The sequence below is a fragment of the Watersipora subatra genome, chromosome 7 (genome assembly GCF_963576615.1).
Source record: "Watersipora subatra chromosome 7, tzWatSuba1.1, whole genome shotgun sequence".
Taxonomy (NCBI): domain Eukaryota; kingdom Metazoa; phylum Bryozoa; class Gymnolaemata; order Cheilostomatida; family Watersiporidae; genus Watersipora; species Watersipora subatra.
This window is the reverse complement of record NC_088714.1, coordinates 16,890,005-16,962,093: the sequence shown is the minus strand read 5'-3', so window position 1 is coordinate 16,962,093 and position 72,089 is coordinate 16,890,005. Positions and strand designations below refer to the sequence as shown.

Sequence of the window (72,089 nt, the reverse complement as noted above, 5' to 3'; positions counted from 1 at the left end):
TTCTTTTGAAAGAGAAGGCGAGTCTGGAGAGGAAGTAAAAGGTATCTACTGTAGAATTTGTGTCTGTTTAGAAAGTGACATGGCATTCTGAGTTTTAAGTGACGACCTTTCTGTAAGGTATCTTACAGCAAGTATGGGATGTTACAGTTGCTCCCATGTGTGCTATGAAAGCTGATTCTGGACCCTGCAGGTCATATGTCCAAAGATACTACTATAATAAAGACACACAAAAGTGTGAAAGGTTCACTTCGCCTTAGCATTTATGGAATAATTGTGCACATTCTTATTATCTGTGCTTTATCAGTACGTCTGATAATCTCTCATGGCACATTAGACTATCAGGGTACTAGTTCTGGTTATCTGTAGTGTGCTATGATCACCCGCGTATTAGCACTATCTACTGACGGGAGACAAATGATGCTTCATTTACAGCTGTCAATGACCGAAAATAGCATAACAGTTAAAGTTGTTGAGATTTGTATGAGAGACTACAGGTAACTGTATTGTTAATGAGCCATTTTTAAACTTTGTAAGTGCCAATAAAGTGAGATATTGCTGTTTCCTACTTGCTGATTGTTTGAGATTGACAAGAAGTGCTGTTTTATACTTACGGATAGTTGTTAGCATTTCCTCCACAGCCGCTGTAGATGAACATTTCGCACTGGCCAGTCACGGAGTTGTGATACCATCTAGCTGTGCCGCTGACGCAGGGACCTTGTTCTTTAGGTAAAACACAGATTTTTTTATTTTTTTCACACAATATTTTTTTGCTTAAGAATAAAAAAATCAGTTTTCTAACTTACATAAAGTTATTGTTGTTCCCTCCACATCCACCATAAACGAAAAGCTGGCATCTACCTGTGGCGGTGTTATAATAGTAACGAGGGAGACGAGCTGAACAGTATCCAACGTTGATAGGCTTGCTGCATCGGTTCATACAAGAGTTTTCACACTCGTATTTAGTTCTGAAATGAAATATTTATTGTTTATCACTTTAATGTTGATAAGCACAGTTTAGGGGCTTACACTAAGCTACCTAACATGTGATTATTGTGATATCTATATAGCATTGCGGCATAAGTCTCATATTAATACTTTGTTGCCAATCATTTCATTCCAGAAAAAAATATTTTATAAATTATACCATACAACAATTATAAAACAAAAAAAAGAGCAACAGTTAGCCACCATAACTAAATAAACGATTTAACAAATAGTGTTCAAAGTACTTTTCTCTGCTAAAAGAACAGATAATGGGTGGAAGATTGTTAATGCAGCTAGCTATAATATTTTCAAAATAAGTGTTAGATTTCATATGCGATTGGGCAGTATGCAAATGCATATGTAATCATTCAACCTGTAACTTTCCTGTAAAAAAAGAAGCAAACCACAAAAGGTCTTAAAACCTTAATTAGGTGTAAAATAAACTTTTAGCATCGGTAAACTATGAAGATGTAAAGATAATTTGAATTTGAAGTTAAATTTATAATTTGAATTAAAATATTTGCTCTGAAGATGTTTTCATGATTTGACATAAGCAAAATGGTATAAGGGTAAGTTACAATAAATATGACAATCATGGTTATCACATTTTTAATTGCTAGAAAGCATTAGCTAGAATAGATGAAAAGTTGTAGTCAAACTTTTGTATGTCATTCAACTTATGGCAGTTTGACTCAGAAATCACAACTATTTTTTATATATGTCAGAGTTAATCTGCATCAGAGTTAATCTGCAACTTCAGAGTTAATCTGCAGTTGTTTGTTCTTAAAGTAATTATTATTATTCATCGCAATCATAAAATGATTTCACTGGCAGAAAGTAGCATAGCTCAGAATCTTAGCTCTGACCTGAAGTTGTTGGGGTTGCCATAGCACCCGCCGTAAATAAACATTTCACACCTCTGCCTGTCTTCATTATAGTAGTATCTTTGGACATTTGATCTGCTGGGTCCAGCATCAGCTTTCATAGCACACATGGGAGCAACTACAATCACATATTGTAAATACTTTTGCAGATAGTATAAATGTAACTAAAAAGAGTCTGAATGAGACTAAATGTCCATAAAATTAGGTGGTTTCAAACTTTCCATTCTGGCAGCAAGTTAGGAAAAAAATTTCTCATCAATCTTTTATATTTATTTTGAACCCTAAAAAGATATATTTTTGATAATAATACCAATAATAATAATAATAATAAAATTATAATATATTGGATATCCAAGAAAAGAGTTAATTAAAAGTGTTACCATGGTTTTAAAAAGTGAGTACAGTTTTATTTAAATTGTTGAAAAGGAAAAACACCTGAAGATTGTTCATTCTTTCCTAAAAGGTTACTCAAATTAATAGTGCATACTTAAAGCAGTAGCTCTACAAGGTTAATTAGCCCATACATCCCTCTCCTCTCTCCCGTAGCATGCCAAGTGCTGTTTCTTGGTAATAATATTTGATAAAATTCTTTATGATAGTTCATACCTTCCTCCTTCTCTTCTTTGGATTCGTCTTCTTTAACTGGTTTTCCAGCCTTTTGTTGGAGCTCATAACTTTGAGCAACCATGAGAGCGTCTCTTTCTCTCTAGCATTGTGCCAAGTCAGTAGCCATTTTGTTATAGGCCTAATATAGATGGTAAAGTTTAGACCAATGCAAAGGGAAACAGATGCCAAAAATATGTGTTCCATAAGCCTATAAGCTTGGTTAAAAATCAATCAATCAAGTATGTGCGCTAGAAAAACATAATATTTACATCACGTTGAAACATGGGCAAATTTTCTCAACACAGACCACTGTATGATAGAAGGCTCACTGTATGATAGAAGGCTCTATTTAAACTTTAATCCTCATAAAACACTGAGCTAATTTAGCATAATTATCAAAAAATAACATCGATCGTTTGTTTCTATTGTAAAAAGAAAGCAGCAGTTCAGTGTTTTAGTGGGTTAGAACTCCTGACTGAGAGACTACATGTTGTGATCTGATTCTCCAGAAAGGCTACCAACAATAATAGCAAAGGAATCTGACCTCAAATTGCTTTTTATGTCATACCTATCAGATAGATTAGCATGCTAAGGTGATCTCAAACATGGAACTTTTGGAAATTGTTTGTCTCAATTTTATCGATATACATTTTTAGAGTAGCCACAGCAGACTGATAACATAAAAGCAACTGCACCTGAAATGAACCCTAACATTTGGGTGACAAATTACAGTATGGTTGTTAAACTACTAGATCATTACAGCTCTGTATGAGTAACATAATATTGATAAAATTTCCCTTGTTACTATGAACAATACAAATGATACTCACAGTCCAACTGGCGTAGTAAAGGGCCATGTATACGTTGCTCATGTCCTTAGTGCCATGGTACTCAGTGTGATGATCTGCAAGTACAGTAATCCTTTCATAGTTAACTATTTCATAAAATGAAATGTCTTCAGAGCAGTCACTCTAACTAGGAGATTTCTGTACTTAGAGATGTCCTCCAAGGTTAAACCCAATGTGAATGAAATGGTAACAGAAAAAGTTGCTGTTAATTTACTGCTGTTAATATTGTGACTGATATACCGAGGTTACATAGTTTACTACTCAGAGTATTTCAACTAAAGCTAAGCATTTGATGATGCTACGGCAGATCATATTTACCATTTTGGTAGTCAGCTGAAGAATCATCTGTACCTTTTATTTCAGCAACACCCTGAAAATAGAGTTACAACACGAAAAACTGTAGAATATTTATAATTTTATCAACAATTTATTTATGTAAATTTTGTAAATGCTTACTTAAAGTATAAGTTTTGCTTTAATTTAAAATTGGTTTGTAATTCAATTTATTTTAAATGCTTACGGATGATATTAAATAATTTCTAATCATTACGTGACATTTGTAATGGCAGTCTATTTTCTATGGCAACAGTGGCAGGTGCTCTTCTATAAAACTTTTCTATACTCTTTTTAGTAACGGCTGTTTCCATATGAATAAAATGAGTTACTCTACCAATCATATGCAGGAGATGAAAAAAAATTGGTGAGAGAAAAGCTATGCTGTCAGAAATAGCCTGAAAACACAACTTACCACAGCTATCTCTTCTCCCTGACCGTCTATTGCTGCCTCATGCTGAGGAGCTGATCTGGTGCTGCCAATAACAGCAATAGCTAAAATAACCAGTTGAATCTTCATGCTGACTCGTGAGGCTGACTGACTTGTAAAATACTGATGATAGACTCCTTTGTTTCAGTTTATATAGTGCTACCTGACCTTTAACCTCCATTGTTAGCTATGTAGAGGGTGAATCTTTAATATAATTACGTACTGATGGTACGAGATTAGTTAATTTAAATTTAATTTGATTGGTTCACTTTGATGTTGCAGTTTAATAATTTAAACTGCTGAATTCGGTCAAATAGAGAAAACTACCTCCTTTGATGTTACAGTTTAATAATTTAATCTGCTGAATTCAGTCAATTGGAGGAAACTACCTGCATAACTAGCTAATAGATTTTGAAACCAATCACACTGCGCGTGATTGGTTAGAACATGGTGAGTTTGAATACATGTTTGAACATTATTGAGCTTAAGAACATCAACAAGTTTTTACTTTATTTGTTTTAGTCTAAACTGTTGCTAACTGACGCAAGCTCGGTGAGTCCGACCAGCTAGGCAAGATTGGAGGAAGACAATCTAGTAAGAAGTTGAAGTAACTCTATTACAATGTAGGAAATAACTCTATTACAATGTAGGAATTAACTCTATTACAATGTAAGAATAAATTGATATTTTGGCGTATTCATTGTTCATTAACTTCCAAGTTAATGGTAATTGAGCAGTGCGCAGGTATGTCAGGTATAACTTCATTTACTTTCATAATAGCCCCTTATTTTCTTGCAACTCATAAAACCGGTTGTGGATTTTTGTTGGATTCAGGGAAAGTATATGTCCAAGGAGCGGTAGGCCTGGAGGTCCTGGTATTTTTCTTAAAGGATTCTGTAGAATAGACAGCAAACCTATATATTATAACTGCTATTATAATATTGTAATCAGTATATATATTATACAGTACTTATAATTGCTATTTAGATATCGGCAAAAATTTGAGAGATTAGTACTTGTCGTTAAGTTGTGCATCTATTGTCGAATGATATTAACTTTGCTTTCAAATTATGAGCACTTTCAAAAATGTATCAGTTTATACAGTTCAATTTGTTTAACCAACTGACTTGATAAAAAAGAGTTGATTAGATCGGAAATTGACAGTGTAATATTTTAGTAGATCTTCACACAGAATTACTGCTATGCACAGCTCAACCAGCTTTATATATTCCGCATAACCAATCTCAACTGTAACCCTATGGTAGGTTTACACCGAAAGCTTACCTTGAGTGATTTGGTGACAAGGTACAATGTAAGGAGCAGTGTGGCAGCCAGTAAAGAGAGAGTGAAGATTTCTTCTAAAGACATGCTGAGCTCCATTTCTAATGTTTGATACCTTTCTACTACGTTTCAGTTTATATACCTTTCAGTGCCCTTTGTTTGAGTTCTGGTCACGGTTGTGTTAATAAACATCAACAAGCTTTTACTCTATTTGTTTAGTCTAAACTGTTGCTAACTGATGCAAGCTTGGTGAGTCCAACCAGCTAGACAAGATTGGAGGAAGACAACCTAGTGGGGAGTTGAAATAACCATATCACAATGTGGGAATGAATTATTGATATTTTGACATATTCAATGTTCATCAACTTCCATGTTAGTGGTAACTGAGCAATGTACATGTGCTGTAGATGTAAACTGTGATCAACTTGGGCTACTTTTACAGTATATTAAAATAGCTATTTTTCAAAAACTAAAAAGCCATCCATTATAAATTAAGAATTTTACTAAGTCTTCCTTAGAAAAAGTTAAATAAAAATTAACATGATTGATTGACAACTAATCACGTCCAAGATAAGCAGTTGTAATCACATTCACAGTACTTACTACCTTATTATTAATCTAAAAGTGTCGGCAAATATGTCCCACTTGGTAAAATATTAGGGATGTTTTGCTAAGAACCCTGCAACTGAACAGTTGGTATGAAATAGAGCTAATCACAACCAATCAGTGCAAAATGCAATCTGTAGTGAGCACATGTTGTTCTTTACATATTGTAATTAATGAAACAGATTTTAAATTCATACAATCATAAGAGTTTTGTTTTACAGCCAATTACGAAATAATCATGAATGTGAATTAATTTGGTTTTCTTATATCGAGAAAGTGTTGGAACATTAGAATAGAACCTGGTTAGTTAGTGTAAAAGGCTAACCACATAAAAATAATTCACCAATGCATCTGTAAGAAAGGGATTGTCACAGCTAAATGCATCTAGTAAATCTTTTTGCACATAGTAGTTTTGAGCTTGGTAAATCAACCATTGTTATAAATAGAAAGTATTAAATAAACTTCCTTTTCCATTGTAAATTTTACAAACTTTTTTACTCATAATCTAATAATTTGTGGACGTTGCTTACATTATATAAAAAACCTCTATAAGTTATGTAAAAAACCGATTTGAGAGGGTTTTGAGCTTTGGAAAAGATTTAATTGTAATTTCATTATAATTAAAAAATAGTTTTGATATCTGAGAGATTTGCAAGTTCAGTATTTATCAAGATAAAGTATCAAAGCAAATGTCTACAAAGATAAGAAGCAGGTTGAACAAGTCTGAGATTTGACTAAGTGGGTCGAAGTTTAGATCTTTGGTCGTGAAATGAGGCTGATGTTTGAAACTTGTAGTGAAGTTTGGTTCTTGGCTAATTTAAAGTTTGATCACGAGTTAGGAATTGACTTAGTTTGAGTTTACTTTTGAACTGAGAGCTTGAGTTTTAAATTCCAATCTTTGACTCAAGTAAGGAAATAGGTTATTACTAAAACGCCTCAAAAGTTTAATGATTCTCCGGTTCCATACTAAAAATCTGTTGTCACCTAAATAAAAAAGGTAGTTAAACTAGTGTTCGCTTTATGACATAATTAAAAAAGGAGCTATTTTATCCCTTCTGCGCTGGTTGTATAATAGTCAATTAAATGGATTGCTCAATAGTATTTCAGTGAAACTTCTTTTTATACATGTATGCAAAAGTTATCATCAATGCAGTTGGCTTATAGCTTTGGATAACTTCCAACGTGTGCTCTTTACTAATATAATTAGTGAATAAAACACACAAAACACACACCAAGTTAAAAAACAGTTTTAGTTTGAAAAAATTTACAAAGTTTATATGCGAGTAATTAAAAATAATATGAAAACTTGTAAAGAAGCAATTAATTATTAATTTGGCGCTCACTGACCTTTGTCTGACTGATGGAGTTTATTTTCATATGTTTAAAGGGATTTTAGGACATCAAAGTAAAATTTATGTGCAATGATTCAGGTTATGCTAAGCTGATGAGCAATGCTTATATAATTATTTAGACATCTCCAGTACTGACGAATATATAAAAATATGTAATTAATGTGAAAAAACAACCAATTGTGGTTGTATGCTTATTAGAAAACTGTCAGATATTTCACAAGTAAAAATATCTTATTTTTTATTTACATGTATGATAATTTCAGGACATTTAGAAACAACACAATAAAACCGACATTAAAGGTTGCTGTAAATATTTATGGATGACTTTGGATACTAAATATAATATAAATATTATCTGCAATACATTGGTTCATCAGTCAAAATTTATAAAGAGCTAATCTATGAAATTCTAAAACCGATATAAATGTTGATAGTAAACAAAATTAGCTGGTATTATAATAATTCAACAGAATGATGCATTGAAACCTCAAAAGAGTTAGCATGCTAAAATTTTGCAAGCATTAAACATTAGTAGTTATGTTAGTTGTTATATTAGTAGTTGTATTAGTAGTTATCTTAGTAGTTGTATTAGTAATTATATTAGTAGTTATATTAGTAGTTATATTAGTAGTTATATTAGTAGTTATATTAGTAGTTATATTAGTAGTTATATTAGTAGTTATATTAGTAGTTATATTATAGTTATATTAGTAGTTATATTAGTAGTTATATTAGTAGTTATATTAGTAGTTATATTAGTAGTTATATTAGTAGTTATATTAGTAGTTATATTAGTAGTTATATTAGTAGTTATATTAGTAGTTATATTAGTAGTTATATTAGTAGTTATATTAGTAGTTATATTAGTAGCTATATTAGGAGTTGTATTGTAGTAGTTCTATTTTTCACCCATTTTCCTATAGTAGAAACGAGTGCAAATACTTTTGTTTCAAAAGAGTTCATTTTTGTTTCTGCATGTGTTATAAATAGAGTTTGTTTATTTCACTTGTTTTTTAACATATACAGTATTTGTAGCATTTCATAGATTATTATCATTACATAACCTATAAATTTGCAGAGTTTTAGCATATTATATGATAGCATCATTGCCATTATCCAACCTCAGCTTTCAATAGATCAGCGCTCATAGCTGATTTTTTATTGCTCATAAAAAGCCAGCTTTGGCTGCAAGCTGCCCAAACATATCAATGAGTGAAGTGAGCTCTTATGCAGCATTGTCAAATACAGTTGTAAAATACAAATGGCTTCAAATGCCTTCATTTGATTTTCATTTTGAAGTATAATACAGACATATAAAAATGGCAGCTATTACATTGTACGATGTTCCTGAGGAGTATTTTCATCGTTCGTACAAACACTTTAAAACTTTTAGGTAAGATTATAAACTACACTTTGAACAAATCTGAAGAAATCGATTAGACTTAAGCTTTGGTGACTTTGAATCAGAGTTTAGTTCTGATGATCGTAAAGATTGATCTCTTTAGATACGCTGTCACTAAAACCATTGTAGGCGCTGCAGCAACATCAGAAGAATTAATCGTTATTGATGTAGCATTATTAGGATTATTATAATTATTGTGAAGATTGTTACAATTATTAATAACTAAATAAATTATCGTAAATATAATTTTAACATTTTTTTGTTCCACAGTTTTTTGCCACTTCCACATGTAACTAGTTGTTGCTATAAGAGAATAAAATATTTGTGTAAACAACATAAGATTCCCGTTATCTAGTAGTATTGTCTGAGATAGTGACAGTCAGCAACATTCTTTTTTGACGAATTTTTAGCTTCTGCTTCAAATTTCCTGCCTACATAGTTATGAGCAGATTTATCTTCTCCTCCTACACAACTTCTCTTTCAAAGTTTGAACAGTTGCAGAAATTTTTAAAACCAGCCATTATAACTTTACTCTCTACTGCAGTGACGATATTGTTTTAATTGCAGCTTGTTGTATACGAAACCACGCCAAACTTTTGTGCTGCATTTGGTCGCAGCAAAAACTTTGAAAGCACGTAACATGTCTTACCACAAGTATTGGGAACATTTTACAAATGTTTTCAAACTACTGAATGCCTGGCGTTGCACGGGTAATAAAAAACTTTGCACAAAAATTTTATTTTTAAACAAGATAATCAACATTTACCATTGAACTTTTAAATGAAAGTGTTTATTTCTGTGTATTGCATTTATTTCTATGTACTGTGTTTATTTCTATGTCCGGTCTTTATTACCGTGTAATTCGTACTGTGTACCTAAACATGCTGACAGACAGACAAACAGACAGAATACAGACAAAAAGTGAGATTTATATACATAGATGAAGTGATAGGCTTCTTATCAGATATTCAAACATATTTTGCTATTTTTAACTTTACAAAAGTACTTATTGATAACTGTAGGCTTCCTTTTAATCTAGTTGCTTCAGCAGTATGGACAAGAGCGCTGAGACGCGAAGGGTTAAATCCATAGATATATATACCTAGATTGACCAATAATAGCTATTCCCATCAGTTGCCTTGTCAGACATAAATAGCACGACGTAACGTCACTGTATTGTACCTCACGCTTGACTGCACTGCTGTTTACAATGAATCTAATGGGAAGAAGGTAACAAAATTACATTTAATTTCACATAAAAACCTTCTTGGATACATAATCCAGTAAACTAAAGCAATTCTGTGATAATATCTGATAACCACCATAGATTAAAACTATAAAAGCTATGAATTGTTGCACACAAATCATGAGCGATCAGGGCTTTATTTGCAACCCTCTCCTATCCCCATTCTCTCTTTTTCCCTTCTCCAAAGAAGAAGTGAGAAAGGAAGAAGAGAGAAGGGGGAAAGGTGAGGGGGGGGCAAATAGCCAACCCACCCAAAGAGCCAGACCCTGGCTAGGTAAAAGACTAATATCATGTTGAACTAAACATTACTAAGTACAGTAATACTTCAGCTTACGAGTGCTCCAACATACGAGAAACTTGAGATACAAGCCAGCTTTTAAGCAAGTTTCAGTACTAACATACGAGCCATGTTTGAGATACGAGCACGTGAGTCAGTTGCCAAGTATGCCGAAGGTGTTTTATGAGAACAGCATCACTCTGTATTTTTCAACTACTCAGATTTATACTTTGGTACTGCGTTTTTGTGCGCGATTTTCAGTGCAGAATTACACTGTATGTGAATTAAAAGTACTCTGCGCTGACTGAAAGTTTGCCAGTAAAATGAAAGATGATGCAAAGAAAAAGCAAATGATAACAGTTGATATTAAACATAAAATTATTGAAAAATATGCGAAATGTGTATGCGCGATTGAGCTAGCTAAGCAATATGACAGAAATATATCCACAATTATCAAACAGAAGGATTATATTCAAGGCATTTAGTTCGCAAAAGGACCAATAATAGTTTCTAAACGGCGCAACAATCTTCACGACCGCTGATGGAGAGACTGCTCAGGCATTTAATTGGATAAAAGATCAACAATTGTCCGGTGACCGCGTAACTAAAACGATGCTACGTGAAAAGGCCGGTGCTATCTATCAAAACTATAAAAATAGACATTCGGACAAGTTGGCTAGTGGTTGTGCTTTAATCCTTTGTGACGACACCTGTGTTCGTCCTAATCGCAACATGTTGAAAGGGCAACAAAGGTGAACGTATTTAGATAGATTTATTTTAAGACGGCCGGCTAGTCGTAAAAGCGAAACAAAGGAAAAATTAGCTAACCAGCGAGAAACTTTAAACTACGAACGCCGAAGAAATTTTAATTATGTCAAGTTAAAAATGAAAGTTTGCTTTTAGGTTTGCTTCTGAGTTTGTCTTTTAAGACATTGATAAAATTCAAATTTATCAAAGACAACTGTTGTAATGAAGGATAACTTATATCTCCCTCCCTCGCAAATGCTAGCATTAGCTGCTATTGTATGTATTTAATTTTACATTTTAAATAATCACATTTTTTGTATTATTTTTTAATTGTTGCTTTTTGAAGGCATGTGGTAAATTATGACAATAACCAACATGTTCTTTCTGTTACAATATCTTGTTTTGAGTGCTTTATTTGCATTTTTAGAGTATGGAAACCAAGCAATATATATTTAATTGTTCGATATATAAATAAATTGCACCAACGTGCGAGTATATTAACATACGAGCTCAGTCTCGGAATGCATTAAGCTCGTAAGTTGAAGTATGACTGTATAAGTTTTTAGCTTTTAAGAGCTTGTATTCACCTTCTCATATATTTCACACCTACAACACAACAGAGTAAGGCATGGTGAATCTTATGATACCAAATAACTGCAATGTGAATTTTGTTGCAAGTCAACCTTTAACTTGCTTTTGCATATTGTACAAATAACTTGGTATTGTCCTTTCGTGACTGGCTTCTTAGTGGTGGCAATTAGTGCTAGCCTGGAAAAGTTTTTCACCAATCCAGCACTACTAAGCAACACTCAAGTCGCTTTCTCGCTGTGGTTGCAAACCTCAATCACCACAGGCGAAGACAAAGTCAAGCCACCCTGATTCTTAACTGTGATTAGGGAATTTGTTGCTTGGTTTACATCAACATTGGTAACATCCACGATGCTAGTGATACAATCATTACACTTCAGCTTTGGTGACCTAGCCAGCTACATAGCCAGCTGTAAAATAATCATTCTGTCTCATTTTTGACTTCAGACATACTTGCATACTCACCATATTTAGTCATGTTTAGTTCAGCATATTAGTCTATTTACCTAGCCAAGGTCAGGCTCTTTGAGTGGGTGGGCTATTTCCCCTCCCCTCTCCATTCCCCTTCTCTCTTTTCCCCTTCTAACTTATTTTTTGGAGAAGGGGAAAAGAGAGAATGGGGATAAGAGAGGTTGCAAATAAAGCCATGATGGCTCATGATTTGTGTGCAACAATTCATAGCTTTTATAGTTTTATTCTATGGTGGTTATCAGATATTATCACAGAATTGCTTTAGTTTACTGGATTATGTATACAAGAAGGTTTTTATGTGAAAATAAATGTAATTTTGTTACCTTCTTCCCATTAGATTCATTGTAAACAGCAGTGCAGTCAGGCGTGAGGTACAATACAGTGACGTTACGTCGTGCTATTTATGTCTGACAGGCTTTTTCCCTATTGGCCAATCTAGGTATATATATCTATGGTTAAATCTGAGTGAATTTTTCTCATTTGCTGTGATCATTTCCTGCCTGACAGCTTCATATTAGTGCTAAAAGGGTGAAGGAATTTGAAGTCAGGAGCTTTTATAAAAAATATATAGATAGAAAAATCAGGGGTAAAATCCGAATATAATATATATATATATTATATATATTTAAAAAAATCCTGCTATGTAGTTAATATTGTTTTGATATTTTATAGATTATATAACATAATTATATAACATAGTCTAATATAATACACTGTGGACTAATATAACAGAGATTAATATAATATATATTATAGGTGTATATAATATATATTATAATAATCTATATTATACAGTATATTATACTAAATTACACTATATAATTCTAATATATTATATAATCTATAATATATTAAAATTATATTAATTATATACTATAATTATATATATTCATTTTTTATATAGTATAAATATATATTAGGCCTATATATTTCAGAATATATCATCTATATTATATATATCAATCTATCTTATACTAGCGAATTGATGTACAGAGTATTTTTGTTTAGATTTTAGTAGTAGTAATATTTTCATATTTGTTGTTCAACTTTCACTTTACTTGTAACAGTAATTTTGTAAATGGCATTACATTTATATACGACCTCGCATGTGCATTGTGACAATTGTGGGGCAATATACAGTATCTTCCATTCTTTATGTGTTGCTTGGCATCTTATATACACAAATCATAAAGAAACAGCATCTATCTTATGAAACATAGGCATGGTAAAGTACATGTTATCCATCATTTGTCATCTCACGGAGTGCTCTGTAATGTTGCTGTTTGGTCAATTTTTAGCATTGCTTTTACATGATTGGTTTTCGATGGACAAAACAAAGAATAGATTAGTATAGATGGTACAGGTACCCCACAAGTCTAGGGCACATGATGGTTATGTGTATTTGAATTTTAAAGCTTCCAACAAGTTGTTGTATAAACAGTGATCGCCATGCTTATTATTGGATACGACATTCATTAAACAAAAAGAGTAAGCTAGTCCATGTTGGCTTAACGCTCTTCTTTTAGTTATGACGCTGCCTACTTCTATGGTAAGGTTTAAGTCCTTGAAGCACGCATAAAGACGCGCATTTTCCTTGAGGCACGCCTTTTAATTGGTGTTCTACTCATCACAAGCACAAGGTTATTGAAGTTGATAGATTCATAGAGTTATCATTGCTTATGTAAAGATCAAGCCCTTGTAATCAATGAGTGCATAAATGTATCATACTCTATGTTTGTAGTGAGTTACTACTTTGAGGAAGATCAAACTTTATTTGATTCATCCACAATCACCAGGTATATCAAAGAGTACATCTACATGTAAAACAGTTTGTTTAAAAAATAAATGCAATCTTCCCATTACATGATGGAGTTGTCTCGTCATGTTTCTTTGTCTAACATTGTGCATCACAGGCCTCCTTGGTCCTAAAAAGTGAAACACAACAGTAAAAAATTACGCTCGGATTAATAGCTGTGCAATAAGAGTTGTTCTTATTTGTTGTTGGAGGTTTTGTATCAACTGATTTGATAATATTTTGTGGCAGCTTTCCGACCATCACCTTAGACTACCAGGGTACTAGTTCTAGTGATCTACAGTGTGATATGATCACCCGTGTATCTACTGACTTATCTACTGACTGTGTTACGATGCCCCTGTTAAGAAATGCTTTTTTGTGAAGTTCGATTACGAGATCGGGGATCAAGGCTAATGTTTACGGACAGCGTATCATCCACTTATCTTCTGACGGAAGACAAATGATGCTTCATTAACAGCTGTCAATGACTGAAAATAGCATAACAGTTAAAGTTGTTGAGAATTGTATGAGAGACTACAGGTAACTGTATTGTTAATGAGTCATTTTTAAACTTTATAAGTGCCAATAAAGTGAAATATTACTGTTTCCTATTTGCTCATTGTTTGAACTTGACAAGAAGCGCTGTTTTATACTTACATAAAGTTGTTAGCATTTCCTCCACAGCCACTGTAGATGAATACTTCACACTGGCCAGTTACTGAGTTGTGATACCACCTAGCCATGGCGCTGACGCAGACACCTTGTTCTTTAGGTAAGACACAGACACTGTCACAACTCGCTTGGCACTCTTGCATAGTCCTAGAATTTATATTCATAAAATGTTTTTTATATTTTATAATAATAGAGAACTCTTAGTTCAGAGTTTTATATTTTGCAGAACGGAATATCTTTTGCAAAAGTAAGAAAAAACAGTTTTCTAACTTACATAAAGTTGTTGGTGTTTCCTCCACATCCACCGTAATAGAAAAGCTCACATCTTGCAGTGGCGGAGTTAAAATAGTAACGGGGGAGACGAGCTAAACAATATCCAACGTTGACAGGCTTGCTGCATCGGTTCATACAAGAGTTTTCACACTCGTATTTAGTTCTGAAATGAAATATTTATTAATGTTTATTACTTTAATGTTGATAAGCACAGTTTAGGTGGCTTACAGTAAGTTACCTAAAATGTGATTATTGTGATATCTATATAGCATTTCCGCAGGAGTCTCATATTAATACTTTGTTGCCAACAATTTCATTTCAAATATAAATGTTTTTTTTTAACTTATGCCATACCACAATAAAAAAACAGAAACAAAAAAAGGACAACAGTTAGCCATCAACATCAAATAAATTGTTTAACAAAATAGGTAGTATTTAAAGAACTTTTCTCTGCTAAAAAGCAAATATTAGGTGGAAGATTGTTAAAGCTGCTAGCAAAGATATTTTCAGAATAATAGTTAGATTTTATATGCAATTGTGCAACATGCAAATGCATATGTAATAATTCAACCTGTAACTGTTCTGTAAAAAAGGAAACAAACCACAAAAAGGTCTTGAAACTTTTAATGGATATAAAATAAATTTTAGCGTCGGTAAACTATGAAGTTGTAACGATAGTTTGAATCTAAAGTTAAATTTAAAGTTCAACTTGAAATGTTTGTTCAGAAGCTGTTTACATGTTTTGACATAAACAAAATGATAAAAGGGCAAGTTACAGAAACTTTGACAATCATGGTTGCCACATTTTTTAATCGTTAGCAAGCATTAGTTAGAGTTTATGAAAAGTTGTAGCCAGACGTTTGTATGTCATTCGATTTATGAAAGTTTGACTTAAAAATCACAACTATTCTTTATATGCCAAAGTTAGTCTGCAACTTGAGAGTTAATCTGCAGTTGTTTGTTTACAAAGCTACTATTATTTATCAAAATCATAAAATGATTTTACTGGCAGAAAGTAGAATAGCCCAGAATCCTAGCTCTGACCTGAAGTTGTTGGTGTTGCCATTGCACCCGCCGTAAGTAAACTTCTCACAGTTCTGTGTGTCTTCATTGTAGTAGTATCTTTGGACATATGACCTGCAGGGTCCAGAGTCAGCTTTCATAGCACACATGGGAGGAACTGTAAGCAAATATTGTAAATACTGTGGCAGATAGAATAAATGAAACTAAAAACAGTCAAAATACGACTAAATGTCCATAAAATCAGGTGGTTTCAAACTTTCCATTTTGGCAGCAAGTTGGAAAGAAATTTCTTATCAATATTTCATATTTTTCTTGAACCCAAAAGAGATAAGTTTTTGGTAATGATAATTATATCAATAATAATAATAATATATTGGCTATCCAAAAAAGAATTAAATGAAAGTGTTACCATGGTTTTAAAAAGTGAGTACAGTTTTTATTTAAATAGTTGAAAAGGAAAAAAAAACCTGAAGATTGTTCATTCTTTCCTAAAAGGTTACTCAAATTACTAGTGCATACTTGAAGCAGTAGCTATACAATGTTAATTAGCCCATGCAGCCCTCTTCTCTCCCCGTAGCATGCCAAGTGCTGCTCCTTGGTAATAATATTTAATAGCATACTTTATGATAGTTCATACCTTCCTCTTCTTCCTTCTCTTCTTTGGATTCGTCTTCTTCAACTGGTTCTCCAGCCTCTTGTTGGAGTTCAGAACTTTGAGCAACCATGAGAGCGTCTCTTTCTCTCTGGCATTGTGCCAAGTCAGTAGCCATTTTATTATAGGCCTAATATAGATGTTAAAGTTTAGACCGATGCAGAGGGAAACAAATACCAAAAATTTTTAGTCCATGAGCCTCTAAGCTTTATTAGAAATCAATCAATCAATCAATCAATCAAGTGCGCTAGGAAAACAAAATATTTAGCTCCTGATTAAAAATGGGAAATTTTTCTCAACCGCAGACTACTGCATGATAGAAGACTCTATTTAAATTTTAATTTTCACAAATTATGAGCTAATCTAACATAATTATCCAAAAATAACACGGTTCGTTTGTTTCTATTGTAAAAAGGAGCAGTTCAGTGTTTTCGTGGTTTAGAACTCCTGACTGGGAGACTACAGGTTGTGATCTGATTCTCCAGAAAGACTACCAACATTGATAGCAAGGCATTCTGACCTCAAATCGCTTTTTATGTCAAACCTATCATGTAAATTAGTATGCTGAGGTGATCTAAAACAGAGAGCTGCTGAAAAATGTTTTTCTTAATTTTATCGATATACATTTTCAGAGTAGCCACAACAGACTGATAACATAAGAGCAACTGCAATCAATTTCTTCTGTATTAAATGAACTCTAAATTTTTGGGGACAAATTACAGTATGGGTGATGAACTACTAAATCATTACAGCTCTGTATGAATAAAATAATATTGATAAAATTTCCTTTGTTACTGTGAACAATGCAAATGATACTCACAGTCCAACTAACGTAGTAAGGTGCCATGTATGCGTTGCTCATGCCCTTAGAGGCATAGTACACGGTATGGTGATCTGCAAGTAATCCTTTCATGAGTAATTATTTCATAAAATGAAACGTCTTCAGAGCAGTCACTCTAACTAGGAGATGTCTGTACTTAGAGATGTTCCTCAAGGCGAAACTCAATGTTAATGAAATGGAAACAGAAAAAAGTTGCTGTTAATCTACTGCTGCTAATATTGTGCATGATATAATGAAGTTGCATATCTTACTACTCTGACTATTTCAATCAAAGCTAAACATTTGATGATGCTACGGCGAATCATATTTACCATTTTGGTAGTCAGCTGAAGAATCATCTGCCCCTTTTCTTTCAGCAACACCCTAAAAATAGAGTTACAAAACTAAAAACTGTAGACTATTTATAATTTTATCAACAATTTATTTTGTAAATTTTGTAAATGCTTACTTAAAGTATAAATTATGCTTTAATTTAGGATTGGTTTGTAATTCAATTTATTTTAAATGCTTACGAACGATATTAATTAATTTCTAATCATTACGTGACATTTGTAATGGCAGTCTATTTTTTATGGCAACAGTGGCAGGTGCTCTTCTATAGACCTTTCTTATACTCTTATTAATAACGGTCATTTCCATATGAGAATAATAAAATGAGTTACTCTATGACCACTAATCTTACGCAAAACAAAATAATGGTGGTGTACAAGAGCAACACTGTCAGAAATAGTCTGAAAACACAACTTACCACAGGCATCTTTTCTTGACCTGCTGCTACTGCCTCATTCTGAGGAGCTGATTTGGTGGTGCCAATAACAGCAATAGCTAACACAACCAGTTGAATCTTCATGCTGACTCTTGAGGGTGACTGACTTGTAAAATACTGATGATAGACTCCCTTGTTTCAGTTTATATAGTGCTGCCTGACCTTTTAACCTCAATTGTTAGCTATGTAAAGGGCCAATCTTGAATACAGTTATGTGCTGATGGTAGGCCTACATTAAAAAGGTTAATTATTTTAAAATTAATTCGATTGGTTCAGTTTGATGTTGCAGTTTAATAATTTAAACTGCTGAATTCGGTCAAATAGAGGAAACTATAACCACATACTTAGCTAGTAGATTATAAATCCCATTCTTGTATGTTTCTGCTTAAATTTTGAAAGACTGAGAGGAACAGAATGCAAGCTAAGAAATAGAAGCCATAGTAGCCATTTTATATCTACTTGTTTTCTAAATGGTTGTAGCCAGCTCATAGCATTTGCTAAAGAGTATATTTGAGGTAGTCATTCATAAGCTAGGTGGTTGTCTTGATTTTAAGCTGTATCTTTTGAAGCTAAAGTTGCTTAATAAGTAACAGGAAAAGTGATATCTAACTCAATCAGGTTTGAATATAAACCAATGCAGATTCTAAAGTCTGATGTAAAAAAGTTCTGTTATGATTCTCTATCTAGAGTTGAGACCGGTGTAACCGCATCTCTGATGATTATTTTAGCATACAAAACAATGTACCTTTAATTGTCATTAGCATATATTATTATATAAATAAACATTGCACCTATTAATATATATTTTAGTTCATAACTGTTTTTTTAAGGTTTTGCATACTATGTATGGTTGACTTGGTTTTTGGTTAACATCTCAGCTTGATCATCTCTTATGTTAATTGTAAAGTGCTTATGTAATGTTGTAAAATTAATTTTGATAGACTTACAGTCTTAGAAGTTTATGTAGATTATAATGAACTTTAGTTGAATAAATGATTTAGAAAAATAAAACTGTTAATATTTCACCAAAAAATTCAAGCTAATGAGTGATTGACAAGGTGAAATCTTTAGAAATGTTCTTGTAGAATAATATAGTAGTTAATGTAATTCTAGTCAAAATTGTTAAGTATTAGGTGCCCCATATATTGTACATCCTCTCAGTTTGGGGGAATATTATGAGCATTTTTGTGCCAATAAAACAAAATTATTTATACGACTTTGGTAAAGCCTCATAGCTGGCTGCTGTTATAATTGTAACAGAATCCGCCATAATTTTAATCTTAGCTTTTCATACCCCAGTTTACGGTCACAGCTCTGATAATTCAGATTTTTAAAATTTAGCAAGGTATTAGAAACGCTATAGCAGTTTATATAAGATATAATGCTGGTTGACCTTTTGACCTAAACATTTGATTGATTTATAGATCGAGATTGGAGGTAGAATCTATAATAGAATTATGCACAGACAGTACATGTGTGATTGGATTGTTTTAAAATTTAATTGGTAGCATGGCAGATGAATTGAAACTGATAGAGCTCATGTGCAAAAAATTATCCCTTGTTTGATGTGGGCTGTGTTACATGAGATAAATGAGATAGCAGAAATACTTGTTTGCATCTTCCCACCGCCTGACTTGTATTCTGCTATTTGTGCCCTCTTCTTCTATATCTTCCTGACCTCATCGGTATAATGTATCGATTGTTGCTATGGCCTCATAATGGGTATTTTTTATAGTTAGTTTTGATAAAAACATTTTTATGAACATTTTTGTGGTTGCTTCTATTGTTCTATTTTATACACCAACATGGGCTAACTGTTGAAGACACAATTTGTCCTGTCAACAAAAAGCCTACTCAAACTGTAATTCATGTAAGAAAAATCTTTTGGAAGACCTGCAACTTCCATGCAGAAGATAGCGATATAATAAAAATGATGCATAAAATGGTAAATGTGGCTGCGTAGCACCTCTTTCCTTAGTAGCAATTTTCTCTGACTATATGGTCAACTGTTCAGTACTTCTATTCACATACATAAAAGGCCTCAGTCTATCTTCAATAGAATTACATAATCATCTCATAGGACTTTGGTAATCATTTTTCCAATTTATTTATATAAAAGCTTGATTCTATTTATCATAAGATTGACATTTATAGTTATACTATTCTTATATATAATATAAACTGGCTAAAAACAGTTGTCATTATCTCTCAGTTTTGTACTCACTCTGTTTGGTCAGATTCACAACCTGTCACTCTCAATCAAATGGTGAATGTCTGAATGACACTGCCAGGTTAAACATGGCCATTAATCTTGATGTCAAATTTCAGTTTGCAATATAATACAATTAATTTTAAAGTTTTAGATTAAAGACTCAAACATTGGTATCAATAATAACAAAATTTTAGCATTCAATCAGACAATAATAATAAATATCAGCATAGACATGAAAGAAGAATAGAAAATAGACAAAGTAAAAATAAAAATAGAAAAAGTAAGATAATTTGGAAAACATATTTCTAACTTTCTTGTAAAAATGCTTTAGATAATAGATTTAAAAAGAGGCATAAAATTAAATTTGAGATTTCGAAGTTTACACCTACATCGCACATTAGTATAAGTACTTAAAAAAAAAAACTTACCGCGCAGACTTTTTTTAAGTGAAAGTCATCTGTGCAAGAATGTTCAGTCACAATCGAGCTCTGAAAGAAGAATTGTTGTCATTAAGGGAAAAGATGGCAAGTTTCAAAAATAGCAGCAGAAGTTATCTGCAACAAATTAGCAACATTGCTTTGTTGTCTGTTTCACAGTCTGCTGGCAGCGCATCTCCTTAGTCGATATTTATTATCAAACACATATATTTAAACAAGGCAACTATTTAAAAGCCCAATCATTAAAAAACAAAGTATTTAAAAGCTGCTGTCAGAAATTACTTCTGCACCATGTATGAACAGCAGTTGTCTTTGCATTGCCAGTTTGATTAATATTTTTTATTACATATTTGATTTTGGCTAATCATGATATGTTAGTCATTGTCTACACAGATATGTATGCCTGGTTGTCACTACGTCGCACACATGCAACACGCTGCCAGTGCAGGGTGTACTGCAGTTATCGGGCTATTGCTCAAAATCTCTGTTCTCTTTCTAGTTTTGATGTAACTAGACAACTAAATGCAGTATCTTATTAGTGAAAACCTACATAATTGTTTTAATAATGATATTGCTATATTTAGTAATTGTGTTATTTAATGGTTGTCAAATCAGTATCCATTTCTCAACTTCTTCTAAAGATTGGAAGAAAAAGTAAAGATACTCTTTACACTTAGCGTCAAAAAGAGGATGATTTACAGGTATGTTCTAAATATTGATTCAATAAGATCCAGTAAATAACGCTTGCCAGTGTGGGAAATAGTTTTGCCAAAATACAATAGGTGGCGATAAACCCTCAACTCTGTAATAAGGAGTTGTGCCCTCTAACAATCTGCAACAAAAAGATTTAAACAACGCAGCAGCTAAAGAATGCAAGTAGAAATGAAGTTGAGTTGATTAGCCCTTTATTTCCATTATTATATCCACCCCTGATTATATAACTGCGTTGGCATGATCAATAGAATGTGACATCTCTTAGGCACTCCTACACTCGCACATGCTCTATGTTCTTCACAAAGTTGATACGCCTAAATACAAAGATATTCAATTATTTCTGAAGACCACGTTTAATGTTTTATCAATTACTGGTGTGAAGGTGTGACCACTGAAATAGATTAGCAGGAGGACGTAGAATATTAAATTAGATTTGAAATCAACGTCACCCACTCTTTAGGTAGTTGAGGAGAGGAAGTACACCATTAGTCATTGTTATGATCTCTGTTGTCTCTTTAATAGTTAAATGGTGGGCATACTTTGTCTCTAAGTAAACTGAAGTTTTTCTTAAAGAGTGCGCTATTTTATTGAGAGCGTATCATTCTTTCAGTTTGATGTAGTTAAGCGACAATACAGAAGTTGTCTTCATGTAATTATTTAATACAGCATCAAGAAAGTTAATAATTGATTTAGAAAAAATTCAAAATTCTGGAAACAATGTTTTATTTTTACAATCCTTAAATACATTTTTAGAAACCAGCATACATGTATGTATGTATGTCGAGTAATAGTTTAAGAATGAGAGAAAAACAACTATTGTTATTGAGTTTGAGAAATGCCAAAAGAAATGTTTACTTTTAGCTAAAACGAATCACAGAAAAAATAGAAACAGATTCAGTATCAGAACATCTTGTTCTAGTCAGAACTTCATAGAATAAGTTTTTTCAAAGGGAGAAACGTAATACTTATTGAAAGATGGGAAAACTCTTAAAAAATCAAATTCCAACAGGTGTTTCCAAAGTTTTAAAAACCTGTGAAGTTTGCATTGAAGTTACAAAGAAAAAAACAAACATTTTTAGAGCTCAAATTTGCTGCAATACATCACAAAATTGCAAACCAACGCCATTTGCTCAACTTTTGTCATAAAAAGCTATTCACTGCATTGAAAAAAAACTCGATGTCGGTTAAAGAGGGCACAATATGCTCATTGAATCAGGCTACTCAATTAAAACTGCTCAAACTTTTAAAAACTAGACAAGCGTAAAAAATTAGATCAGACTAGACCAAACTTAATTAGACTAGTCTAGATAAGGCTGGACTGAACAGTAAGGCTAGACTAAATTGAGCCAGATTGGACGGTTGGACTATACTGACGCCAGACAACACGATAAAACATTATTCATTGTGAACATTTTCTGATTAATTAGTTGCTAAACAGAAAAAAAATTGTTCTTAAGCTAGAAACTTGAGAGATAAAGTAATAATTTTATAAAATGTAGTCATAATAATTCATTAGACTTGCTGGGTTACATAATTTGGCTGGGTTACATCAGTATACATGATGTACATGTATGTGAAAAATGCTGTTTCAAATAAAAGATATACGCATCCTCATAATATATACATATTAGTGCTGGGCATGAGTAATAAAACTTGCTGAACTCATGGATTTATCTTCTCTCGAGTCTCAGGTAATAGAAATTTTGAGCATTTCGATCTTGCGGGTTTGGGTTTTGATTTGCGAGTTTGGGTTTGGTACATGGATCTGTCAAGTAGAGTGGAAAAAAACTTTGTCTATTGCGCCCTGCGCTCTAAACACTGTTTAACAGCCCGCCTGTTAAAGCTGCGAGCACGAGTATTTGTCAATAGAAATGTCTGATGTTTGAAAATTTTAGACATAAAACCCGTATCAACAAACTCGATATCCAAAAAACCCGCTGATTAAGAAGTACTCGTGCTAAACACTGCCGTCTACCCGATACTCGAAAAACCCAAACAGAAGGGGCGAGCCTAAACTCGTTGGCCATGAAGTACTCGTGCCAGCACTAATACATATATACATTGTACATATACCATGGAAGCTGTTCAATGTAAACCTGTGTGGCAAAGTTTTGAGAAAAATCGTTAACTTGGCAACCCATAATTAAAGTTTTTGGTAACGAATGCGAGCGAGCTGTTATAATGGCTTTGGGACTGAATGAACATTATATGTAAGCCATAACAAAAAAGGAAAATGTTGCTAAAAACCAAGCAGCATGGCGCAAACCGAAATGAGGAATGAATTGCAGTAGAAAATAATCTCCAGCTGGCTGCAAAATTGAAAGAGGTCAAGATCTGTGATGCTGTTACACAAGCTGAAAAGAGTCAAGTTGGCGCTGACCATAAACTAGAGGAAAATCAACCAGCAGTGCACAATACAACAAATTAGAAAGTGCACGAAGCTCTTTGCTTGTTACGGTTTCGAGTGCTGAGAGTCTTCTGAATTTGAATTGCATTATGAGTATATGAGTTCTTTATAAATGATTTGCTACTGAATTTAAACTGCATTATGAGTATATGAGTTCTTTATAAATGATTTGCTACTGAATTTAAACTGCATTATGAGTACATGAGTTTGTTATAAATGATTTGCTACTGAATTTAAACTGCATTATGAGTATATGAGTTCTTTATAAATGATTTGCTACTGAATTTAAACTGCATAATGAGTATATGAGTTTTTTATAAATGATTTGCTACTGAATTTAAACTGCATTATGAGCATATGAGTTCTTTATAAATGATTTGCTACTAAATTTGAACTGCATTATGAGCATATGAGTTCTTTATAAATGATTTGCTACTGAATTTAAACTGCATTATGAGTATATGAGTTCTTTATAAATGATTTGCTACTGAATTTAAACTGCATTATGAGCATATGAGTTCTTTATAAATAATTTGCTACTGAATTTAAACTGCATTATGAGTATATGAGTTCTTTATAAATGACTTGCTACCGAATTTTAACTGCACTATGAGCATATGAGTTCTTTATAAATGATTTGCTACAAAAAGACAAGAAGCAGCCAAAGCTGGAGAGTTTTCTAAAGAAATTATATGTTTTACTGTATCTGTTGTAAGTTTTATATTTTACTAGGTGAATGTATGGGTAATAAAAACAGGTTATAAACAGTGGCAGGTAATGTAGTCGCCATTAGCTAAGTTAACTGAATAGCCAATGGAAAAATTACCAAATTGTTTAATATGAGTAACTTAGGCTAGTATAGAAGATGAACAAAACATCAAGCCTATGCAGCCTCCATGGGCACCATAGACAAGCTGCTAGCTAAATTTCACCTCTTTTGCTTTTCTAATGGACCCTCACACTGATGATGTGGAACCTTGTTAGTAAATCAAACTTCTCCATAGTGCCTACCGCCAACAAATATCTGAGGTTAACAACTTCTAACTAACATAAAAGTCTACCCAACCTTCATTCCCAGCATAGAAAAGTTGCTAGCTGAATCTTATTTGATTGTTGTACAAAGTTGCTAGCTGTTGCAGCTCAGGCGCAAATGCTCCCACCTAGGCAACTCCAAACACAAATCTACTATACCATAAATCATCCTAGATGCAAGCTGTGCAAGGATACACCAGAGACCATAAAACACAACCTTAATAGGTGCAAGCAGCTAGCCGGAAAATACATACACAGACCAGTATTATCCTGCTGAAGGAGTAGTGTACAAAACCCTATGCAATAAGCCTGGCTCAATGAATCACTACACTTGAGCAGTACCAGATAGAGCTGATGAGAACAAATGTGCTCATCTCCTCTGAAAATTTTACATCTAGTCTGACAACCGTGTCATGGCAAGTCAGCCAGATATTGTAGTGGTGGACAAGAAGAGCAAAATGGCTACTATAATAGATATAAATATAGCAGTATTTGATGACTACATCATAGCCAAAAAAAGACAAAAAGTGAAGGAATATCTCCGACATAGAAAAAAGACTGAAATGTGGAATATGGGAGCAATTGTAATTCTGGTAGTCATTGGAGTATTGGGTGCAATAACACCTGCAAAGCAAATGTGGCTTGCCCAAATAATTACAACAATCAACATCATTAAGCTACAGAAAGGCGTAGTGTGGGTAACAGCCAAGACCTTGAAATTAGTGCTCAGACTTCCAGAGCTCCAGCGGGAGACCTGAGCTTGAGCAGAAAATACTGTTGTCAGAAACATCAAAAGACTGATCCCACAATCATCAGCATCACCGAACCGAGCTTTCCCATCATTGGAGAAGGCTCTGCTTGGCTTGAACAACCAAGTGATAAATATAGAAACTGAGCAATAAATAAAAAAAGGGTCGAAGCCAAATAAAAAAGCGATCGTTATAACAGAAGGAGGACGCCATTGTTCTGCCGAGCAAGCGCAGACTCTCTGCATGATTGTCATTTGTATGCATACACATTGGCTTTACATATTTATATATAGTTGCAATGAAATACATGTAAATACTTTCTGGTATAAAACACTTGGTGGGTTTATTTATTTGCTGCTTGTCTTGTGGAGAACTGGCAGTTTCCTTTACCGTATTGCATAATTAATTTAGCTAACTAAGAGGCGGAAATTTCTTTTGAATACATATATATATCAGTTAGATAGCGACAGGACAGGACAGATAGCGCAGTTGGTAAGGTATCAGAACAGTGATCATTAGGTCCTAGGTTCAAACCCCAGCAACTGCAGCTTTCTGGTGGTCTTTAGACAAGACCCTTGCTTGTATAACATCTATAACCTCTAAGATGAGTGCAATAACCAAAGCCATGCTGGCTCGGATGTTGCCCGGTCAAACAGGTCCGCGCTGCCTGTAACTGAACCAGGACAGTGAAAAAAGGACCAGGCAGTGACAAATGGGCTACTGGTTCAAAACGGATGAAATGGACTCAAACTGATAACAGGGATCTCATGCAGTACTACTTTATGAGTGGACCTCAAAAGTGGGGCTACATGGGAAGGATGCAACAACTGTGGATAAACATGCACCCTGAATTGCCACTAATCGCTAAGCATCTTTATTTGCAAAATAGCTCAGAGGAGTAACATAATCAAGCGGTATCTCATATTGGAACTTGAGGTAGATGAAATTAGGGAACAGTTCACCCAAGTAACCTCGACGAAGAAGGAGTGCCTATCAACACATACAGTCACACATACACAATCTTGTGTTGACTCACAAGTCGAAGAAGACATGCACTTTGACCTTGTCCTAAGGGTGAAAGAGCTTGCGGAAAATATCATCAACAAGATGCTAGCTGCTAATGATCATGGAATTAGCATTATGGAGTTAGCAAGGCATACCTAAGAAGCTGTTAGAAGACATCAACTTGGCACTAGAGTCGATCTCAACTAAATCGATAAGTGAGACTAATGCCTTGATCTACAGTACGGCAGTATCTAAAGTCATCTTGGAGGAGATGGGTATTAAGCCGCTGTCAACAAGGCTCCAAGCCATTCCATCTTAGCAGCTGATGCTACAAAATAAGATCAAGGACTTACGCAAGAAAGTTAGTAGGCTCAGTGAGAGATTTAACCACAGTTTGGAGTGTCCAAAAAAAGTAGCCAAAATAGAAGCTCTAGAATCTGCCAAACAGCAGCTAGTACCACTCTCAGCACGACTGAAGTAGTACTCCTCGAAGCGGGATAACAAGAGAATGAACAAGCTGTTCATCAATAATCTATCTAGAGTGTATTCCCAGTTCAAAGGTGAACTGCAGAGGCCAATGTCAAATCTTTCCTGATCCAGCACCTCAAAGTTCTGAAAGGACATCTGGGAGAAGAAAACTATTCATAACACCACTGCAAATTGGCTGAAGAGGCTTAAAGAGAGCCACCAACACACTGTGGCTCAGCAAGGACTCACCATCAGCGCAGTAGACATCAAGTGCAAAGTGCAGCATATGAAGAACTGGGCAGCACTTGGCCATGACATGATTGAAGCCTTCTGGTTGAAGAAATTGACATCACTTCACACTAGAATGGCTACGCAGATGGAATGCCTAATAGAAGAATGCGACCATCCGGAATGGCTGACCAAAGGAAGAACTGTACTTCTGATAAAAGATCCAAAGAAGGGGCCGATTCCCATGAACTATCGACTAACAACGTGCTTGCCCACTACCTGGAAACTGCTCTCAGGAATTGTTGCAGACAAACTGGAAGAGCACACGAGTTACTATATGACCAGTGCTCAGAAAAGAATTGGGCGCAACACCCGAAGAGCCAAATATCAGTTACTGGAGGATCGAATGGTCTGTCAAGACAGCAGGAAAAGGCATACCAATCTTGCCATGGCTTGGATTGAATACAAAAAGCCTATGACTCAATTCTCCATAGTTGGATACTGGAGTGCCTCAGTATGTACAATGTTCACCCTGCTCTTGTGGCATTCATCAAGATGTCAATGAATAAATGAAAGACAAAACTGAAGGCTAATGGCAAAAAGCTGGCGAATGTAAAAATTAAGTGAGGCATCTATCAAGGTGACTCCTTATCACCACTGCTCTTCTGCATATATGCCTAAACCCTCTAAGCAATATGCTGGAGGAGACTCAATATGGGTACTGTTTTAAATGGCACCAAGATAAACCACCTCTTCTACATGGATGGCATCAAGCTGTACGCTAACAAAGAAAGAGACATTGATTTGCTAATACACCTCACTCAGACATACAGCAAAGACATTGGAATGACCTTTGGTATTGAGAAATGTGAAAGGCTAATTCTTAAGAAAGACCATTCTATGCTCACAGATGGCCTAAGAATGCCAAATGGTACCACCAAAGATATAGAAGAAGGGTACAAGTACTTGGGGATTATGCAAAGCAACGTCAACCACGAAACCGAGGTACGTCACAAAGCCATTACCAAATACAACAAATGCTTTTGGCAGGTCCTACGAAGCCAGTTCAATGCCAAGAATCAACTCATGGCAATAAGTACCTACGCACTGCCAGTAATACGATATCCAGTAGGCATAATAAAGTAGACTGAGGAAGCTATCAAGGAAACAGTTATAGCAACTCGTAAACTGCTGACCATGCATGGAGCACTCCACCCAACATCCGATACTACTAGATTGTATCTTGATAGAAAAGAAGGCGGTAGAGAACTCTAAAGAACTGTACAGCCGACAGTGAAAGAGGACGAACAAAGCATCAAAGCCTATGCAGTCTCCATGGCCACTACAGATAAGTTGCTAGCTGAATTTCAATCAGCTGCTCTGACAATGCAGCTTTGCAGTTATCATGAGGAAACTGACTGGCACATGAAACCTCTTTATGGTGCTTACCACCGACAGATATCTGAGGTTTGCGATCCTCACCAGACATATATGTGTCTGAACAAAGGAAACCTAATGGCCAATACAGAATCGCTAATCATGGCAGCCCAGGAGCAAGTGCTCCCAACAAGGCAACTACAAACAAAAATCTATCACACTAAAGACGACCCTACATGCAGACTGTGCAAAGATGCACCTGAGACCATCCAACACATCATCAGTGAATGCAAGCAGCTAGCAGGAAACGCATACACTGTGTGGAAAAATCATGTCGCAAGTGTTGTGTATAGAAGTCTATGTGATGAGTATGGCCTTAATAAACCACAACACTACTGGGAAACTCCTGCTAAAGTCAACGAAAATGCCCTCGCTAAGATCCTCTGAGATTTCTACATCCGGACTGACAAGCATGTCCTAGCAAACCAACCAGATATAGTGGTGGTGGTCAAGGAGAACAAGAAAGCTACTATAATAGATATAGCAGTACCCAATGACTACAATATAGACAGCAAAGAAAAAGAAAAGGTTGAGTAATATCTCCATCTTGGAGAAGAGATTGAAAAATGCTGAGATGTAAGAACAACTGTTATTCCAGTAGTCATTGGGACACTGGGCGCAATAACACCGGCACATAAAATGTGGCTTGCCCAGATACCGACAGCAATCAACTCAGGTAAGTTGCAGAAAAGTGCGCTACTGGGAACAGCTAAGATCTTGAGGCGAGTGCTCAAACTCCCAGGTCTCTGGTAGAAGACCCGAGTTAGAGCAGAAATTACCACCCACATGAGTTAACCGGGGTGAGGAAACAGTTATTTATATATATATATATATATATATATGTATATATATATATATATATATAAAAGTAGTTTCCTCACCCCGGATACCCCGTATGGGTGGTAAATTCTGCTCTAACTCGGGTCTCCTACCAGAGACCTGGGAGTTTGAGCATTGCCTCAAGATCTTAGCTGTTCCCAATAACGCACTTTTTTGCAACTCACCTGAGTTGATTGCTGTTGGTATTTGGGCAAGCCACATTTTATGCGCTGGTGTTATTGCGCCCAGTGCCCCAATGACTACTGGGATTACAGTTGTTCTTACATTCCAGCATTTTTCAATTTCTTCTCCAAGAGGGAGATATTTCTCTACCTTTTCTTTTTCTTTGCTGGCTATATTGTAGTCATTGGGTACTGCTATATCTATTATAGTAGCCCTCTTGTTCTTCTTGTCTACCACCACTATATCTAGTTGGTTTGCTCGGACATGCTTGTCAGTTTGGATGTAGAAGTCCCAGAGGATCTTAGCGCGGTCATTTTCATTCACCTTACCAGGAGCTTTCCACCAGTGTTGTGGTTTATTAAGGCCATACTCATCACATAGATTTCTATACACAACACCTGCGACATGATTATGCCGCTCAGTGTATGCGTTCCCTGCTAGCTGCCTGCATCCACTGATGATGTGTTGGATGGTCTCAGGTGCATCTTTGCACAGTCTGCATCTAGGATCGTCTCTAGTGTGATAGATTTTCGTTTGGAGTTGCCTTGTTGGGAGCACTTGCTCCTGGGCTGCCATGATTAGCGACTCTGTATTGGCCGTTAGGTTTCCTTTGTTCAGCCACATATATGTCTGGTGAAGATCGCCAACCTTAGATATTTGTTGGTGGTAAGCACCATGAAGAGGTTTCGTGTGCCAGTCAATTTCCTCATCATCAGGGCGTAGGTCCGTTGTAAGAGCAGCCGATTGAAATTCAGCTAGCAACTTATCTGAGATGGCCATAGAGGCTTCATATGCTTTGATGCTTTGCTCTTCCTCTTTCACTGTCTGCTGTACACTTTTGAGTCCCCTACCGCCATCTTTCCTATCAAGATACAATCTAGTAGTATCAGATTTTGGGTGGAGTGCTCCATGCATGGTCAGCAGTTTACGAGTTGCTATATCTGTTTCTTTGATGGCTTCCTCAGTCCACTTTATTATGCCTGCTGGATATCTTATTACTGGCAGTGCGTAGGTATTTATTGCCATGACTTGGTTCTTGGCATTGAGCTGGCTCCGTAAGACCTGCCGAAGGCGTTTCTTGTATTTGGTAATGGCTTTGTGACGTACCTCGGCTTCGTGGTTGATGTTGCTTTGCATAATCCCCAAGTACTTGTACCCTTCTTCTATATCTTTGATGATACCATTTGGCATTCTTAGGCCATCTGTGAGCATAGAATGGCCTTTCTTAAGAATTAGCCTTCCACATTTCTCAATACCGAAGGTCATTCTGATGTCCTTGCTGTATACCTGAGTGAGGTGTATTAGCGAATCACTGTCCCTTTCTTTGTTAGCGTACAGCTTGATGTCATCCATGTAGAAGAGGTGGTTTATCTTGGTGCCACTCTTAAACTGGTACCCATATTGAGTCTCCTCCAGCATATTGCTTAGAGGGTTTAGGCATATGCAGAAGAGCAGCGGTGATAAGGAGTCACCTTGATAGATGCCTCGCTTAATTTGTACACTTGCCAGCTTTTTGCCATTAGCCTCCAGTTCTGCCTTCCATTTGGTCATTGACATCTTGATGAATGCCACAAGATATAAATATATAATATATATATATTTATATCTTGTGGCATTCATCAAGATGTCTATTATATGTATATATAGCATGTACATTATACATGTATATATATATATATATATATATATACATAAATGTGTATATATATGTATGTATATCTATGAAAACATTTATATTTATACATGCCTAAAAATGTATATATATATACATACCTTTATAGGGATTAACCATTTTTATTGTTGTTTCACAGCTTGCACATTCTGGAACAATTCTAAACAAGTTCTTCAATGGTGAGATATTTGTTTCTTGGTAAGGCTTTGTCCCCCCAGGCTACTCTATATTACACTGATAAGTCTAAATAAAGACAAAACAGCTAGCTGTCTGATGTTGAGCCTATATATATTTTTGAAAATGTATCTATGAATAATTGAACTGTTATACTACAGATTAAAATGAATGAGCGTGCCTCTCCTGAAATATGCAATGGCATTTAGAAGTCTAAGTCAACTTCTTGTGTTTGATATGGCTGTTAACAGATGACACACATTCTTCATTACATTTACAAATTAGATTTATAGCTCTTCTGCCAGACCAATAACGTCTAACCTTTCATTCACTTTCCCTACCACAATATTTCGCTAATTTTAAAAGGATAACACACGGAGTAGGCCTCAAAATTTGAAAGGTTGAGTTGTGTCTAGTCTTCTTTAACCCGCTGAATTCAACATTTTAAATTATTAAATTGAAACATCAAAGCAAAAAATTAGACTCAATTCAAATTGACTTCCTGTCTGTTGATGATTGTATTAAATATAATAGACTTTTGAACTCTCATCTGTAACTTAATAAAGTGCTGAGTTTAATAGGTGAGACTGCATTATATAAGCTAAAATCAAAGTATCTACTATCAGAACGCAACAAAGAGTCCATCAGTACTTCACGAGCATTCAGCATGAAGGTTCAACTGGTTATTGTAGCTATTGCTGTCATTACCGGCATCAGATCAGCTCCTCAAAATGAGGCAATAACAGCGGGTCAAGAAGAAGCGATGGCTGTTGTGAGTTTTTTTAGTTGAATCAATCATGCATAAATGTATATTATAGTAACTAAACAGAATTTTAAAAATATTTGATTATTTACTAACTTAGACATAGATGTAACCATATAATATATTATTAATGATATAAATTATTAGTATAAATTATTACTAATGAAGTAATATATAGTATCTAGCATACAGTAGTAATCCTTTATATTCCCATTTCTAAGCAAGTTAGTAACTTTGAATAAACAACTCCAAATAGAAAAGTTGAAAGCCAAGTTCAACCATTATCTTGAGAAAAATATGTTGCTGTTAATAAACAAAACAAAATGAAATATGACATGTTAAGCTGGCTTTAACCATCTTTCATTGTTACTAATAATAATTGTTACTAATAGCTTTCTTGCCAATAAAAATACGATTTACAATTACAGGTCATGTTTTGTATTTTAGAGTGTGGCTGAGAGAAGAGGAGCAGATGACTCTCAATCAGAATACCAAAATGGCAAGTATATCCGAACATTCTGATATTAACTTTTAGCTAATCTTACTGTATTCTGATTTTAGCGGTACATAGTTCAACTTTTTATCATATGAAGTTCTCGTAAAAAAATTGGGAAATTAGGGAAAGATCTTTATTTGCATTATGGGATGGATATTTATTTACAGACCACCACAACCAATACTATGAGACGTATATGATACCTTACTACGTCTCGAGAGCAGTGAGTATAATAGGGTCAACTTAATGTAATGTAAATACATTTAGTAAACACTAATTATAATTATATACACTTGTAGGTCTACGTATTAATATCTGTATGTATAGTATATAGAATATATATACATGTATATATATATATATGTATATATATATATATATATACATATATATATATATATATATATATATATATATATATATATATATATATATATATATATATATATATATATATATATATATATATATATATATATATATATATATATATAGATGTATTATGTAACTTATATGAATATAAGTTGTCAGTAGTCTTACCTCTATATTCAAATGTGATACTACGACTAAATATAAATAAAATAAAGTGAAATTCAAAGCCACAAAAAATTCTACGTAGTAATTGATGAAGTGATTGATTAAAGTAGAACTTTATCTGAAAAATCAATTTTTTAATCTTTTAGGTTACAAATCTGTTGTGCACTGCTGCCTGTCAACTATTCATGGTGGAAAACAGTTCTTTACTGTGTGAAGGCTTAAAAAGACTATTATAAATACTTAAACAACATTAGTTTATTTGTACCTGTTAACCCTGCAAAGACGCAACACCTTACATTAATAATAGGTTTATGACACAATGGCTTCTGACCTGGCACAGTGCCAAAAGGAAAGAGATAATCTCATGACTGTTCAGAGTACCCAGCTGCAGCAAGAGGTTAGAGTTTCTTTTGAAAGAGAGTTCGAGTCTGGAGAGGAGGAAGTAAAAGGTATCTACTGTAGAATTTGTGTCTGTTTAGAAAATGATATGACATTCTGAGTTTTAGGTGACAACCTTTCAGTTAAATGCAGTAATACTTCAACTTACGAGTGCTCCAACGTACGGAAAACTTGAGATACGAGCCAGCTTTTAAGCACATTTTAGCACTAACATATGAGCCATGGTTGAGATACGAGCACTTGAGTCAGTTGCCAAGTATGCCAGAGATGTTTTATGAGAACAACATCACTCTGTATTTTTCAACTGCTCAGGTTATACTTTGATACCGTGTTTTTGTGTACTATTTTCAGTGCAAAGTTATGTGAATTAAAAGTACTGTGCATAGACCAAAAGTTTGCCAGTAAAAGGATAGATAATGCAAAGAAAAAGCGAATGATAACAATTGATATTAAACGGAAAATTATTGAAAAATATGCAAAATATGTATGCGTGATTGAGCTAGCTCAGCAATATGACAGAAATACATCCACAATTATCAAACACAAGGATTGTATTCAAGGCATTTAGTTTGCAAAAGGACTAACCATAGTTTCTAAACGGTGCAGCGATCTTCACGACCGCTGATGGAGAGACTGCTCAGGCATTGGATAAAAGATAAACAATTGGTTGGTGACAGCGTAACTGAAACGATGCGATGTGAAAAGGCCGGTGCTATCTATCAAAACTGTAAAATAGACATTCGGACAAGTTGGCTAGTGGTCGTGCATTAACCCTCTGTGACGACTCCTGTGTTCGTCGTAATTGCAACATGTTGAAAGGGTGACAAAGGCAAGCGTTCTTAAATAGGTTTATCTTAAAACGACCGGCTAGTCGTTTTAGTCGTTTTAGTCGTGAAAGCGAAACAAAGGAAAAATTAGCTAACCAGCGAGAAACTTCAAACTATTAACGCCGAAGAAATTTTAATTACGCTTTGAAAGCTTGCTTTTAGGTTTGCTTCTAAGTTTGTCTTTCAAGACTTTGATAAATCCAAATTTATTAAAGTCAACTGTTGTAATGAAGGATAACTTATATCTCCCTCCCTGGCAAATGCTAGCGTTAACTGCTATTATATGTATTTAATTTTACATTTTAATTAATCACATTTCCTTGCATTATTTTTTATTTGTTGATTTTGAAAGCATGTGGTAAGTTAAGACAACCAACATGTTCTTTCTGTTACAATATCTTGTTTTGAGTGTTTTATTTGCATTTTTTTAGAATATGGAAACCAATCAATATAAATTTAATTGTTCTATATATAAATAAATTGCACCAACATGCGAGTAAATTGACATACGAGCTCAGTCTCTGAACGCATTAAGCTCGTAAGTCGAAGTATGACTGTAAGTATCTTACAACTTGTATGGGATGTTATAGTTGCTCCCATGTGTGCTATGAAAGCTGACTCTGGACCATGCAGGTCATATGTCCAAAGATACTACTTTAATGAAGCCACCCAGAGGTGTGAAAGGTTCACTTATGGAGGTTGCTATGGAAACACCAACAACTTCGAGTGAGAAATTAAAAACTATGCTTGGCTTTTATTCAATTTGATTGTAAATGCATTGTATATATCTGTACCGCAGATAGATATAAAACTTTTAGAAATTTGCTGGTTGTATTTATCTGGCAAAGAAAGAATAGACACCTTACTTAGTCAATGCTAAAGTGATGAAACATCTTTTTGAAAATATTTTTTTAGAACTAAATACGAGTGTGAAAACTCTTGTATGAACCAGTGTAGCAGACCTCTCAACGTTGGATACTGTTCAGCTCGTCTCCCCCGTTACTATTATAACTCCGCTACAGGAAGATGTCAGCTATTTGTTTATGGTGGATGTGGAGGAAACGGCAACAATTTCATGTAATTCAAATAATTTATGGCTTTTTACCATCTTTTAATGATACCTTATATAATTTATCTTTAGAGTTATCCCACCCTGCTACTAAAGTAGATAGCTCCATTTCTTTTATGAATTTTCAGGACAATGCAGGAGTGCCAAACAACTTGTGATGGTGCCTGCATCTTACCTAAAGAAAAAGGTCCATGCTGTAGCTGATGCTGTAGCTAGATGGTATCACAACTCTGAGACTAACAAGTGTGAACCTTTCATCTACAGTGGCTGTGGAGGCAATGCTAACAACTTTCCGTAAGTATAAAACAGCGCTTTTTGATTAAAGATTAGTTTTGTCACACAAATAAGTGAATACATACCATTATTTACACAACAAATAATTTGATGATTTGCATCTTAAACTTTTAAAATCAATTTGACGTTTACAATAACTACACTTTGTTTGGGTTATTTTTCAAGTACTCGCCGATGGAATAGTGAATTAGAGCTCGACGCCAACTCGTTAATTTCTGTAACTGATATAAGTAGTTTTGCCAACAAACAGACACTGTAATCAAAATATATTAGTTCTGTAGTTTCTTTGAGCTCCAAAGATTTTTTAAGTTTGTTCTTATGAATTCTATTTTTTAAACTGTTTACTCAGACTGTTAATAACAGACATACTTAGCTGCTGCCAGCAAACAATATCTATTTCCTAAACTTTTTTGCTGTCAATATTGTTGATATAGTTTCTTTTGTAAAACCATTATTGCTATTCATACTATATCTTAATTATAATATGTTACGAATCATAATATGTTACGAACCATAATATGCTGTTTTTGTAGAACCAGAGAAGCCTGTGATAATCGTTGCTAGAAAAAAGAGAAAATGAGAAAGAAATATTTACTAATTACAATAAAACGACACCTTCTTTTCTATATATTAAATGAGATGGTATTATTTACTCATTGCTATGATATGCTGGGTTATGGTGATAGAATAAAGACTGTAATAACCATCAATCAACTATTTCATGCAGGGGAGATAAATCCATCTATTTTGAACTTATCGTGAACATCAATAGATTATAGATTGATTGGTGAGCCGCAGATAAGATGGAAAATACTTCAATTATAGTAGAGGAGACAATTATAGAGGAGACAATTATACAAGGGAGACAAGTCCTTTGAGGACCATGTCTAATTAAAAATTCAAGAGAAGCTGATGCTTCCTTACAAAGATAGTTAATTAGTCTCTCATTGAACATTAAGAAAAAATTATTTTCAATTGAAATTAACAAATACTATAATTATTTCATAATTAACAAAAAGCTTGACACAAAATTAAAATGACAATCAGATGACAAACCTTTAATTACAATAAAATTCAGTATGAGTTTATGCACAAAACCTTGCCTTGTGTTATCCTTGGTGATATCTGATCCTAAAGGTGGATTATACCTGGATGCATATCTAGTTCTACAACTGGATGCATATGTTAGTGCATACCTGGATGCCTATTTAGGTGCCTATTTGGGTGTACATATTAGCGCTTACTTGGATGTAAATCTCATCATATACTGGGTGTATATTTGGGTGCATAGCTAAATGTCTACCTAAACAGATACCTGAGCATATACCAGAGTGCATATCTGAATGTACACATGAAACATATCAGGACGTATACCTGGATACCCATCTAAAAGTGTAGCTAGATGTGAAGCTAGAGGTGTAGCTGCATGTAAACTTAGGTGTATATCTGGGTGCATATCTGGGTGTATCGCTAGTGTATAATTGAGTGCATATATAAGCGTATGCTTATCGCCTTAGCAATGTAGATCATAGCAAAGAGTAGGTTGTACATTATTTTTTGAACAAGAGTGTATTGTAGTGTGATCAAACATAACTGTGTAGATGGGATGATGCAGCAAGTGTTCTAATTCTTAGAGAAACTCTTCTTGTTAAGGAGGAGCACATTTGGTTATACATTACATGGCCAACTTCATCTTATAGAGCATCCATAAACAATCATCTTTTTGAAGTATTAGAATTGAGAAGATGAACTGACAGTCAAATATTGGGGTCAATGCTCAGCTGTAAATATCTTTTATTTAATCAGCTATGTTATTTCTGTTATAAATGCAGCAAGCTTCAATTTATTTACAATGGCATACTACTAAATTTGTTAAAAACTAATATGAACAACTATTACAATCTTAATATTTCTATCAATTAAAAATTTCATTCACAGCTATCTCACCCAAAGCTAGCTCTTTTATAGCTATCTCACACAGAGCTAGTTTATTTACAGTTATTTCACACAGAGCTAGCTCACTTACAGCTATCTCACGCAGAGCTAGTTCACTTACAGCTGTCTCACACAGAACTAGTTCACTCACAGCTATCTCACACAGAGTTAGTTCACTTACAGCTATCTCACACAAAGCTAACTCACTTACAGCTATCTCACACAGAGTCAGTTCTCTTACAGCTATCTCACACAGAGTTAGTTCACTTACAGCTATCTCACACAGAGCTAGCTCACTTACAGCTATCTCACACAGAGTCAGTTCTCTTACAGCTATCTCACACAGAGTTAGTTCACTTACAGCTATCTCACACAGAGCTAGCTCACTTACAGCTATCTCACACAGAGTTAGTTCACTTTCAGCTATCTCACACAGAGTTAGTTCACTTACAGCTATCTCACACAGAGCTAACTCACTTACAGCTATCTCACACAGAGTCAGTTCTCTTACAGCTATCTCACACAGAGTTAGTTCACTTACAGCTATCTCACACAGAGCTAGCTCACTTACAGCTATCTCACACAGAGTTAGTTCACTTACAGCTATCTCACACAGAGTTAGTTCACTTACAGCTATCTCACACAGAGCTAACTCACTTACAGCTATCTCACACAGAGTCAGTTCTCTTACAGCTATCTCACACATAGTTAGTTCACTTACAGCTATCTCACACAGAGCTAGCTCACTTACAGCTATCTCACACATAGTTAGTTCACTTACAGCTATCTCACACAAAGCAAGTTCACTTACAGCTATCTCACACAGAGCTAGTTCCCATACAGCTATCTCACACAGAGTTAGTTTACTTGCAGCTATCTCACACAGAGCTAGTTCACTTACAGCTATCTCACACAGAGTTAGTTCACTTACAGCTATCTCACACAGAGCTAGTGCACTTAAAGCTATCTCACACAAAAAAATTGATGAGTATCTCATTTCACCTTTAATAAACCATTGATGGGTACTGACTCTTTATAGGCCTACTACAGATGAATATAAGGCTAGTGAATAATGAAAACATCTTAGATAAGATTATTATAGAGACACTGCAGTTAAAAATAATGTTATATTTTCAGCATAGGCTTAGTTATCCTTTTATGACTGAAGTTTATGCTTTATATATTTACTCTAGAGAGGGCTTATGCTCAGTAGAATGCATGAATAACTATTTAACTAAATTCTTGATTGAAAGTTATCTGCTGAAGTGACTACTATGTTTAAACAAAACAAGCAAAGTGGGTAACGAGTTTTTTTCTAGTGTCTTTGTAGAAGAGTACTCCTTATATAATTATTGGCAGATTTGAAGTGCTCGGAATATTTGTTGTATACTTCAAAGTCTTGTTGAGTACACGAGCTCATTTAAAAAAAATACAAAATGTAACTTTAGAAGTGTTGTGTTTATTGTTAGCTGGTAATTAATATTTACCGGAAACAACAAAAAAGAAAACACATAAAGTGGAACTAAACTAAAAACTAAAGACCGAAACTATGCTCATATTTTCTACATAATTTACCATCCAGAGAGCATCCCTGTTCAGCTCTAACTTTGATGCCAACAGAAAGAGCATTAGGCAAAACCTTGGCACTTTCTTTAGCAAACACATCTACAATGCCATTGTGAATTTTGTTGAAGCCGTTAATTATCTTCTCTTTGGAAGAAAGTTTTGTTTGTTCAGCTCTATCCATAATCTTTGAATGCACATTTTGCCTAGACTTAATTGAACCATCTGGCTTGTTAGTAGTTCCGTCAATCGTAACCCACATTCCTAAATCTTCAACCTTGTCGAAAGTAAATGTATCTGACCCAGTCCATTCCGGATCATTGCAATCATTACCAATCAACAAAATAACACAGTTTTTAGTACAATAAAAACTGTTTATGTTGTAGGAACATTATACTGTCTAAAAACATGCTGTTTAAATATATTCTTTTGTTTGCTCAGGTTTGTAACTAGTTGCAACAGCAGTCAGTTCTGCACCTAGTTCAAGTTTTTCCCTTTTACCATTGCACAGCAAAAATTTTACTCAAACTTTCCAACCAGAGGTTGGCGGATCTGCCACCATTGTAAAAAATATAATAGGCTTACTAAATAATATGGTGCAAAGGAGCAAAACAAGTCTACCATTATCATGTATCTAACATTATTGATTTAGCTAGAACAAGCAAGCTGACTATTCAATACCTGAGAAGCGAATTAACACGAAAGCTTATCTTAATCTTCAAAAAATTCAACTTTACTGAATTTTTTCCCTAGGTTATCTAATTCGTCTTTCAGCAATTAACTTTCCTGATTTTGGCGTGCTTTGCTATAAAAATAATGGCGCTTGTGAGATGTACTGAAATTTCTGGTGGTGTTAAAATGTCATTCAATTTCCTTCTTTTCATCAAGTGATTAAACAGATGTGCTTATTGAAACTTTTGGTGGCATGCTAGACTTAATCTCGTGTTTATTAGTGTCATTCTGCTCAGTGCTATCATCACTGAGCAGAATGATGTATGTGATGTATCCGGTGTTGCAGGGGTTGGTCTCATGGGTCCAAAAGCTACTTAAAACTCTTCTTCCATGCTGCTTTTCATCATAATTATTTTTTCAGCAACAGCACTCAAAGTTTTTTACTTTCTACTTTGATAAGAAAAAAAGTTCTTTATTACTCTTCTATAGTGGAACACCTTTACAACCAGAAGTTTCATGTTGGATGCCTTGCTGTCATATTGTACCAAAAGCTTGCAAGCCAGAGCACTGTTATAATACACATGAGCATAAAACGCTAGTGCCTCATTGATTTAGTTGTAAATATCATATACATCACTGGTGAATATTATACTAGTTTTCAGTGCTGTGTAGCAGATAAACCCACTACATCACTCAGCTAGTTTTAACAAGCTCAAAAAATTTGCGTGACTAACTGTTAGCGTGAGTTGGTGTCAATGTGATTGAAATGAGTGAAAATATTAGAGTCAATTTCTTAACTTTATGCCTCATTTCCAGTCAAGTTATTATTGTGACTCCTGTTAAGTTTCTCTTGCTCATTGTCATGTTTTTGAATTGTTTAATTAAAATAGAAAAGTTCATGCGTGTGACCAATCAAACTGCTGAGAACTTATTCAACTTTATAATGGTAGAGGAAGGTTATAAATCACAAGATATAGTTTTTTAATTTTTCAGTTCATTCGAAAAAAACTTTAGGGTGAGGCACAAAGGCTTTTTAGTTTATAGCATTCAAAATCCAGTGTGTTGCTTTCAAATGTGGGTTACGGTGCAAACAAAGATCTAATAAAAAGGTTTTGCTTGTCTAAATGTAAGATCTCAATCTTCTCAAATGCCAATAGTTCTAATGTGTTTCACAATTTCTGTGTATTAAACTGCATTACACTGGAATCATATCTCATGATTAATTACCGTACAAGGTAGTTGCATGTAGTATATTATGGACTATAGTATAGCACATATGCAGAGGGGGCTTGTCATTACCAACTCCAAGTTTCCTTTTAGACGAGCAAGTCGACAATGAGTGCTTTGTACTTTTTACTATGTCTACTGTTTCATAAAATCATTTGTTATTTTACAATATAGACACATATACAAATGTAAGTGACTTTAAACTTCTGGTACATTTATACAAAATAATTTAATAAATCTGACAAAACTTTGTGCGTAAAATAATTGTTCTAAAGACTGTTAGCCCAGTCAGTTTCAATTTCAAAAGCAAATGATTTGCTAGATTCGAACAAAAACTACTTGCTGGTTTAATTGTCAGACTTCTGATTAGCTTTTGAAACTGAATCTAGTGATATAGTTGTAAGTGCTGCTCCTCAAGATGCCCAAATCACTCAAAACACGGAAAGCTTATTATTCATTATGTTTGTAAAAATGCTAAATAGATATATAGATTGGTCTCTCCTGCATTAAATGAAAACTTGATGGTGATTAAAGTGATTAAAATATTTATTATATTACAGTAACCCAGTTGAATACAGAAATTAACAATCAATACTATCCCGTGTTTAAATATATGTTCAAAAGTTGATGTGATTGCAGTTAGTAAGAGTTGCTTGCTCTTCTTTGGTTTTCTCTAGCATTGCTTGTCACAGTCTTCCTTGGTTCTGCAACAAAAAACATACTTGAAGCAAATTTACCAGTAATAAAAGAAATAATGTATAAGAATGAGTTGATTTTTATTTTGTCTGCAGCAGCTACTCTGGCAAAGGTAATAAGTATTGAAAGTGCAAAAAATATGTTTCTCTTCTAAGTGAGCTCTTTCTCAGATTATGAAAAAAATTTGATCTAAACAAAAGTTATGCAAACCCTCGACTAGATTTATAATGATTCAAGCTAAAAATTTTCTTAGGATCTAGTATAGATTTCAATCTTTTTGGTTGAAGCATCTGTTTACAGGCAGAACTAATTTTACTAATTCAAGTCAAATTGGAAGCCAGTATTGAACATAAACTTTCCAGTTTCTTATGCAAATGGAAATTTTTGTTAGTTTACGGAATTTCCTTCTATTTTAAACCACCTCAAAAGGGCATAGTTAAAAAAGCTCTTTGTAAAATTAGCAATATGTAGTCATATTCTTTTTCACACTTACAAGAAGTTGTTAGCATTTCCTCCGCAGCCACTGAAGATGAATACTTCACACTTGTTAGTCTCAGAGTTATGATACCACCTGGCTAAAGCGCTGAGACAAGAACCTTTCTCTTTAGGTAAAACACAGGTATCATCACACGATGCTTGACATTCCTGCATAGTCCTAAAATAATAGATCAATAGCCTCTGAATCTAAATAAATTGGTCTTCTCTATTAACAGAAGGAAGCAACTCCTAATTACAAAGAAATATGTAACCACACACATATGTCTATACATTTCTACCTAAACCTAAAATGTTTATAAAATATCGTATACATATCCAAACCAAGTTGTCTGCCTTTTAACGAACTCACAAAGATCACTATTAGATAGCACTTCAGCTATGTCTGACATTACAATGAAGTGAGTAATAAAAGATTGAGTGAGACATCTGACTTACATAAAGTTGTTGCCGTTTCCTCCACATCCACCATAAGAGAAAAGCTCACACCTTCCTGTAGCGGAGTTATAATAGTAACGGGGGAGACGAGCTGAACAGTATCCAACATTGAGAGGTCTGCTACACTGGTTCATACAAGAGTTTTCACACTCGTATTTAGTTCTAAAGTAAAATGTTTATAAAAGTTAATCACTGTAGCCAACACTATTACACAGTATGTCTATTACTTTACTCAGGCCATAAAATATGCGAATTACAAAGTTTCTGAAGTTTTCAGCAATCAATTAATGAATTTGAACAACATATCAAAGTGAAGAAAGGAAAAATGAAGACAATTAACAATACTGCAAAAAGACCAGCTAAATTCAAAATGTAAAATGTCTACCTGAAGTTGTTGGTGTTTCCGAGGCATCCACCATAAACAAACAATTCACACCTCTGCGTGTCTTCATTGTAGTAGTATCTCTGGATGTATGACCTGCAGGGTCCAGAGTCAGCTTTCATGGCACACATCGATGCAACTGAAACAACAATTAATTATTATAAACTAGAAATTATATTCAGGAGCTTATCACTTGGCATTAAATCATTGAATGATGTAAAAACCAAAATATATAATTTTGTACCTTCCACTTCTTCACTTTCTTCATCAGATTCGTCCTCTTCTTCAACAACTGCTCCAGCTTCTTGCTGTTGAGTGCTTTGAACTACCATAAGAGTGTCTCTCTCTTTCTGGCATTGTGCCAGATCTGAAGCCATCCTGTTATAGGCCTAATATATAAAAAATCAGGCTTGAGAGGGGAAAAATGTGCCAAAGAAAAGCTCTCTATTCTGGCACAATACTTGTATTTGGCATTTCAATTCCGCAAAACATTGGTTCGAAAACTTAACTTATAATACTGGAATAATATTAAAAATTTTATCATTAAACCAGTCTTAGATTTTATTATTAAGAAACTAATTTCACTTAAGAGGTAGCAAGAAAATGTCGAATTTATTAAGAGAGTTCAACTAAAAAAGTTTGGAATCATCAGAATATTACAAATATCATATAAATATATCACATTTATAATTAAAACAATACTATTATACTCACAGTCCTGGAGATATAATAAGGTGACATGTACATCATGTTTGTTCCTTTAGATCCATAATATTGGTAGTAACGATAGTTGTTGTCTGCAAATAAAACATTCTCATAATTTCTGAGTTTTTCTTATAAGAGATTTAACTGGTGACGTGTTGAAGATAAAAAGGTGCAAAGATTTAATCATGTTAGCAAACTTAGTAAAAAATCAACACTATAGTAATCTAATATACTTACCATTTTGATAATCTGATATAGATTCATCTGCTCCTTTTCTTTCAGCAACACCCTAAAATATGCACCCCTTCTGTTATTAGTTGTTTTATGATTGCCAGCCATGACTTTAATTTAATTGCCCTAAAAACTGAGTAATTTACTTTTTTTTAACATTCTTTTATGAATTACATAACTAACTATTTTACACAAACTTCATAATATTCTGGTTATATTTTTGTATCAGCTTGTAAAAGTTTTCATAAGATTACCAATGTTTAAACTACTATTTAAACTTCATGATTGTAAAAGTGAAGCTGCAAAGTTGGATTGTGCAAACACTCTATTTATAGATACATTTGAATACAATTTTTCATTTTTGTCGTAAGCTTTTCACCAAAGTCCATAATGTTTTTAATATAGCAATAAAACTTACAACAGCTATTTCTTCACCTTGACCTTCTATTGCTGCCTCATTCTGAGGAGCTGCTTTGATGCTGCCAATAACAGCAATAGCTAGAATAACCAGTTGAGTCTTCATGCTGACTTTTGAGGCTGACTGACTTGTAAAATACTGATGATAGACTCTTTGTTTCAGTTTATATAGTGCTGCCTGACCCTGACCTTTTAACCTCCCTTCAGGTTTGAGTTATTGAGGGGAAGTCAAATTCATCTAAACAGAGTACAGCAATTATGCGCTGATGGTAGGCCAGAGATGAGTCATGTTCAATTTAAATTAATTGGTTTACTTTGATGTCGTAGTTTAATAATTGAAACCGTTAAGTCAGTAGGCTCTAGAAACCTACGCACAAGTCTAGACTTTACACTGTAAACCCACTCTCTTATGTTATCTTTTGAAAATTAATAAACCTGGGTGGAGCAGGATGAGATTGATGTCGTAAAAGCTATCTGCCTCACTCTCACTCTGAAGGCATGAATAAAGTTGACATACATGTAAATGTGTGTTACAGTCAGGTGAAAGAGAGGACAGGGGTACGTCTTTCAGCCTTATCCTTATCAGCCTTAAAAAAGTCTTTTCACAAAAAGTTTATTTTCATTTAACATATACAACATTTACCAATATATCTCTTAAGCTTTAAGTTTCATATTTTGAGAAAAGTTTTTGTGCAGCTCAAATAAATTAAAAGGAAAATAAAACAGCTGTAAAAATATTTAAGTGTAAAATAATTAACAACTAATAGCTAGATATTCTACATGCAAGTTGTCTTAAAAGCTTTGATGAATGATACTTGTACAAACGCATAGCAGTAAAGCTTTGCTTGAGTACAACAATTCACGTAGAAAGTATTTAGCTTCTACAGATTTAATGATTGACCTTAAAAAAGCTAGAAATAGGAGTTTCCAGTTGGAAAATCAAATGGCACATTGAAAAATTGCAAATTGAAAAAACAGGTAATGGATTTTGAAATGCTTTTAGAAAAGCTTTTAAATAAAAAAAATGCAAAAGGAAATATTAACTAATAGGTAATAAAAAGTACATATTTATTGCGTTCAACCGAGATAAGGGAGTTGAGAATGATAAGGACAGCTTAGCCTAGTGGCTACGCACTCTTGGTTATAGACTTGCGATTTGCATATGTGAGTTAAATTGCAGTGACATGAGGACTTTTCATTGCCGAATTTTAATTGTTATATCTGGGCACAGATGTGACAGTTAAACAAACCAACAAAATACCAACATACACCAAAATTTATATATATATATATAGGTTGGCCATTGTCTGTCCATCCGTTCTTTTTCAGGACTTGAAGCTCAGAGTATAAGTACTTGTACTTGCAGAATTATTATTTGGATGCGGAACATGTGGCTGATTAGGTCAGTGACTTCGATTCAGCTTGCTACGCAGAACGTCATAAGTTAATGCCCATACAAAAAAACGTGTTCAACAGTTTGGCAAAATTATTATGAGGCTTCTAAACATAGCCAAGAGGTTTGTGCATCTTTTTACTAACTCATTGAAATACCTACATGTATGTTGTGTTCATTGAAACATACTCAAGTTTCACACTGAGTTATTGTATAAATATATTGAAAAACTTACTATTTGTATTACAGCAATTTATTATATTTCTGGGTAACCTTTTATTTGGTGGTGTGCCACAGCTCAAAATAGTTTAAAAACTGCTGCTTTAGAAAACATACTTTCGGTACCAAGGTTTTGTGCACACAATGTGTAAAGCAAGTTTTATTAGTTGGATGTATAACTGCCCTTGAAAAATCATTATGTCAATGATAGTTGGTGTTTCCATAAGTTATAAATTAAACGTTTATATAATCTGTAGGAGCTTGTTTTAATGACTCTAACCAAGGTGTGAGGCTGCCTACTTTATGTGTCTCAAACTGGTTAGATAGATAAGATTGAAAATACTAGAACTAAATAGATAGAGGATGTGTGACCATTTCTTGTGCTGCCTTTTCTACTGATCATTAGTATGACGTGACTGCTTTAAAGCTTCTAATACCTTGCTAAATTTTAAAAATCTGAATTATCAGAGCTATGACCATAAACTGGGGTATGAAAAGCTCAGATTAAAATGATGACACCGTCTGTTATGATTATAACAGCCACCTGCTATGAGGCTTTACCAAAGTCTAACATGCCTTATATAATTTTTGTTTTATTGTTCCAAAATGATCACCACGTTCCGCCATTACTTAAGCTCTTTTACAATTAACATAAGAGATGATAAAGCTGATTTGTTAACCAAAAACCAAGCCAACCATAAATAGTTTGTAAAAACTTAAATGAACTGTTATGAATTAAAAGATATTTTGATAGGTGCGATGTTTATTTATATAATAATACATGCTGAAGACAAATAAATATACAATGTTTTGTTTGCTAAAATAATCATGAGGGATGCAATAACATTGGTCTCAACGCTAGATAAAATCATAGCAGAAACTTATTACAACAAAATTTAGCATTTGAATTGGTTTATACTCGAACTCAAGTGAGTAAGAGACCACTTTTCTTGATACTTTTTAAGCATCTATAGCTTCAAAAAAGATACAGCTTAAAATCAAGACAACCGCCTAGCTTATAAATCACTACCTCAAATGTATTCTTTAGCAAACGCTATGAGCTGGCTATAACCACTTAGAAAACAAGTAGATATAAAACGGCTACTATGGCTTCTATTTCTTAGTTTGCATTCTGTTCCTCCCAGTCTATTAAAATGTAAGCAAAAACACACGAGAGTGGGTTTCAGAATTTACTAGCTAAGTATGTGGGTAGTTTCCTCCATTTGACCGAATTCAGCAGTTTAAATTATTAAACTGCAACATCAAAGTAGGTAGTTTCCTCTAATTGACCGAATTCAGTAGTTTAAATATTAAACTGCAACATCAAAGTGGGTAGTTTTCTCTATTTAATCGAAATCAGTAATTTAAATTATTGAACTGCAACATCAAAGTGAACCAATCAAATTAAATTTAGAATAAATAACCAATTTGACGCACCATTAGTACATAATTATGTTAAAGATTCACCCTCTACATAGCTAACAATGAAGGTTAAAGGTCAGGCAGCAATATATAAACTGAGACGAGGGAGTCTATCATAAGTATTTTACAAGTCAGTCAGTCTCAAGAGTCAACATGAAGATTCAACTGGTTATTTTAGCTATTGCTGTTATTGGCAGCATCAGATCAGCTCCTCAAAATGAGGCAGCAATAGAAGATCAGGGAGAAGAGATGGCTGTGGTAAGTTTTTATAATTGAATAGGCTAAATAAAACATTACTTGATATGCTATGACAAGAAAAATTAAAACAGATCTAGGCAGAATTTATAGTAATTAAAATAGAACCATGATCTGAAGCATAACACAAATATTAAAGGAAGACGTGCATATTTTAGAGTGTGGCTGAAAGGACAGGAGCAGATGAATCCATATCAGACTATCAAAATGGTAAGTACATTTATATCATCATATTACTGCAGTTTTAACCCGTAAATAGGTTTGCTACATGCTCAAGTCTCGCTACATCTTTATGTTTAGCATGTCACCATTTAAAGCTTTTAGAAGAGGAACTCAAAAATTATGAAAATTCTTTGTTTGCAGACAATAACTATCGTTATTACCAATACTACAGATCTAAAGGAATAAACATGATGTACATGTCACCTTATTATGTCTCCCAGGCTGTGAGTATACCGGTATTAAATTAATTATAAATAGAGCATATATGTATTTATATAATACTCAAACTGTTCTATAACTATTGGATGCTTGCTTCAAAACAATTATACACTTTTTCAGTCATTTCAGCATGTTTTTGCTGTCCATCAATAAAATTACTTTATTAATATAAATGCTGTTGTTTATATTAGAAAACAAATCATGGTGGGGTGATGTTTTTGCTTAAAATCATTTGTTAGTGAGAGAATGCTTTTGTCTTTGCCCATTATTCTTGAACTCTGACTTTTTTTATCTGTATTAGGCTTACAATAAAAAGGCTACAGATCTGGCACAATGCCAAAAAGAGAGAGACAGCCTCATTGTTGTTCAAAGTGCTGAGCGTCTACGAACAGAAGCAGTTGTTGAAGAAGACGAATCTGATGAAGAAAAAGAAGAAGTGCAAGGTAACAGGCTATTTATTTTAGTTCTAGTATTTTTTGAAATTGTTAGCTAAAGATAACATTTTTCTATATTACATTTGAGCTTTTAGAAAGCATGAAACTTTTGCGGTTTACTGTTTCAGTTGCACCGATGTGCACCATGAAAGTTGACCCTGGACCCTGCACGTCATATATCCAACGATACTACTATAATGAAGACACACAGAGGTGTGAAATGTTTGTTTATGGTGGATGCCTTGGAAACACCAACAACTTCAGGTAGAGGTTGAATTGAGCTAGTTTTTTGCAGACATTTACCTTTTTTGCCAATATTTTCTTTCATCAAATCATAGCGCTAGTGTCAAAATTATTGGCGGATGTTTAGTAACCGCAAAAAAACAATAATTCTCATATTTTTATACCGTAAATAAAGCAATAAAAGACTTGTTGATAGTATTGATTGAAGTTATAAACTTCATTAAATATTTTATTTTAGAACTGAATACGAGTGTGAAAACTCTTGTATGAACCAGTGTAGCAGACCTCTCAACGTTGGATACTGTTCAGCTCGTCTTCCCCGTTACTATTATAACTCCGCTACAGGAAGATGTCAGCTTTTCTATTATGGTGGATGTGGGGGAAACAGCAACAACTTCATGTAAGTCAGATAATTTATGGTCTTTTACCATCTTTTAATGGTATCCTATATCGTTTATCTGTAGAGTTATCTCACCCTGCTACTAAAATAGACAACTTTATTTCTTTTTGTGAACTTTTAGGACAATGCAGGAATGTCAAACATCTTGTGATGGTGCCTGCATCTTACCTAAAGAAAAGGGTCCTTGTCGTGATGCTGTACCTAGATGGTATCACAACTCCGAGACTAACAAGTGCGAACCGTTCATCTACAGCGGCTGTGGAGGCAATACTAACAACTTTCTGTAAGTATAGAGCAGCGTTTCTCAATTAAAGATTAGTTTTGTTACACAAATAAGTGAATTAATTAAAAAATAAGTAAATAAATATTATTAATTACACGAGAACTAATTTTATCATTTGCATCTTTAATTTTTATTAACAATTTGATTTTTACAATAACTAAACTTTGTTTGGGTTATTTGTCAAGTACTCGCAGATGGAATGGCAAACTTGAGTTCAACGCCAACTCATTAATTTGCTGTAGCTGGTACAAGGAGTTTTGCGATCAAACAGATGTAATTAAAATATGTTAGTTCTGTAGTGTCTCTGAGCTCCAGAAATTTTATAAGTTTGTTTTTATGAACTCTATTTTTAAGCTGTTTATTCAAACATTTAATAACAGACATCCTTAGCTGCTGCCAACAAATGATAGCCATTTCTAAAACTTTTTGCTGTCAACATTGTTGATAAAAGTTGCTTTTGTAAGAACCATTTTTGTTATTTGCACTATAGTTTAATTATAACATATTATTATTTATTTATTATTACATTATATTATTATTTTGTAGAACCAGAGAAGCTTGTGATAATCGTTGCTAAAAACAGAAAAGGAGAAAGAAATAATTACCAATTACAATACAATGACACCTTCTTTTCAATATATTCAATGATGAGATGGTGTTAGCTACTCATTGCTATGATATGCTGGGTTATGGTAATATAATAAAGATTTCAATAACCATTAATCAACTATTTCATGCAGAGGAGATGAATCATTTTATTTGTCAAACTTATGTGAATATCAATAGATTATAAGCCGCAGATAAGATAGAAAATACTTAAATTATAAGGGAGACAAGTCCTTTGAGGACCATGTCTAATTGAACAAGGAAGACAAGTCCTTTGAGGACCATGTCTAATTGAACAAGGGAGACAAGTCTTTTGAGGAACATGTCTAATTGAAAATTCAGAAAAGCTGATGCTTCTGTGCAAATATATTTACAAATGTAATTAGTTTCTCATTGAACATTAAAAAAATTTCCTTCAATTAAAATAAACAAAAACTATAATTATTTCATAGTTAACAGAAAGTTTGAAATAAAGTTAAAATGACAACCAGACAACAAGCCTTTCATTACAAAAAGTGGAAAATGAATTTATGTACAACACTTTACCTTGTGTTATCCTTGTTGATATCAGATCCTAAAGGTAGATTATACCTGGCTGCCTATCTGGTTTTACAACTGGATGCATAAGTTAGTGTATATATGGTTGCATTCACAGTGCATACCTAGACGTATACCTGGATGCCTATTTAGGTGCATATTTGGGTTTAGATATTAGCACTTACCAGAGTGTAAATCTCATCATGCACTGGGTGCATATTTAGGTGCATAGCTAGATGCCTACCTGAACAGATACCTGGGCATATACCAGAGTGCATATCTGGATGTAAACATGGGACATATCAGGGCATAAACCTAGACATATCAGGACATCTAAAAGTGCAGCTAGAATTGTAGCTGCATGTAAACTTAGGTGTATACCTGAGTGCATATCTGGGTGTATCGCTAGAGTAAACTTGAGTGCATACATAAGTGTATACTTATCACCTTAGCAATGTAGATCATACCAAAGAGTAGGCTGTATGTAGTGTGATCAAACATACCTATGCAGATGTTATGGTGCAGCAAGTGTTTTGATTCTTAGAGAAACTCTTCTTGTTAAGGAGGAGCTCATTTGGTTTTACATTATATGGCCAACTTCATCTTATGTAGCATCCATAAACAATCATCTTTTTTCAAACATTAAAATTGAGAAAGGTGAACTGGCAGTTAAAATGTTGGGGTCAATACTCAGCTGTAAATATCTTTTTTCAATCAGCTATGATATTCCCGTTATGAACGCAGCAAGCTTCAGTTTATTTACAGCGGCATCTTTGTTAAAAACTAATGTGAACAACTATTGCAATCTCAATATTTTTATCAATACACACTCTAATTCACAGCTATCTCACCTAAAGCAAGTTCACTTGCAGCTATCTCACACAGAGCTAGTACTCATACAACTATCTCACACAAAGCTCGTTCACTTACAGCTATCTCACACAGAGCTAGCTCACTTACAGCTATCTCACACAGAGTTAGTTCACTTACAGCTATCTCACACAGAGCTAGTTCACTTACAGCTATCTCACACAGAGCTAGTTCACTTACAGCTTTCTCACACAGAGCTGGTTCACTTACAGCTATCTCACACAGAGTTAGTTCACTCACAGCTATCTCACACAGAGCTAGTTCACTTACAGCTATTTCACACAGAGCTAGTTCACTTACAGTTATCACACACAGAGTTAGGTCATTTACATCTATCTCACACAGAGTAAGTTCACTTACAGCTATATCATACAGAGCTAGCTTACTTACAGCTGTCTCACACAGTGCTAGTTCATTTACAGCTATCTCAAACAGAGCTAGTTCACTTACAGCTATTTCACACAGAGCTGGCTCACTTACAACTGTCTCATAACAAGCTTGCGCACGTGAAGCTATCTATCACAAAAAAATTGATGAGTATCTCATTTCGCTTTTTAATAAACCAATGATGGATACGGACTCCTTATACTACAGGTTAATATAAGACTAGTGAATAATGAAAGCATTTTAGAAATTATTATTATGGAGACATTGCCATAACAACTAATGTTATATTTTCAGCATAGGCCTAATTATCCTTCTATGACCAAAGTTTATGTTTTGTATATTTACTCTAGAGAGGGCTCATGCTCAATAGAATGCATGAATAACTATTTAACCAAATTCTTGATTAAAAGTTATCTGCTGAAATGACAATGACTACTACATGTACGTCTAAACAAAACAAGCAAAGTGGGTAACGAGTTTTTTCTGGTGTCTCTGTGTGAGAGTACCTCTTTTAAATTTTTTGGCAGATCTGAAGTGCCCAGAATATTTGTTGTGTTTTTCGAGTTCTTGTTGAGTACACGAGCTCGCTTTAATAATACACCATCTGAAACCTTGAAAGTGTTGTGTTTATTGTTAGCTGGTAATAAATATTCACCGGAAACAACAAAATAGAAAACACATAAAGTGCAACTATACTAAAAAATAAAAACCGAGACTATGCTATGAGTATATTTTCCACATAAGTTACCTTCCAGAGAGCATTCCTGATCAGCTCTAACTTTGGTGCCAACCGAAAAAGCATTAGGCGGAAACTTGGCACCTTCTTTAGCAAAGCTTTCTTTAGCACCTTCTTTGATAAAGCTGCTAATTATCTTCTCTTTGAAAGAAAGTTTTGTTTGTTTGGCTCTATCCATCATCTTTGAATGCACATTTTGCCTAGACTTAATTGAACCATCCGGCTTGTAAGTTGTTATGTCAATTGTAACACACATTCCTAAATCTTCAACCTTGTCTACAGTAAATGTATCTTGCACAGTTAATTTTGAATTATGGCAATCTTTACAATCAACAAAATAACACAGTTTTTAGTACAATGAGAGCTGCTTATGGTTTAAGAACATTATACTGTCTGAAAACATGCTGTTTGGGTATATTCTTTTGTTTACTTAGGTTTGTAGCTAGTCGAAACAAAAATAGTCAGTTCTGCACCTACTTAAGTTTTCCCATTTCACTATTGCATAGGAAAAGTTTTACTCAAAAGCTCCCACTAGAGGTTGGCGAGTCTGCTACCATTGTAAAGAATATAATAGGCTTACTAAATAATATTGTGCTAAGGAGCAAAAAGATCTACCATTATTATGTATCTAGCATTATTGACTTAGCTAGGAAAAGCAACCTGACTATTCAATGCCTGAGAAATGAGTTAACACAAGTTCACCTTCATCTTCAAAGAAGTCAACTTCACTGAATTTTTTTCCTAGATTCTCTAATTTGTCTTTCAGCAATTACTTTTCTTTATTTTACTGTACTTTACTCTAAAAATAATGGCACTTGTGGGCCTGATGCAAGTGAGATGTACTAAAATTGCTGGTGGTGTTAAAATGTCATTCAATTTCCTTCTTTTCATCAAGTGATTGAACAGATGTGCTTATTGACACTTCTGGTGACATACCAGCCTTACTCTCATGTTTATTAGTGTCATCCTGCTCAGTGCTATCATCACTGAGCAAAAATACTGTATTTGATGTATTCACTATTGCAGAGGTTGGTCTCATGGGTCCAATAGCTACTTAAAACTCTTCTCCCATGCCACTTTTTATCGTAATTATTTCTTCAGCAACAGCTCTCAAACTTTACTTACTTTCTACTTTGAAAAAAGAAAAAAATTTGTTTTATTATTCCACAGTGTAACAATTTCACAGCAAGAAGTGTCATGTTGGATGTCTTTTGCTGCCATATTGAAACAAAAGCTTACAAGCCAGAGCGCTGTTATAACACATGTGAGCAGACAGCGTTGGCGACTCATTGGTTTAGTTGCAAATATCAATGACGTCAGCGGTGAATATTATACTAGTTTTTAGTGCTGTTTAACAGACACATCCACTAGATCACTCAGCTAGTTTTAACAAGCTCAAAAAATTTGTGTGATTAAAAGTTAGTGCGAGTTGGTGTTAATGTGATTGACATTAGTGAAAATACGATTGAGCCAATTTTTCAACTTTCTGTCTCATTTCACGTCAAGTTCATATTGCGACTGCTGTTAAGTTTCTCTTGCTCATTATCATGTTATTTTGAATTGTTTAGTTAAAATAAAGAAGTCCATGTGTGATCAATCAAACTGTTTAGAACCTATTAAACTTTACAATTGTAGAGGAAAGTTTTAAATCCCAATATATGGTTTTTTAATTTTTCAGTTCATTCGACAAAATTTTAGGGTGAGGCATAGTGGTTTTGTAGTTTATCGCTTTCAAAATTCAGTTTATTGCTTTTAAAATGCAGGCTCAGGTTCAAATGCAGACCTAATAAAGCAGGGTCCTTGTCATAACCAACTCCAAGTTTCCTTTCAGATGAGCCGGTCGACAATGAGTGCTTTGTACATTCCACTATGTATGCTGTTTCATAAAATCAGTTGTTATCGTTTTACAATATAGAAAAATGTACTACTGTAGATGAATTTGCACTTTTTGTACATTTATACAGAATAATTTAACAAATGTGAAAATTTCTGTGCATAAAATAATTGTCCCAAAAACTATTGTTCCAATTGTTCCAAAAACCTAAAAACTATTAGCCCACATACTACGGTAAGTTTCAATTGCAAAAGCAAATGATTTGCTCGATTCAAACAAAAACTACTTGTTGTTGGTCTTTTGATTACCTTTAATTTTTTGAAGCAGTATCTACACTAGCAAATATATAGTTGTAAGTGCTGCTTCTCAAGAAACCAAATCCTTCAAAACAAGAAAAGTTTGTCATTATTAATTATCTTTGTAAAAATGCTAAATAGATTGATTTATCTCTCCTGCGTTAAATGAGAACTTGATGATGATTAAAGTAATTAAAATATTTATTATATTACAGTAACCCAGTTGAATACAGAAATTAACAGTCAATATTATCCCATGTTTAAACGTGTTCAAAAGTTGATGTGATTGCAGTTAGTAAGAGTTGCTTGCTCTTCTTCAGTTTTCTCTAGCATTGCTTCTCGCAGTCTTCCTTGGTTCTACAACAAAAAAACATACTTGGAGCAAATCTACTAGTACTAAAAGAAATAATGTATAAGAATGAGTTGAATTATACTCTGTTTGCAGCAGCTACTCTGTCAAAAGTATTAAGTATTGAAAATGCAAAAAATATGTGTCTCTCTGAAGCTCTTTCTCAGATTATGGAAGAAATTTGATCTAAACAAAAATTATGCAAACCCGTGGCTAGATTTATAATGATTTAACCTAAAAACTCTCTCTTGGCACCCAGTATAGATTTCAATTTTTCTGGTTGGAACATTTTTTAATAGCAGAACTAATTTTGCCAATTTTGGTCAAATTGGAAGCCAGTATTGAACATTAAATTTCCAGTTTTTTATGCAAATGGATAATTTAAACCAGCCTAAAAAGGCACAGATAAAAAAGCTCCTCATAAATTTTGCAATATGCAGTCATATTCTTCTTCACACTTACAGGAAGTTGTTAGCATTTCCTCCACAGCCACTGAAGATGAATACTTCACATTTGTTAGTCTCAGAGTTGTGATACCATCTGGCTAAAGCACCGATACAAGAGCCTTTCTCTTTAGGTAGCACACATGTATCATCACACGATGCTTGACATTCCTGCATAGTCCTGAAATATTAAATCAATCGTCTCGGAATCTAAATAAATTGGTCTTCTCTATAACAGAATGAACAGAATGAAAAAACTCCTAATTACAAAACAAGATGTAACCATGCACATATGTCTATACACTTTCACATAGACCTATAATGTTTATAACAGATATTAATATTCATATGATATTGTCTGGTTTTTAACAAACTCACAAAGATCACTCTTAAATAGCACTTTAGTTATGTCTGACATTAGAATGAAGTGAGTAATAGAAGATCGAGTAAGACATCTGACTTACATAAAGTTGTTGGTGTTTCCTCCACATCCACCATAATAGAAAAGCTGGCACCTTCCTGTAGCGGAGTTATAATAATAACGGGGGAGACGAGCTGAACAGTATCCAACGTTGAGAGGTCTGCTACACTGGTTCATACAAGAGTTTTCACACTCGTATTTAGTTCTAAAATGAAATGTTTATTAAAGTTAATCACTGTAGCCAACATCATTACAAAGTCTTTCTATTACGTTACCCAAGCCATAAAATATGAGAATTATGAAATTTCAGAAGTTTTCAACATTGAATTAATTAATTTAAAACAGCATATCAAAATAAAAAAAGAAAAAATTGAGGACAATTAACAATACTGCACGAAAGACCAGCTAAAGTCAGGATTTAAAATGTCTACCTGAAGTTGTTGGTGTTTCCGAGGCATCCACCATAAACAAACATTTCACACCTCTGTGTGTCTTCATTATAGTAGTATCTTTGGACATAAGACAAGCAGGGTCCAGGGTCAGCTTTCATGGTACACATCGATGCAACTGAAGCAACAAATGTTTGTTATAAAACCAAGTTTATAATCAAGAGCTTATCATTTGAAATTAAATGATTGAATGATGTAAAAACCAAAATATATAGTTTTGTACCTTCCACTTCTTCACTTTCATCATCAGATTCGTCCTCTCTTTCAACAACTGCTCTAGCTTCTTGCTGTTGAGTGCTTTGAACTACCATGAGAGTGTCTCTCTCTTTCTGGCATTGTGCCAAATCTGAAGCCATCTTGTTATAGGCCTAATATAGAAAAAAATCAGGCTTGAGAGGAGAGAAATGTGCCATAGAAAAAGCTCTCTATTCTGACACAATACTTGTAATTGGCATTTCATTTCCACAAAACCTTGGTTCAAAAACTATCCAATTTCTAATACTATAATAATATTGAAAATGTTATCATTGAACCAGTTTTAGATTTTCTTTTCAATAAAGTAATTTCATTTAGGAAGCAGCAATAAAATGTTGAGTTTACTAAGAGAGTTTAATCAAAAAAGTATGGAATCGTCGAGTATTACAAATATAATATGAATGTATTACATTTATAATTAAGTTAATACCAGTATACTCACAGTCCGGGAGATATAATAAGGTGACGTGTACATCATGTTTGTTCCTTTAGATCCATAATATTGGTAATAACGGTAGTTGTTGTCTAAAAATAAATCATTCATAGAATTCCTCAATTTCTCTCATAGAAGCTTTAAATGGTGACCTGTTTAAGATAAAGATGTAAAAATATTTAAGTATGTAAGCAAACCTAGTTACAGGTAAAAACTGAAGTAATCTAATATACTTACCATTTTGATAATCTGATATGGATTCATCTGCTCCTTTTCTTTCAGCCACACCCTAAAATATGCACCCCTTCTTTTATTAGTTGTTTTATGATTGCCAGCCATGACTTTAATTTAGTTGCCCTAATTTACCTTTTTTTAACATTCTTTCATGAATTATTTAATTAACTATTTTACACAAGCTTCATAATATTCTGGTTATATTTTTCTATTAGCTCGTAAAGGTTTTTCTAAGATTACCAATGTTTAAACTACTATTTAAACATCCATGATTGTAAAAGTGAAGCTGCAAAATTGGATTGTGCAAACATTCTATATATAGATACATTAGAATAAGATTTTTGATTTTTGCCATAAGATTTTCACTCAAATCTATGATGTTTTTAATATAATTCAGCAATAAAACTTACAGCAGCCGTCTCTTCTCCCTGACCTTCTATTGCTGCCTCATTTTGAGGAGCTGATCTGGTGCTGCCAATAACAGCAATAGCTAATATGACCAATTGAATCTTCATGCTGACTCTTGAGGCTGACTGACTTGTAAAATACTGATGATAGACTCTCTTGTTTTAGTTTATATAGTGCTGCCTGACCTTTTAACCTCCATTGTTAGCTTTGTAAAGGGTGACTCTTTAATATAATTATGTGCTAATGGTACGTCAAAGAGATTAGTCATTCTAAATTTTGATAGTGTTGCCTGACCTTTTAAACTTCTTTAAGGTTTGAGTTATTGAGGGGAAGTCAAATACATCTAAATAGAGTACAGCAATTATGTGCTGACGGTAGGCCAGAGAAGGGTCACTTTCAATTTAATTTAATCAGTTTACTTTGATGTCACAGTTTATTAAATTACACTGTTAAATTCGGTGGGCTTTAGAAACCTACGCACAATTCCAGACTTTACATGTACATTGTAAACCCACTCTTGTATGTTATCTTTTGAAGATTTATAAAACTGGGTGGAGCAGGATGAGATTGATGTCATAGAAACTATCTGTCTCATTTTCACTCTGAATGCATGAATAAAGTTGACATAAATGTGTGTTACAATCAAGTGAAAGAGAGGACAGGGGTACATTTCTCAGCTTTATCATTATCAGTCTTAAAAAAGTCTTTTCAAAGAAAATTCATTTTCATTTAACATATGCAACATTACCAATCTAACTTTTAAACTTTATATTGTGTGAAATGTGTTTTGTACAGTTCAAATAAACTGAAAAATACAAAACAAAAGTAAAAATGTTTAAACGTAAAATAATTAACAAGTAATAGCTAGATATTCTACATACAAGTTGTATTAAAAGCTTTGATGAACGAAACTAGTACAGATGTTGAGCAGTGAAGCTCTACTCGAGTTAGAGTTTTGAGTTTAGAGTTAGGGTTTAGAGTTACCAGCCACAAAACTTGTAGCTTGGAAACTTCTTTATGCTTCTTTTTGTTATGCTCCAAAGCTTATTGAATAAAGAGCATTACAGCAGATAACACAAAAGTCCACGTACAAAGTATTTAGCTTTTACAGATTTAGCGATTGACCTTAGTAAGAACCAGAAATATGATTCTAACAGCACATTTAAAACTGAAATGACAAGTTTTAAAAGTACAAATTAAAAAAGGTAATGGATTTTGAAATAGTCTTTAGAAAACTTTAAAAAAAAGAAATCCAAAAATTAATATTAACTAATAATAAAAAGTACATATATATTTAGTGTGTGCCAGCAGAATAAGGTAGTTGAGAATGATAAGAACGGCTTAGCCTAGTGGCTACGCACCAATGGTTATAGACTTGCGATTTGCATACACGAGTTAAATTCCAGTGACATGAGAACTTTTCATTGTTAAGTTTTAAGTGCAATAACTGGCTACAACTATGGCAGTTAAACAAACCAACAAAATACCAACATACAGCAATACTTATATATATAGGTTGGCTATTGTTCGTCCATCTGTTCCCGTTTATGACATGAAGCTCAGGGTATAAGTGCTTATATTTGCAATATTTTTCTTTAGCTGAGGGTTGTGGCTGATTAGGTCAGTAAGTTTAATCTAGTTTGCTATGCAGAATGTTATAAGTTAAAGATCATACAAAGTAGCTTTTTAAAAACTAGGCACAATTATTATGAGGCTTCAATTCATGGCCAAGAGCTTCGTGCGTCTTTTTACTAAATCTTTGAAATACCTACATGTATGTTGTGTTCATTGAAACATGCTCAAGTTTTGCACTGAGTTATTGTATAAATATATTGAAAAACTTACTATTTGTATTACAGCAATTTATTATATTTCTGGGTAACCTTTTATTTGGTGGTGTGCCACAGCTCAAAATAGTTTAAAAACTGCTGCTTTAGAAGACATACTTTCGGTACCAAAGTTTTGTGAACACAATGTGTAACGCAAGTTTTATTCCTGGGATCTATAACTGCCCTTGAAAAATCATTATGTCAATGATGATGGGTGTTTCCATAAGTTATAAATTAAACTTTTATATACATTTGTAGCAGCTTGTTTTCATGACTCTAACCAAGGTGTGAAGCTGCCTACGATATGTGTCTCAAAATGATTAAATAGATAAGGTTGGAAACGCTGGAACTAATTAAATGGAGGATGTGTGACCATTTCTTGTGCTTCCTTCACTGTTGATCATTAATATAGGGTTTCTAATACCTTTCTAAATTTTAAACATCCCAATTATCACAGCTGTGATCGTAAACTGGCGCGTAAAAATCTTAGATTAAAATGATGACGCAGTCTGTTACAATTATAACAGCAACCAGCTATGAGGCTCTACTAAAGTTGTCTAAGAAGTTCTAGATAATTTTTATTTTATTAGCAAAAATGCTCACCACATTCCGTCCAACTGAAAGGATGTACAATATATATGAAGCACCTAATATTTAACAGTTTTGGCTAGAATTACATTAACTACCATATTATTCTAAAAAACCTTTTTTAGAGATCTTACCTGGTCAACTATTCATTAGCTTGAATTTTTTTGGTGAGATAAAAACTGTTTGTTTTCTTAAATCGTTTATTTAGCTAGAATTCTTTCACATAAACTTGTAAGACTGTTAGTCTACCAATATTGATTCTACAGCCTTACACAAGCACTTTACAATTAACCTAAGAGATGATCAAGTTAAGATGTTAATCAAAAACCAAGCCAACCATAAATAGTTTGTAAAACCTTAAAAGAACAGTTATAAAATAAAATATATTTTGATGGGCACGATTTTTATTTATATAACAAAACATGCTGAAAACAAATAAAGGTACATTGTTTTGTATGCTTAAATAATCATGAGAGATGCAACTACATCGGTCTCAACTCTAGATATAATCATAACAAAACTTTATTACAACATAATTTAGCATCTGAATTGGTTTATTTTCAAGGTCAAGCAAGTTAGAGACCACTTGTTTAATACTTTTTAAGCAAATTTAGCTTAAAAAAAGATGCAGTTTAAAATCAAGACAACTACCTAGCTTATAAATGACTACTTCAAATATACTCTTTAGAAAATGCTATGAGCTGGCTATAACCACTTAGAAAACATGTAGATATAGAGCTGCTACTATGGCTTTTGTTTTTTAGCTTGCGTTTAGCTTCTCCCAGTCTTTCAACATTTACGCAAAAACACACAAAAGTGGGTTTCAGAATTTACTAGCTATAGGTATGTGGGTAGTTTCCTCCAATTGACCGAATTCAGTAATTTAAATTATTAAACTGCAACATCAAAGTAGGTAGTTTCCTCTATTTGACCAAATTCAACAGTTTAATTTGTTAAACTGCAACATCAAAATGGGTAGTTTTCTCCATTTGACCGAATTCAGCAGATTAAATTATTAAACTGCAACATCAAAGTAAACCAATAAAATTAAACTTAAAATAACTAACCTCTTTGACATGCCATCAGTACAAAATTATATGAAAGATTTGCCCTCTACATAGCTAACAATGGAGGTTAAAGGTCAGGCAGCACTATATAAACTGAAACAGGGAGTCTAGTATCAGTATTTTACAAGTCAGTCAGCCTCACGAGTCAACATGAAGATTCAACTTGTTATTTTAGCTATTGCTGTTATTGGCAGCATCAGATCAGCTCCTCAAAATGAGGCAGCGATAGAAGGTCAAGAAGAAGAAATGGCTGTGGTAAGTTTTATAACTGAGTAGGCTATATAAAAAATTACTTAACTTGCTATGACAAGGAAAGTTAATACAAATCTAAGCAGAAATTATAGTAATTAAAATGGAATCTTGGACTGAAGCATAATACAATTATTAAGGAGGTGTATATTTTAGGGTGTGGCCGAAAGAAAAGGAGCAGATGAATCCATATCAGACTATCAAAATGGTAAGTACATTTATATCATCATATTACCGCAGTTTTAACCTGTAAATAGGTTGGCTACACGGTCAAGTCTCGCTACATCTTTATGTTTAGCATGTCACCATTTGAAGCTTTTATAAGAGGAACTCAAAAATTATGAAAATTCTTTGTTTGCAGACAATAACTATCGTTATTATCAGTACTATGGATCTAAAGGAACAAACATGATGTACACGTCACCTTATTATATCTCCCAGACTGTGAGTATACTGGTATTAACTTAATTATAAATAGAACATATTTATATAATATTCAAATTATACTTTAACTACTTGATATTTGCTTCAAAATAATGATATACCTTTTTAATTATTTCAGCATATTTTTGCTGCCGATCAATGAAATTACTGTGTTAATAAAATGTCACTGTTTATTATAAAGAACAATTCAAGGTATGGCGATGTTTAAAAAAGTTGAATAAAATCATTTGTTAGTGAGAAATGTTTTTTGTCGTTGCCCATTATTCTTGAAGTCTGACTTTTTTCATCTGTATTAGGCTTACAACAAAATGGCTACAGATCTGGCCCAATGCCAAAGAGAGAGAGACAGTCTCATTGTTGTTCAAAGTGCTGGGCAACAAGAAGCAGAAGCAGTTGTTGAAGAAGACGAATCTGATGAAGAAAAAGAAGAACTGAAAGGTAACAGGCTATTTATTTTAGTTTTAGTGTCATTTAAGATTTGCTAGCAAAAGATAACATTTTTCTCTATTACATTTGAGCTTTTTGAAAACATGAAACAATTGCTGTTGCCTGTTTCAGTTGATTCGATGTGCACCATGAAAGCTGACTCTGGACCCTGCAGGTCATATTTTCAAAGATACTACTATAATGAAGACAGGCAGAGGTGTGAAATGTTTGTTTATGGTGGATGCCTTGGAAACACCAATAACTTCAGGTAGATGTTGACTTGAGCTAGCATTTTTGCTGTCATTTTTCTTGTTGTCTAACGTTTTCTGTCATATTTTAGTGGTTATTTCAAAGTTATTGGTAGATCTTTCATAACTGCCAAAGAATAATAACTTATATATTTTTATACCGTAAATAGAGCAATAAAAGACTTGTTGATAGTGTTGATTAAAGTAATAAACATTAATAAATATTTCATTTCAGAACTAAATACGAGTGTGAAAACTCTTGTATGAACCAGTGTAGCAGACCTCTCAACGTTGGATACTGTTCAGCTAGTCTCCCCCGTTACTATTATAACTCCGCTACAGGAAGGTGTCAGCTTTTCTATTATGGTGGATGTGGAGGAAACACCAACAACTTTATGTAAGTTTAATAGCTTAGTGTAGTTTATTTTGCTTTTTGTGATACACTAATTCAATTTTGTTTGATAAAAAGTGTTTCATCCAGTGACTTGAGCAGACTACTCTACATGGAATCAATCATTATTTTTTCATAATTATTTTAGGAGTATGCAGGAGTGTCAAGCCTCATGTGATAATACATGTGTGCTACCTAAAGAAAAAGGCTCTTGCAGTGGTGCTGTAGCCAGATGGTATCATAACTCTGAGACTAACAAGTGTGAAGCATTCATCTTCAGTGGCTGTGGAGGAAACGCTAACAACTTCCTGTATGTATACTTGGTTCTTAGAAAAAATTCTTTAGATAAAATCTTTGCTGTTTATATTAGATTAAACTATTTTAGATTATAAATTTTGTCTATTTAACGTTTCCGTCGGCATCATGAAAATCACATAATTAGACTTTTTCAATTTGTTCTAGCACATCTCCCTATACTTTCAACACCCTATGGAGTAAGTATATGTAAGTTAAAATAAGAAAAACGGAAAGCAATACTTTGACACATTTTAGTAACTGAGTGTTTATAATTTATTTACGGCTCTCATTTTAGTTTAGTTTCTACTGTGTGAAGGAGATGGCATGCAGTCATATCACAAGGACTGATTAAAACTGTAATTAAAGCTGCTGCTCTGAGTACTTACTATTTGTTACTAGGTGGCATATAGACCTAAATCGGGAGAGTACCATAGAGTTTAGCACTGCGTTAACAAAAACTGTTACATACACTAAAACAACAAATCTATGCAGCATGTTTGCAAGCATCCACCTCTGATTTCATTTAAATGTCACAACTCAAATGGTTGCTAGTAACATATATAGCTAAGGAGAAAGGTATACCTTAATGAGACACCCTTGGTCCATCTTACATTAAGTACTATGAATGTAATTATTTTCGTGTTTTGTAGAACCAAAGATGCCTGTGAAGAGCAATGCTAGAAAAGACAGACTGTAAAAGTAACCCTTCAGATTTACAACTTGGAATATGACTTGATAATGGTTGCTTGTTGCTATCTTTAATATGGCCACTTTATTTCAATAAACGCCTCCAACTTTCGCTGTACAGAAATATATATTATTCAATAAATGGGAGATGACTCTGTACTTAAATCTTCTTTCAAATAGTATTAGCAAACATCAAACAACATGTCATCAAACTCTTATACAGTAAAAACTAGAATTATAACAGCAGTTTTGAAAACTCATGGCAAGATGCTAAAATAAACCAGGAGTAAAACAGCCAGTCAAAAATGAATTTAACTCTTGGTTGAACTTGAAGAAACTGTTAGTATAATGCTAAATAAATTAAAAGCAGGTTTTAAAATTCAAATTCACTAATATGCATCCCTACTGAAAATAAAATGAGAAACTTCAAAAAACCACAAGCTTGAACATCATCAGTAGAACAACAAGTTTATATATAGACATCTCAGAGGGTACTTCAAAACAACCTTGAGGTTTGTATGGCGTTCCATAGAAAAATAAACAGTATTTGTTCATAGCGAGAGCACAAAATTGCAAAATGGTTGTTATGTAGAGCATGCTAAATCCACACATGACTTTGCAAATTCACCCTTTCATTTGTGCAATTGGCAATATAGTTTTACTTCATTGCATGTATTGATAGGGAGTAGTAAAAAGTATTACACAAAATAGCCCTCGAAGGCCTTGATACAAACGCTTGCCTTTGGTGAGCTATAAATTATAAAGCTGTGTTGCTGCAATGTTGTAGTACATGTAGATGTAGACATGTACATTCAATCCAAAGCTTTTGTGTTAAAGACGAAACTTTCTCAGGTGAATTAATCATCTATCAAAGAGTTGTCCTCTTCATCCCAAAATGTACTATAATATAAAAATGCTCTTGCACACATAGTTGATATTGAAGGCTTGTTTTGAATTTTTGATTTTAAAGTTTCATGACACATTAGGGTAGCAATGTTGGATCAACGTACATACTAATTGTAATTGTAAATATTACTTATTCTCAAATACAATAAAATATTTTCTGATGCACAACTCTCTTCCTCGTATTATTTATTAATATAAAATTTTGAAGCTCTAATTACTTTACCTATAGTTTAAAGGATCCTTATTATGATTCAATATTAACAAATAGTAGTCCATAATAAGAAGTGTATGACTGTCTGTGGTAATGACTAGAATATCCAGTATAGCCAGTTAGCCAGTTAGTCAGTTAGCCAGTTAGCCAATTAGCCAGTTAGCCAGTCTATCCAGTATACCTTCATAGACAATGATTTAGCTCTTTGAAGGAGTAAGTGACTATATGCTCTAGTAACATTTTTTCCCCATTTTGTCCAGCTCATATTTTAAGCTCATTTTCTTTAAAAAAATAAATTTCAAACAATAATTTCATTATCTTTTCGTTGTGTATTTGGTATTTTCTTTTCTAGTTATACAATCATTTAAGGAGTTACATAGTGTGACACTTGAAAACTACTAAATATACAGTCGCTATACATTCAGTTAGGAAGTTATACAGCGGAACACTCAAAAACTACTAGAGCCGCAGTTGTTATACATGTACATTTATTTAGAAAATCATGTAGAAGTTATTTTGTTTCCGTGGCATTTTTTATCGAGGATTTTTAGATCTCAGTCTAATTTATGAATATTTCAAATAAAAAAACATGATATTGTTCCAAAAAGGTTTACTAGGAAGCTGGTTTTTAAATTGTTAAACTAAACATTGTTGTGAATTTTATCATTTTTTCTGTCTAAACATGAAAATGTATTTTAATATATTATGGTATAATCACACAAAATTTTTTGTTTATGAATGAGGTTTATCCTTAAAACACTTTACATATTATTTGTTGTGAGTTGTACTAGATTTGCCAACAAGCAAGCAGTGTAGCTAAAGATTAGTGAAAGCAGAACGCTGGCTGTAATATATATACCTATACTAGCTGTGCCACGCGGCGTTGCTCGTGTAATAGAAGAGTCTTTGGACAGAAAATTGATTTGTATTTAACATATAACAACATTTGCCATTCTAACTTTCAAACTACATATTATGAGAGAAGTGTGTCCGTGTAGTTGAACTAAATTAAGAGAGAAATAAAAACAACTGTAACGGTTTTAAAACTTTGTCAAACAACTGTAACTTTCAAGCTAGTAGCCTGGCATATTGCCAATGGAAACTCCACTAAGCTAGTTAATAAGGTTAGGCTTCCAATGACAGTAAGAATTCCATGAATTTCCATGAAATTCCATGAATTTGAATCTTTATTGTTGTCATACTCAGCTGTTTTAATAATAGCTATAGCCAGACTTCCAACAGACAGACATACAGACATACGGACTTTGAGAAATATATATATACAGTGAAACTCGGATAACTCAAACTTCAAGGGACCGAGCAAAAGTGTTCGAATTATCAGAGTGTTCAAGTTATCAGAGCACTGTCACAAGTCCATGTATTTACTTATTTATTAGTAGATACATGAACATATACAAACTATAATATAAATCAAAAGCACAAATGGCTTGTTTCAAATTAAATGCTTCCAATGTAAAGTTTAAAACGTTTTAATCAAAAAGTATAGCGATTTTTCTATCACTTGAGATTGGTTTGTTGTTTGAGGTGATGTTATTGCCAGGACGTTTTTTAGATTGACATTGGCAAAACTTGATCGTTGCTGAAATGCTCAAAAGAAAAGACATCTTTTTCTTTTGAGCGTTTTACCCACGACCAATTTTGCCGATTTTTCTTGAAGTTTATCCAAAGATTACCTTACTTTACCTGGCATTTGTTAAGAGCAACACTCCGAGGCAGTTCAATTAAAGGTTTTACGAGGTTTAACAGTACATTGTATATCACTAACGTTTTTTGAATGGATACTTATTGAATGTACACACGTATTCTGTGTTTAGGTCAAACGATGAATAGTTTTTTTTAGCTAAGACACTGTATACGTTTAATTACAGCAATCTTTAAAACGTTTTAAACATTCAACATCCCGACGTTGATTCAACTCGGAATCCACATCGGAAAACTATTCATCACGGGCTAGCCGGGTCACGCACTCAAGGATTTTGGCCACGCAAATACAAAACAAAAACAACATGCTGTTTTTGTTTTGTATGTGTGTGGCGAAAATCCTTGCGCCCGTGACCCGGCTAGTCCGTGCTATTCATCGTATAGCAGTACGTATAAATCAAATTTCACCAAACCTTTAGAACAGTCGTTGACAAAATATTTTGCCGATGGAGGTAGTAACGACGCTTATGAATTACAAAAAGTTGAGGTTTACCTCTATGGCTTGGAATAAAGTAATTTTCTAAAGCGATAGCAACCGTTTCGGTAGCCGTTGGGCAAAAAACAGTTCGAATTAACAGTGTTGAGTTCGAGTTATATAGAGCCATTTATCATTGCGTGGGAACGGACCAAGCAAATCCAGTCGAGTTAACCATGTGTTCGCTATATCCGAAGGCGAGTTATCCATGTTTCACTGTATATATATATGTATATATATATATATATATATATATATATATATATATATATATATATATACAGTCAAACATGAATAACTCGAACTTCAAGGGATCGAGCAAAAGTGTTCGAATTATCAGAGCGTTCAAGTTATCAGAGCACTGTCACAAGTCCATATATTTACTTATTTATTAGTAGATACATGTACATATACAAACTATAATATAAATCAAAAGCACAAATGGCTTGTTTCAAATTAAATGCTTCTAATGTAAAGTTTAAAACGTTGTCATGAAAAACTATAAAGATTTTTCTATCACTTGAGATTGGTTTGTTGTTTGAGGTGATGTTATTGCCAGGACGTTTTTCAGATTGACATTGGCAAAACTTGATCGTTGTTGAAATGCTCAAAAGAAAAGAAATTTTTTTCTTTTGGGGTTTTATCCACGATCAATTTTGCCGTTTTTTCTTGAAGTTTATGCAGATTACCTTACTTTACCTGGGATTCATTAAGAGCAACACTCCGAGGCAGTTCAATTAGAAGTTTTACGAGGTTTTACGGTACATTCTATATCACTCACGCTTTTTTAATACAATACTTATTGAATGTACACACGTATTCTGTGTTTAGGTCAAACGATGAATAGTTTTTTGTAGCTCAGACAACGTATACGTTTAATTACACCAATTTTAAGACGTTTTAAACATTCAACATTCCGACGTTGATTCAACACGGAATCAACGAGGCAGTATATATATATATACTTATATATATATATAAGTATATATATATATATATATATATATATACTTATATATATATATATATATTTATATATATATATACTATATACTTTTTTATATATATATATATATATATATATATATGTATATATATGTATATATGTATATATAAGTGATACCAAAGGTATGTATGGAGCAAAATATTAAACAAAATGATATTCGATAACTTATTACCATATGCTAGAATGATTTCTTTGCAACTGTATATAGTGATATAACTGTAAGCTCTGCCGACTGTTTTGCTAGTCACCTCAGACTTGATGAATGTGTGAATCTATATATATTTTTTTTTAAGAGTTGGTGTGTGCATCCAACTATAGATATAGCTATAGAGATAGCTACAGTATATATCTATTATAGCTATAGCGCACACTGATTAATTTACCAGTGCGGCCACACGTTACGATGCCCTTTTTAAAAGATATTTTTCGTAAGGTCACTCTGAATGCATGAATAAAGTTGTCATAAATGTGTGTTACACTCAGGTGATAGAGAGGACAGGGGTACATCTCTCAGCCTTATCATTATCAGCCTTAAAAAAGTCTTTTCACAAAAAGTTTATTCTTATTTAATATATAAAACATTACCATTCTAACTTTGATAATTTAAATTATGTGAAAAGCGTTTTGTACTGTTAAAAAAAATAAAAAATAAAATAAAACAATTGTAAATATGTTGAAATGTAAAATAATTAGCAAGTGATGGCCAGGTATTTTACATGCAATTTATATTCAAACTTTTGATGTACGATACTACAAGAGTCCATTTAAAAAGTATTTAGTTTTTACAGATTTAGCGACTGACCAAAGAACCATGGATATGAGTGCAAGAGCATGTTAGAAACTGAAACAGCACATTTTAAAATTAAAAGTTAAAATAAGTAGCAGACTTTGGAATAATCTTTAAAATCTTAAAAAACCAACGCGAAAGATAATAGTAACTAACAATAAAAAGTACATATTTAGTGTATGCAATCAGTGAAGGCAGTTGAATAAGAACGGCTTAGTCTAATGGCTACGCACTCTTGGTTATAGACTTGCAATTTGCATCCGTGAGTTGAATTCCAGTGAGATGAGGTCTTTTCATTGGGCAGATTTTGGCAAAATTATTCTGAGGCTTCAAAGCATAGACAAAAGTGTTGTGCACCTTTTTACAAAATCTTTGAAATATCTATGTTGCATTCATTGAAGCATGCTTAAGTTTCACAATAAAATATTGTATAAATATATTGAAAGAATTACTATCTGCATTACTGAATTAGAGTGCAATTCGGTGTCATTTTGGTTTTGTAGTGTGCCACAGCTCAAAATAGTTTGAAAACTGCTGCTTTAGAATACGATCCTTCCGTACCAAAGTTTGGTGCACACATTGGTTAAAGCAAGTTTTATCATTTAGATATATACTGCCGTTGAAAAATCATTAGTTGAACGATAATGGGTGTTTTCATAAGTTATAAATTAAACTTTTATATACATCTGTAGCAGGTTGTTTGCCTGACTCGAACCAAGGTGTCAGACTGCTTACTATATGAGTTTCAAACTGATTAGTTAGATAAGATTGAAAATGCTGGAACTAATTAAATGGAGGATGTGTGACCATTTCTTGTTCTTCCTTTACTATTGATCATTAGTATGGCATCACTGCTATAGCGTTTCTAATACTTTGCTAAATTTTTAAAGTCTTAACGTTCCGAGCTATGACCGTAAACTAGAATATGAAAAGCTCAGAATAAATCGATGATGCAGTCTGTTACATTTATAGCAGCAACCAGCTATGAGGTTTTACTAAAATCTAAAATGCCTTGAATAGTTTTTTTGCTTTATTAGCATGAAACTTTCATCACATTCCGCCAAGCTGAGATAATGTACAATATATGGAGCACCTAATATTTAAAATTTTGACTAAAATTACATCAACTACCATATTATTCAACAAGGACTTTCCTAAAGATCTTACCTGGTCAATCATTCATTAACTTGAAGTTTTTGGTGAAATATCAACTGTTTTATTTAGCTAAATCATTTATTCAACTGAAGTTCATCAGAATCTACATAAACTTATGAGGCTGTAAGTCAATTAAAATTAATTTTACAACATTACATAAGTACTTTTACAATTGACATAAGGGATGATCAAGCTGAGATGTTAACCAAAAACCAAGTCAACCATATATAGTTTGTAAAACCTTAAAAGAACAGCTATGAGCTAAAAGATATTTGGATAGTTGCATTGTTTATTTATAAAACAATATATGCTGAAGACAAATAAAGGTACAATGTTTAGTATGTTGAAATAATCATGAGAGATGCAACTACATTGGTCTCAACTTTAGATATAATCATAACAGAACTTTATTACAACATAATTTAGCATCTGAATTGGTTTATATTCAAACTCAAGCTAGTTAGAGACCACTTTTCTTGATACTTCTTAAGCAACATTAGCTTCGAAATGGATACAGTTTAAAATCAAGACAACTACCTAACTTATAAATGACTACCTCAAATATACTCTTTAGCAAATGCTGTCAGCTGGCTATAACCACTTAGAAAAGATGTAGATATAGAGCTGCTACTATGGCTTCTATTTCTTAGCTTGTGTTTAGCTCCTCCCAGTCTTTTAACATTTACACAAAAACACACAAAAATGGGTTTCAGAATTTACTAGCTAGGTATGTGGGTAGTTTCCTCCAATTGACCGAATTCAGTAACTTAAATTATCAAACTCAAACATCAAAGAGGGTAGTTTCATCTATTTGACCAAATTCAACAGATTAATTTGTTAAACTGCAACATCAAAATGGGTAGTTTTCTCCATTTGACCGAATTCAGTAGATTAAATTATTAAACTGCAACATCAAAGTAAACCAATCAAATTAAACTTAAAATAACTAACCTCTTTGACATGCAATCGGTACAAAATTATATGAAAGGTTCGCCCTCTACATAGCTAACAATGGAGGTTAAAGGTCAGGCAGCAATATATAAACTGAGACGAGGGAGTTTATCATCAGTATTTTGCAAGTTAGCCAGCCTCAAGAGTCAACATGAAGATTCAACTTGCTATTTTAGCTATTGCTGTTATTGGCAGCATCATATCAGCTCCTCAAAATGAGGCAGCGATAGAAGGTCAAGGAGAAGAGATGGCTTTGGTAAGTTTTATAACTGAGTAAGCTATATAAAAAATTACTTGACTTGCTATGACAAGGAAAATTAATACAAATCTAAGCAGAACTTATAGGAATTAAAATGGAATCATGGTCTGAAGCATAACACAATTATTAAGGAAAGAGGTGTATATTTTAGGGTGTGGCCGAAAGAAAAGGAGCAGATGAATCCATATCAGACTATCAAAATGGTAAGTACATTTATATCATCATATTTCTGCAGTTTTAACCTGTAAATAGGTTGGCTACACGTTCAAGTCTCGCTACATCT

At 33.6% G+C, this 72,089-nt stretch overlaps 3 protein-coding genes across 3 annotated transcripts; 1 reads left to right on the top strand and 2 right to left on the bottom strand.

The window, feature by feature from the left end:
* Positions 1 to 607: 607 nt before the first annotated feature.
* LOC137400484 (tissue factor pathway inhibitor-like) lies at positions 608 to 4,175 on the bottom strand. The gene is made up of 7 exons (XM_068086810.1): positions 4,071 to 4,175; positions 3,641 to 3,692; positions 3,305 to 3,378; positions 2,475 to 2,574; positions 1,851 to 1,986; positions 859 to 965; positions 608 to 720 (listed from the first exon to the last, which is right to left on the bottom strand). The coding sequence occupies exons 1-7, from the start codon at positions 4,173 to 4,175 to the stop codon at positions 608 to 610; spliced, it is 687 nt and encodes a 228-aa protein (XP_067942911.1).
* Positions 4,176 to 13,891: 9,716 nt separating this feature from the next.
* Positions 13,892 to 44,866, bottom strand: LOC137400483 (papilin-like). Its single transcript, XM_068086808.1, has 19 exons — positions 44,762 to 44,866; positions 44,350 to 44,401; positions 44,122 to 44,204; positions 43,652 to 43,796; positions 43,411 to 43,546; positions 43,026 to 43,187; positions 42,586 to 42,747; positions 40,649 to 40,736; positions 39,510 to 39,684; positions 33,742 to 33,881; positions 27,092 to 27,257; positions 18,060 to 18,136; positions 17,623 to 17,674; positions 17,291 to 17,364; positions 16,456 to 16,600; positions 15,840 to 15,975; positions 14,797 to 14,958; positions 14,508 to 14,669; positions 13,892 to 13,980 (listed from the first exon to the last, which is right to left on the bottom strand). Exons 1-19 carry the CDS (start codon positions 44,864 to 44,866, stop codon positions 13,950 to 13,952), a joined length of 2,253 nt encoding a protein of 750 aa, XP_067942909.1. The 3' UTR covers positions 13,892 to 13,949.
* A 3,081-nt stretch (positions 44,867 to 47,947) lies between these two features.
* On the top strand, positions 47,948 to 63,360 carry LOC137400482 (kunitz-type serine protease inhibitor 6-like). Its single transcript, XM_068086807.1, has 13 exons — positions 47,948 to 48,052; positions 48,208 to 48,259; positions 48,413 to 48,495; positions 48,792 to 48,933; positions 49,053 to 49,188; positions 49,406 to 49,567; positions 49,689 to 49,850; positions 61,787 to 61,847; positions 61,998 to 62,049; positions 62,203 to 62,285; positions 62,582 to 62,723; positions 62,844 to 62,979; positions 63,195 to 63,360. Exons 1-13 carry the CDS (start codon positions 47,948 to 47,950, stop codon positions 63,358 to 63,360), a joined length of 1,482 nt encoding a protein of 493 aa, XP_067942908.1.
* Positions 63,361 to 72,089: the final 8,729 nt, after the last annotated feature.

Excerpts from the sequence above, each read along its gene's own strand:
- LOC137400483 (XM_068086808.1), bottom strand. The coding sequence starts at position 44,866 with ATGAAGACTCAACTGGTTATTCTAGCTATTGCTGTTATTGGCAGCATC. Across the intron at positions 18,137-27,091 it reads CTTCAGTCGTGCTGAGAGTG|CTATTGCTGTTATTGGCACC; the intron begins GTACTAGCTGCT and ends TGGTTGTGTTAG. Across the intron at positions 14,959-15,839 it reads GGCAACACCAACAACTTCAG|AACTAAATACGAGTGTGAAA; the intron begins GTCAGAGCTAGG and ends ATTTCATTTCAG.
- LOC137400482 (XM_068086807.1), top strand. The coding sequence starts at position 47,948 with ATGAAGATTCAACTGGTTATTTTAGCTATTGCTGTTATTGGCAGCATC. Across the intron at positions 61,848-61,997 it reads AAGAAGAAGAAATGGCTGTG|GGTGTGGCCGAAAGAAAAGG; the intron begins GTAAGTTTTATA and ends TGTATATTTTAG. Across the intron at positions 62,050-62,202 it reads CATATCAGACTATCAAAATG|ACAATAACTATCGTTATTAT; the intron begins GTAAGTACATTT and ends CTTTGTTTGCAG.
- LOC137400484 (XM_068086810.1), bottom strand. The coding sequence starts at position 4,175 with ATGAAGATTCAACTGGTTATTTTAGCTATTGCTGTTATTGGCAGCACC. Across the intron at positions 3,379-3,640 it reads TTCAGCTGACTACCAAAATG|ATCATCACACTGAGTACCAT; the intron begins GTAAATATGATC and ends CTGTACTTGCAG. Across the intron at positions 1,987-2,474 it reads CAAAGAAGAGAAGGAGGAAG|TTGCTCCCATGTGTGCTATG; the intron begins GTATGAACTATC and ends ATGTGATTGTAG.